The sequence below is a fragment of the Drosophila takahashii genome, chromosome 2R (assembly GCF_030179915.1).
Source record: "Drosophila takahashii strain IR98-3 E-12201 chromosome 2R, DtakHiC1v2, whole genome shotgun sequence".
Classification (NCBI taxonomy): Eukaryota; Metazoa; Arthropoda; class Insecta; order Diptera; family Drosophilidae; genus Drosophila; species Drosophila takahashii.
In genome coordinates, this window is record NC_091679.1 from 10,961,128 (window position 1) to 11,033,216 (window position 72,089).

Consider the following 72,089-nt stretch of genomic DNA (forward strand, 5'->3'; position numbering starts at 1 on the left):
ACTACTAAAGCTACAGGCTTGTGCTGCATCTCGTTTGAAAGGTATTTTTAAATGCTATAAACGCCTTCTATATGCAATTTGTGTAAATGTAATACTTAAAAAAATATGAACAAAAGACAATTTTTTAAAACTTTTTTTTTAGCTTTTTTTTTATTTTTCTCAAAAACGGCCCTAACGATTTTCTTTAAAACCTTAAACTGTATAGCCCTTGAGATTCCTTAAATTTTGGTATATAACACATTACTGTAAAAAGTCACGTTTAAAAGTTATTTTTATTCGACAATGGCCACTTTTGCCAGCTCGACCAATTAACGCTCCCTGAGTATTGAATTTTGTGGGAGGGTATCCGAACTGTATTTTAGGGTCATGGAATCAGTAAATTTGCACTTAAGAATCTTAAGAATATAGGAATCTTTTGTTCTACGACTTTTGGAAAAAGCCGCTACTTTAGCGGGAAAAAGCTAAAAATAGCTAAATTTCGTTAGTTTGTAAGTTCTACACTACTAAAGGTACCGACATGTGCTATACATCGTTTAAAAGGTATTTGGAAATACTTAAACGCCTTTTTAACTTAATTTGTTTAAATACAATGGCTTATAAATTATGATTGACCAATTTAAATTTAAATGTATGTATATATTAGCTCCTATGAGAGCAAATGTAAGCAAACAAAAACTTCTGATATCAAATAAAAACACCTCTTAACGAGGTAAAAAACTAGTGACGATCGCACCTTCAACATACAAAAGTTCTGATATCAACATTTGTGACGAAAAATTATTACACTCGTCATTAAATAGACTTTCTAATATTTTCTCATTCGGCACGCTGCAATAGAAAATGCCTGTGAAGGGAAAAAGACCGGAATAGTTTGCTAGGGCGGGCCGAATGAGAAAATATTAGAAAGTCTATTTAATGACGAGTGTAATAATTTTTCGTCACAAATGTTGATATCAGAACTTTTGTATGTTGAAGGTGCGATCGTCACTAGTTTTTTACCTCGTTAAGAGGTGTTTTTATTTGATTACAATTTCAGTCAGATGTTTGCAACGCAGTGAAGGAGACGTTTCCGACCACATAAAGTATATATATTCTTGATCAGCATCAATAGCCGAGTCCATCTAGCCATGTCCGTCTGTCTGTCTGTCTGTCTGTCGGTCCGTCTGTCCGTCTGTCCGTCTGTCCGTCGGTCCGTCGGTCCGTTTCTATGCGAACTAGTCCCTCAGTTTTAAAGCTATCGAGATGAAACTTTCTCAAAAGTCTTCTTTCTATTGCAGGTAGTACATATGTCGGAACGAGCCGGATCGGAACACTATATCTTATGGCTCCCATAGGAATAATCAAAAAAATGATAGAAAAACTATTGTAACTTTGAAGAAAGTAGGCGTTTTGATTTTTAACAATGTAAAAACAACATTTTAAGTAGGCATACCTGCAAGGGTATATAAACTTCGGCTGGTTGAAGTTAACTTCCTTTCTTGTTTTGGATAAAAATTGTTTTGGAGATCTAAAATCTTCAGCAATCTTAAAGGTAATTGGATGATGATGACTACCACCTAAGTATATAGATTCACACAACCAGCAACCAGCAGCATCTATATTTCTCCTAAAGGTAGGGCTACCATTGTTTAATAGCAAGAAACCAGCATTACGCATTGTTTGCATTAAAAAATCACCCTTGCTACTGTCGATATAGTCACCAAAGGATGTAGACCTGACATTAAAATCTCCTGCAATATCTACTTTGTCGAAAGGATCTAATTATACCCCTTACTCATAGAGTAAAAGGGTTTATTTCTTGGGTTTTCTACGCAGCGCAAGTTTATTTCAGCCGAGCGCCACGCCCCCTCTAACGCCCACAATCGCCCACTAACGATTTTAAAATGTGTCTGGCGGCCACACCTTTAAAGATTTCCGAGAAGTATAAATGCAATTTTGTTGTGTATATTTATACCTATCGAAATGTAGAACCATTCATTAAAAAGTTATGCGCAATCAAAAAAATGTTATATATCCATCTCTTTCGCACTCCCTTTAGCTGAGTGACGGGTATTAGATAGTCGGGACACCAAACCGACTATAGCGTTCTCTCTTTTTTTGAGACTATTCAGTTTGAGTAAGGTAAATGCTGTCTGTATAGGTATCTCAATCGTTTTTGTATTTTTGCAAAATGTTACATACGCTGACTTTTCGATTTTACAAGATTGTAATTAAATTAATTATAAAAAAACAATCTTCTCTTTATTGAGTTGGTTTTAGTTAAACAATTATTGATTACAACTACGCGTCGATCCATCGCTGCCGGCGAAAAAACATTTTCCAAAATTTCCTGATCAGAAAAACCAGTTAGAACTCCTTTGATTACACAGGCCGACAAAATGTGACATGGGTCGGTGACAAGGCCAGCCATCATTTTATTTCGATAAATGAGGCTTTTCTTAGCATAAGTTGCCACTACGCCTATAGTCCATCAGCTCTGGTATTTGCGGTATCTTTAATTTAAGAAAATTTTTGTTGGTAACTTTTCGGAATTAAATAGTTACATGTCTCTTTTATATGGTCGTATTGGAAAATTCAATCTAACTGAACCACAAGAGAAGTTTAAAAATTTTAATTTGTGAACAGCGTTTAAAAATTAAATAAAAATATTTTCTTCTACAATGCATTTTTTACCCAAAGATACCTTATGTCCTTAATTTTCAAGACGCTGATCATAATTTTGTGAATTGTTTTGGAAATTATAAAATTGTTTCTCTTACTTCCTTCACAGTGACGATTCACAAACTGTGCCCAAGCCTGTCATCATTTTACGTACAGTGAGTCCCATTAATATTCGTTTTTTTTTTGCAACTTCAAACGTAAATAAAATGTATAAAACTAATAAAATCAAAAAATTTAATGATGCAGGATTAAAGCTTGATTTATTACTTTTTCATAAATAGGGGAGAGGTCTGTAGGTTGAGACACCTTTTGTTTTTAGTCTCCCATTTGGGCATTCGCTTTTGAAACTTCACGTGTTAGGTACCTATCGAAAGCTTAGTCTTTAAGCTGTAAAAAAATTTTTTTCCCTTGGGAAAACTAAAAAATAATTTTTTTTGAAAAGTGCCAAAAAATGACAATTTGAAAAAGAGGTCTGTAGGTTGAGACACTTTTTAAAGTCAATAATACTCACACAAAAAGTACTCCAAACTATAAGGAACTATTAATTTATGTTAATTTAATCAATTTTGGCTCGTCCTAAATCATTTCCCATCCATTTTTTAAGAACTTAGACCAAATAACAATCAAAATCAAAAGGCTCTTTGAACATTCACTTTTCCCCTAATATCAAAGAAATGTACTAGGCAGAAAGCGACCTCTGTTGGCCTCAGGCCTTTATGTATGAAAAACGGGTGTCTCAACTTACACGCTCAAAGTGACTCAACTTACACAAAATGGGATGTTTCGGGAAAAAATTAATAACTTTTGTTCTGACTGTCACATTAAGCTGATTCTTTTTTTAATTAGTTAACAGTTAATATACTAATGTTTTAAATCTCTTAGGGCCGGTTTCTCGAGTGCCGGCTAATATTTCTCGAACAGATAAAGTCCCTGCTACGGCATTTTGGCTTTCTCGAGCATAAATGTGAGAGCTAACTTTGACAGGGACTCGGAGTCCCTGTTAAGCGTTTTCGGCTCGATAGACTGACAGCTGATTTCCCAAAGCCAACTAAGAAGAAGAAACGAAATCACAGCTGACTTTCCCCTTGAAATATACCCAAACAGCTGATGAAATAATCGAAGCACGCCATTTTTTGCGCTTCACAGCACAATTCTGTGCGTTAACAGCACTCTGTAATTGTTTCTCGTTCAGATAAATTAAAGCAGTCGAGAAAGCGGATTTGCTTTTACGAACAGTTTATCTGGTATTTAAGTTTTTCGAACAGATAGCTATCAGGGACTTTGACAGGGACTCGAGAAACCGGCCCTTACCAAGTTAATTTACGGACGTTATTAATTTTAAATGGAATTTTGAAAAAAGTAGACAAAAACTTTTTTGGTGCAAAATGATACACGACTCTCACAGCTTAAATCTGGCTAGAGCCTGGCTTATAATGTTTTCCCCAAAAGTTTACAAAAAAAAAATAAAAAAAATTTTTTTAGTGGAAAAGTTTTGAGAAAATTGAGTGTCTTAACTTACAGACTGTCTCAACCTACAGACCTCTCCCCTATATATATGTTACTAGCAATACCCGAAGCGACGTTGTCCGCTACTATAAGCAAAGCATTTATTGCTGATTTTTTCATATTTCCAAATTCAAATTAATATCCGAGTAAAATCCCGCCTAACCTTAGCTAAACAGTAAACCCACCTAAAGCGCACTAACATTCTATCCATATCCTTCTAGCCATAACATACCTTATATTACATAATATATCCTCACCTTAACCCCACGTATTTTATTCTCACCCTTTGCATACTTTTTTAGGACCCTAATGCTGTTTTCACTATTTCCTCGTCTTAACCCACCCTAACACCAGTTTTTCCTCTTCTTAGCTGACCTAACTTTAGTCTCACCTGAAAAAAATGTTTCCCTACTATACTTACTAACTTTAACTTCACTTTTTATACCCTTGTAGAGGGTATTATAATTTCAGTCAGATGTTTGCAACGCAGTGAAGGAGACGTTTCCGATCACATAAAGTATATATATTCTTGATCAGCACCAATAGCCGAGTCTATCTAGCCATGTCCGTCTGTCCGTCTGTCCGTTTCTATGCGAACTAGTCGCTCAGTTTTAAAGCTATCGCGATGAAACTTTCCCGAAAGTCTTCTTTCTATTGCAGGTAGTACATATGTCGGAGCGAGCCGGATCGGACCACTATATCTTAAGGCTCCCATAGGAATATTCAAACATATATAAGAAAATTCATTGTAACTTTGTAGGAAGAAGGCGTTTTAATTCTTGACTCTTTAAAAACAAAATTCAAAAACAGTAACGCTGAATCTGGAATCCCTGGAACTGCACCGAGTGAGTATTACTTTATCTGCAAGGGTATATAAGCTTCGGCTGACCGAAGGTAGCTTCCATTCTTGTTCTTATTTAAACTTGTTTGTCACCTTGACCCAAACGAACCTTACCTTTCTTACCTTCACCTTTACATCACCTTTAAACCTTATTTACATTACTTTTACCTTCACCATTCCCTTACATTACTTATACCCTAACCTATGTAATATCTCCTTAATCGCAACTTAACCCGTAACCTCACCTTATTCCCACCGTAACTCCACCGTTCTGGTAGCCTAAATATATCATTTTTGTTAGCTTTGCGAACGCAGAGAAAAACTCTTACTATTTTTTTACCGTTTTTTCGAACAGATCTAAAGCCCAAAAACCTTAAAAAAGAATATATTAAAAATGACACTTAAATACCTACCACTCGCCTTTAACACAATTTAAAACCAATTTTTTTAAAAAGTTTTGTAGGTACGTTTTAGCTGGTACAATTTCCAGATTATGAACGTTGTGCGAATACGACCTTTTCTTAAATAGGAATGTTATTTCTGCACGCATATATTTCATTTTATGTTTTTAAAGTACATATGGGCACTTCCATATTGTCGCTCAAGACGTTTGCACACCTTTAAAGTTGAAAAAAAATTGGAAAAAAATGGATTTAAATTTTAATAATGGGCTTTTCTTTTCACTCTTCCCAAGCTTTATTTTGTGTAAAAATCTTGATTTTGTACCATTTTTAGTTTTTAAGATATCGTTAAAAAACTGCCGTATTCGCTCGGGACAAAAATAGAAGTGGATTTCGGGGAAGTTCATTCAACAACAGAATTTAGCGAATTCTGATGAATATTCTGATTAATAGTTTAACATGTAAATGAAGCATTCAGTACAAAAAAATGTCACATATTAGCATTCCTAATGGATAAATTAACAACAGAAGACAGGTCCAAAAAATAACAAAAAAATAGCCTAAAACTGATTTTTGTGTATATTGGTGGCGTTTGTCATAAATATAATCAAACTATACTCCAAATTTTTAGTTAAGCTCAAGATCAAACTATTTAGAAACTAATATTGGGGCAAAATCATGTGGAAATCTGTTTTACTTAAGTTTTAAGGTTTTTTGCTTGGTGGACCTTTTGGTGGAAGTGCCCATATGTTCGTATGAATGTGTGTATACGCATATCTCCATAGTTTTTCTAATTTCTTTACAGTTTTAGAGTAGAGCCCAGAAACTAAAACTCCTGAATATTTTACGGAATACATACACATTTTGATTTAGAATTGCATCCATTAGGTGTGTTATCCTAATTTAATCATCACATACTTATGTACATGCCAATTTGTCGATGTGTCTGTGTGTAATTGCGTTTCTTACATTCAAATGTGAAAACCAATCACAAATTGTTTAAAATAAAAACAAAAACTCCTTATGCATTTTTCGGGTTAGCTTCACACTATGACTAAGAATTGCATCTATTAAATTATCCGTTCTGATGTCCAAATAGTAAAATTTTGATCAGGTGTTTCCAAACCAGAAAAAAAAAACATTTGCCGCCTCTCTTTTGCTTCTAATGACTCTCTCTCTGCTCTCTCGGTCTGCTTCTGCTCACGTTGTTTTTGTGAGAGCTATGTTCGAAATTCATTCGTGAGCAAGCATACAAAAAACAAAAACAACCCCCGCAATCTTACAAAAAAAATCATATAAAATCAACCATGGGTCCAAAAAAACAAAAAAAAATGCCTTTCTGATTGTATGGCATAGCTCCACACTTTAAACCAAGAACGGATCCGATCGCATAATCGTTGCGGAAAAAAAAATTTAGTACCCCCAACCGGAAGTCGGTTGGGGCTCATCTTCTGGGCTTTCAAAGATTTTCACAAATAAAGCTTAAAATAAAAATTTCAACTTGTTTGGTAGAAAACTGTGGAAATGGTTCATGTTTTAGTCCCGCGATTTAGCATTTTTTGAGAGTCCTGGGAGTCCTTAGGAGCCGAATTTTAAAAAATCCTTTCTTAGTGCACACCTCCTCTAACACACGACTCAGACCCAATTTTTTTCATAATTTTAGGTCTTATGATATATTTTTCACATAACAAAAAACGGCGGTGCACAGGATCCAGACGAATTGAAATCGGGGAAGAGTTAATTTTAAAAAAGCGGCATTATGGAGAAAGGAAGCAACCAAGGACATGAAAGATGACGACCCAGAGCCGAGCTACATCCCGAAGCTACCAACTCTGCGAAAACTTCGTGAAGAGGCAACTAACCGACATCTAGGAATCACCAAGGATCGTGATCCAATTTTAAGTTTATACCTCAAGAAGTATGAGGGTGTTTTGGCTGGATGCATCCTTGACATCGGACTGGATGAATTTTTCTGCATTTACTGCACAGGAGCCCAGCTAAAAACATATACCTCAAGGATACGAAGCGTAAACAAAATTTCGGTCGACGCTACTGGAAGCGTTGTTTTACCGATTGTAAAACCGAACGGAGATTCAAGCTACGTATTTTTATACCAAATTGTTATGGAGGGAGACGACAGCATATTTCCAGTCTTCCAAATGCTGTAGGCGAAGCATGATACTGCCAGCATCCAATTTTGGCTGAGCAGGTTTATTAGTTAGCGTCAAAGTGCAATTCAGCAAAATGCCGGCCAAACCCCTCTTACTTGCCGGAATTGATGCCACCTCTAATAAAATTGTGTCAGTACTTTGTATTATGGACCAATGTAATGAAAGACAAATTCCCTTCGAAATATGATGTCGGCTCTTCAGCATTGGTGGAAGCTTATTTCAAGGATCTCAAAAACACGGACATGAGTAAATTCGTGGTCCCTGCAAGCAAACAGGCGATATTTCTATCGCCTATCGTCCAGAAGTCACTTATTAGTAACTTCTGGAAGATAGAAACACGACAGAACACATTTTACAAAAACAAAAAGGGTCACGATCGTGGAGAAGTAACTTCTAAGACAGTTCTAGGCGATAAAAAGACGATAGAACACATTTTACAAAAACAAAAAGGGTTCAAATCGCGAGGAAGTAACTTCTGAGGCACTTCTGGACGATAGAATGGCGATAGAACACATTTGACTACCTAAAAAGGGAAATGTACTAGGCAGAAAGCGACCTCTGTTGGCCTCAGGCCTTTATGTATGAAAAACGGGTGTCTCAACTTACACGCTCAAAGTGACTCAACTTACACAAAATGGGATGTTTCGGGAAAAAATTAATAACTTTTGTTCTGACTGTCACATTAAGCTGATTCTTTTTTTAATTAGTTAACAGTTAATATACTAATGTTTTAAATCTCTTACCAAGTTAATTTACGGACGTTATTAATTTTAAATGGAATTTTGAAAAAAGTAGACAAAAACTTTTTTGGTGCAAAATGATACACGACTCTCACAGCTTAAATCTGGCTAGAGCCTGGCTTATAATGTTTTCTCCAAAAGTTTACAAAAAAAAAATAAAAAAAATTTTTTTAGTGGAAAAGTTTTGAGAAAATTGAGTGTCTCAACTTACAGACTGTCTCAACCTACAGACCTCTCCCCTATATATATGTTACTAGCAATACCCGAAGCGACGTTGTCCGCTACTATAAGCAAAGCATTTATTGCTGATTTTTTCATATTTCCAAATTCAAATTAATATCCGAGTAAAATCCCGCCTAACCTTAGCTAAACAGTAAACCCACCTAAAGCGCACTAACATTCTATCCATATCCTTCTAGCCATAACATACCTTATATTACATAATATTACCTCACCTTAACCCCACGTATTTTATTCTCACCCTTTGCATACTTTTTTAGGACCCTAATGCTGTTTTCACTATTTCCTCGTCTTAACCCACCCTAACACCAGTTTTTCCTCTTCTTAGCTGACCTAACTTTAGTCTCACCTGAAAAAAATGTTTCCCTACTATACTTACTAACTTTAACTTCACTTTTTATACCCTTGTAGAGGGTATTATAATTTCAGTCAGATGTTTGCAACGCAGTGAAGGAGACGTTTCCGATCACATAAAGTATATATATTCTTGATCAGCACCAATAGCCGAGTCTATCTAGCCATGTCCGTCTGTCCGTCTGTTCGTTTCTATGCGAACTAGTCGCTCAGTTTTAAAGCTATCGCGATGAAACTTTCCCGAAAGTCTTCTTTCTATTGCAGGTAGTACATATGTCGGAGCGAGCCGGATCGGACCACTATATCTTAAGGCTCCCATAGGAATATTCAAACATATATAAGAAAATGCATTGTAACTTTGTAGGAAGTAGGCGTTTTAATTCTTGACTCTTTAAAAACAAAATTCAAAAACAGTAACGCTGAATCTGGAATCCCTGGAACTGCACCGAGTGAGTATTACTTTATCTTCAAGGGTATATAAGCTTCGGCTGACCGAAGGTAGCTTCCATTCTTGTTCTTATTTAAACTTGTTTGTCACCTTGACCCAAACGAACCTTACCTTTCTTACCTTCACCTTTACATCACCTTTAAACCTTATTTACATTACTTTTACCTTCACCATTCCCTTACATTACTTATACCCTAACCTATGTAATATCTCCTTAATCGCAACTTAACCCGTAACCTCACCTTATTCCCACCGTAACTCCACCGTTCTGGTAGCCTAAATATATCATTTTTGTTAGCTTTGCGAACGCAGAGAAAAACTCTTACTATTTTTTTACCGTTTTTTCGAACAGATCTAAAGCCCAAAAACCTTAAAAAAGAATATATTAAAAATGACACTGGTACAATTTCCAGATTATGAACGTTGTGCGAATACGACCTTTTCTTAAATAGGAATGTTATTTCTGCACGCATATATTTCATTTTATGTTTTTAAAGTACATATGGGCACTTCCATATTGTCGCTCAAGACGTTTGCACACCTTTAAAGTTGAAAAAAAATTGGAAAAAAATGGATTTAAATTTTAATAATGGGCTTTTCTTTTCACTCTTCCCAAGCTTTAATTTGTGTAAAAATCTTGATTTTGTACCATTTTTAGTTTTTAAGATATCGTTAAGATATGTAAATGAAGCATTCAGTACAAAAAAATGTCACATATTAGCATTCCTAATGGATAAATTAACAACAGAAGACAGGTCCAAAAAATAACAAAAAAATAGCCTAAAACTGATTTTTGTGTATATTGGTGGCGTTTGTCATAAATATAATCAAACTATACTCCAAATTTTTAGTTAAGCTCAAGATCAAACTATTTAGAAACTAATATTGGGGCAAAATCATGTGGAAATCTGTTTTACTTAAGTTTTAAGGTTTTTTGCTTGGTGGACCTTTTGGTGGAAGTGCCCATATGTTCGTATGAATGTGTGTATACGCATATCTCCATAGTTTTTCTAATTTCTTTACAGTTTTAGAGTAGAGCCCAGAAACTAAAACTCCTGAATATTTTACGGAATACATACACATTTTGATTTAGAATTGCATCCATTAGGTGTGTTATCCTAATTTAATCGTCACATACTTATGTACATGCCAATTTGTCGATGTGTCTGTGTGTAATTGCGTTTCTTACATTCAAATGTGAAAACCAATCACAAATTGTTTAAAATAAAAACAAAAACTCCTTATGCATTTTTCGGGTTAGCTTCACACTATGACTAAGAATTGCATCTATTAAATTATTCGTTCTGATGTCCAAATAGTAAAATTTTGATCAGGTGTTTCCAAACCAGAAAAAAAAAACATTTGCCGCCTCTCTTTTGCTTCTAATGACTCTCTCTCTGCTCTCTCGGTCTGCTTCTGCTCACGTTGTTTTTGTGAGAGCTATGTTCGAAATTCATTCGTGAGCAAGCATACAAAAAACAAAAACAACCCCCGCAATCTTACAAAAAAAATCATATAAAATCAACCATGGGTCCAAAAGAACAAAAAAAAAATGCCTTTCTGATTGTATGGCATAGCTCCACACTTTAAACCAAGAACGGATCCGATCGCATAATCGTTGCCCCCGGTTGGGGCTCATCTTCTGGGCTTTCAAAGATTTTCACAAATAAAGCTTAAAATAAAAATTTCAACTTGTTTGGTAGAAAACTGTGGAAATGGTTCATGTTTTAGTCCCGCGATTTAGCATTTTTTGAGAGTCCTGGGAGTCCTTAGGAGCCGAATTTTAGAAAATCCTTTCTTAGTGCACACCTCCTCTAACACACGACTCAGACCCAATTTTTTTCATAATTTTAGGTCTTATGATATATTTTTCACATAACAAAAAACGGCGGTGCACAGGATCCAGACGAATTGAAATCGGGGAAGAGTTAATTTTAAAAAAGCAACCAAGGACATGAAAGATGACGACCCAGAGCCGAGCTACATCCCGAAGCTACCAACTCTGCGAAAACTTCGTGAAGAGGCAACTAACCGACATCTAGGAATCACCAAGGATCGTGATCCAATTTTAAGTTTATACCTCAAGAAGTATGAGGGTGTTTTGGCTGGATGCATCCTTGACATCGGACTGGATGAATTTTTCTGCATTTACTGCACAGGAGCCCAGCTAAAAACATATACCTCAAGGATACGAAGCGTAAACAAAATTTCGGTCGACGCTACTGGAAGCGTTGTTTTACCGATTGTAAAACCGAACGGAGATTCAAGCTACGTATTTTTATACCAAATTGTTATGGAGGGAGACGACAGCATATTTCCAGTCTTCCAAATGCTGTAGGCGAAGCATGATACTGCCAGCATCCAATTTTGGCTGAGCAGGTTTATTAGTTAGCGTCAAAGTGCAATTCAGCAAAATGCCGGCCAAACCCCTCTTACTTGCCGGAATTGATGCCACCTCTAATAAAATTGTGTCAGTACTTTGTATTATGGACCAATGTAATGAAAGACAAATTCCCTTCGAAATATGATGTCGGCTCTTCAGCATTGGTGGAAGCTTATTTCAAGGATCTCAAAAACACGGACATGAGTATATTCCACCGACCAGTGCGTGCAGATAAATTCGTGGTCCCTGCAAGCAAACAGGCGATATTTCTATCGCCTATCGTCCAGAAGTCACTTATTAGTAACTTCTGGAAGATAGAAACACGACAGAACACATTTTACAAAAACAAAAAGGGTCACGATCGTGGAGAAGTAACTTCTAAGACAGTTCTAGGCGATAAAAAGACGATAGAACACATTTTACAAAAACAAAAAGGGTTCAAATCGCGAGGAAGTAACTTCTGAGGCACTTCTGGACGATAGAATGGCGATAGAACACATTTGACTACCTAAAAAGGGAAATGTACTAGGCAGAAAGCGACCTCTGTTGGCCTCAGGCCTTTATGTATGAAAAACGGGTGTCTCAACTTACACGCTCAAAGTGACTCAACTTACACAAAATGGGATGTTTCGGGAAAAAATTAATAACTTTTGTTCTGACTGTCACATTAAGCTGATTCTTTTTTTAATTAGTTAACAGTTAATATACTAATGTTTTAAATCTCTTACCAAGTTAATTTACGGACGTTATTAATTTTAAATGGATTTTTGAAAAAAGTAGACAAAAACTTTTTTGGTGCAAAATGATACACGACTCTCACAGCTTAAATCTGGCTAGAGCCTGGCTTATAATGTTTTCCCCAAAAGTTTACAAAAAAAAAATAAAAAAAATTTTTTTAGTGGAAAAGTTTTGAGAAAATTGAGTGTCTCAACTTACAGACTGTCTCAACCTACAGACCTCTCCCCTATATATATGTTACTAGCAATACCCGAAGCGACGTTGTCCGCTACTATAATCGATTTAGCGTCGCTTGTGAACGGTTGTGTTTACCATTGTGCTCTGAGTTTTTGTTTTATATTGTGTTATTTCCGCAAGTATTTTGTGTTTATTTACTAACAAAGTTTAGCCTAACAATCGTGTTAGTGATTTTCATAGATCTCCCAGATTACGGGTACGTGGTTATAGTTATTTTAACATTTCCATTTGATTTATTTAATTTCTTGGCTTTGTTAGTGTAATTTGCACACTATAAATTGGCTCTTATATTCTCTCTCTTACTCTTACTCTCTCTCTCTCTGCCGCTCTATTATAACTGTAATTTCACTCTCTCTGAACCTGCCGAATTTCTTGTAGACCTATTCTCATAGTCTCTCTCTCTCTTGCTTGCTTGACATTTAACTGTTCGTGCGTTGAGTTGTTTTTGGTGCCCCACAAGCCACGCTCAGTCGATAGAAGACTTTTCTCTCGCGCTCTCTTTCGATTTAATTCGCGATCTCGCGCTCTTATACTGTTTGTGTTTTTGTGATTTTGTGGTTTTGGAATTTGATCCCAGTGCCAAATTTACTTGAGGTATTTTTTTATACTTTTATATACTTTTTATTTTATTCTCTTTATTCTCTAACATATTTTTCTTATAATGACTCCTATCTGTACTAAGAAAAATTGTAGGACTTCATCTAATGACCCTTTTGTTTACTGTTGGCTCTGCGAAGCAATGATGCATTCTAAATGTGCAGGATTTACTGGCAGAGTTAAAGACTTTATTGAAATGCGGATTGGTCTCATGTGGGTATGTGAGCACTGCAGGGATTTGGCAGTTGAGATGAGCAGCTTTATGAGGCAGACTCGAGACGGACTATGTAATCTTTCACGAGTTTTTAAACAGCTCAATGATGGATTTAATTCCGTATGTGAACAATTTAATAATAAAAAATTATTAACCGAGTCGCCCAAACGCAAAAAAGCTAGCTCAACGACAGTAAAGGCGAGTGTTGAATCCACTTTAAATCCAAACTTGGTAGCTGCTGCAGTTTCTGGTGACACAGGGGTAAGTGAACCACCTGTGCCAATGGATACTGCTAGTTCAGGTGTAGTCCCTGTCCCTGTAGCCCCTGTATCTGAATGTCAGGCTCCAGATCCGGCGGAATCAACCAATCTGGTGCCGACCATACCCATAGGTACAGTGGGCGCCGTTTCTGTCGCTCAGCCGAATGAGGTTCAGGCTGCTGCTGGGGGGCGTAAAAATCTCTCAGTTGTACCCAGACGTACAGCAGGTGCCGCTTCTGGCTCTCAGCTGAGTGAGGTTCAGACTGCTGCTGGGGGGCGTAAGAAACTCTCAGTTGTTCCACATAGGAAGCAACTATTTGTTTCAAGATTTACGCCTGATACCACATCTGAGGATGTTTTGGAATTCATTCGTGAAAAATTCCCATCTGAGGATATTGCGGTTGAACAATTTCGATTTTCATACGCCCGTAGGATATCGTCTTTCAAAATTTTTGCTCCGCCTGATGTGTTTAAAGAACTGCTTTCTGAAAGCTTCTGGCTTAATGATGATCTGGTTATAAAAGAATTTGTTCCTAATAAACCAAGAACAAATAATAGGCCTTCCACGGTGCCAAAAAACTGAAAAGTTTATTATTGGCTTACCAAAATGTTAGAGGACTTAACATGAAGCTACCCAAGCTTTATGCTGACTCCTCGGCATTTACGGACGATATCTTAGCTTTTACAGAAACTTGGCTGAAACCAGAAATAACAGACTCTGAAGTTCTTGCAAATAATTTTAATACCTACAGAACTGATCGCCTTTCCCGTAGGGGGGGCGGCGTTCTAATTGCTGTTACTTCTATCCTAAATTCTGAGAGAATTCACTCTCATGTCCCTAGTGACATTGAATTTGTTGGTGTGAAAGTTACCCTCCAATCCTTGTCTATCTTTATTACATGTTCCTATATTCCACCTGGCTCTGACCTTATAATTTATGAGCAACATCTAGCAGCTATTAAATCTATTCTATCCTTTCTTTCCAATAGAGACCTTTTGATTGTTTTGGGTGATTTTAATCTCCCGGATATTTCTTGGTCCCCTCCTTCTGACTCACTTGTCGCTCTACCCTTATCCGCCCATGACTTTGTGGATGGCCTTTTAGAATTATCGTTACAGCAAGTTAGCTTTATACGTAATTCATTAAATAGACAATTAGATCTTGTGTTTGTTTCAGATCCGTCTGAAGTCACAGTATCTAGAATTGACGCTCTTGTGGTACCAGAATGACCGATACCATCCATTATTATTATTATTATAGCGTTCTAAACACTTTTTTTAATGAATGCGTTCCTGATAGGCTTCCTCCAAAGCCAAACAGGCCCCCTTGGTTTACAAATGCGCTTCAACGACTTAAAAATCTTAAATCAAACACTTATAAAAAGTATAAAAAATCGGGTAGGCCATCCGATTTTTCGAAATATGTGGTGGCTCGATCTGATTTTAACGTTCTTAACAGTCATTGCTATTCTATGTATTTAGATCGCTGTAAATTTGAATTTTCAAATGACCCGAAGCAGTTTTATAACTTTGTCAACGCAAAGCGAAAGTCATCAGCTTTGCCTTCATCGGTTCGATTTAACTCAATGGAGGCATCGACTGACTCTGAAATTGCTGATTTATTCTCTGACTTTTTCCAAACTACTTATAGCTCTTCTTCATGGACAGAATCAAATTACCGTAATCCCTTAAATAGGGCAAATTGTATTTTTTCCCCTATAATTACCGAAAGTTCTCTCTTAAGAAATTTAACATCAACAACGCCAACTTATTCTCCCGGTCCTGATGGACTTCCTGGGTGTGTGCTTAAGTTTTGTGCATCAACCATCTGCAAACCTATTCTCAAACTTTTTCAATTGTCTATTTCATCATCAGTTTTTCCAACTATCTGGAAGGATTCTTTTATTATTCCACTTCACAAAAAGGGTGCGAAGGCGGATGCCCAGAATTATAGAGGTATTTCTAAATTGTCGGCTATTCCAAAAGCCTTTGAACGTATTATCACTTCTCATTTGCAACATTTATGTTCCTCGCTAATATCACCGTGTCAGCATGGTTTTGTTAAGCGAAGATCGACTACCACCAACCTACTTGAATTGTCATCAATTGTAATAAATGGATTTAACAATAAAATGCAGACTGACGTTGTATATACAGATTTCAGTAAAGCCTTTGACTCTGTTAACCACTCTCTTCTTTTATTCAAATTAGATTTGCTTGGCTTTCCATGTAATCTATTAACTTGGATTTCAAGCTATTTGAATGGGAGGACTCAGAGGGTTATATTTAAGAACGCTGTTTCAAAAACGATCCATGTGACATCTGGAGTACCTCAGGGTAGTCATTTGGGCCCTTTGCTGTTTACTTTGTTTATTAACGATCTTCCCTCTATTGTAACACATTCTCGTGTACTAATGTATGCTGATGATGTTAAGCTTTGTTTGACTTATAATAATATAGAGTCTGGTTTTGGCTTACAATCAGACATTGATCATTTTCAAGTATGGTGTGAGTATAACCTCTTAAATTTGAACTGCCTAAAATGCAACGTAATGACCTTTTATAGGGTTACCCCAACCTTTATAAGTTATTCGCTTCAGAATTTGCCACTTGACCGTATATATTCAGTAAATGACTTAGGCGTTCTTCTGGACCCGAAGCTTAAATTTGACTGCCACATAATGTCGACAGTCAATAAAGCTATGAGTGTTCTTGGGTTTATAAAGCGTTGGTCAAAAGAATTTGATGACCCTTATATAACCAGTTATTATTTACCTCCCTTGTCCGTCCTATATTGGAATATTGTTCTTCGGTTTGGAGCCCACAATACCAAGTCCACATTGACCGTATAGAGTCGGTACAAAAAAAATTTCTCCTTTTTGCCCTTCGTAGTTTGAACTGGGATCAAAACGTAAGGCTACCTTCCTACCAGAGTAGATTATTATTGCTTAATCTGCCCACACTTGCAAATCGTAGAAAAATGCTGGGTACCATTTTTATGCATAATCTTATAAGAGGTGATATTGATTCTGTAGAACTTGTTAGCCGCCTAACTTTTAATGTTCCCGTTAGACTAACACGTAATTATCAACCTCTTAATTTACCTCGATGTACATCAAATTTTGGTCTGCACGAGCCCTTTCGCGTTCTATGTAATAACTATAACGTTCTTTATCATTTAATTTGCACATCAACTTCTATCCCGGTATTAAAAACTAACATTTTAACTCATTTGCTTCACTCCTAACTGCATGTTTTTTTTTTTTTATTATTTGTCCCGTCTTTATTGGTTTTATGTATTCTTCCTCGCGAACTCGCATTTTTGCCCAAATTTACAAAAGGGCCCCGCGCGTAACAAGCACGTGCTTGGTGTCGTTGGGCCACTTGTTTGTACTTCTCGTAGTGCATCAACGTCCATCATATAAGCAAAGCATTTATTGCTGATTTTTTCATATTTCCAAATTCAAATTAATATCCGAGTAAAATCCCGCCTAACCTTAGCTAAACAGTAAACCCACCTAAAGCGCACTAACATTCTATCCATATCCTTCTAGCCATAACATACCTTATATTACATAATATTACCTCACCTTAACCCCACGTATTTTATTCTCACCCTTTGCATACTTTTTTAGGACCCTAATGCTGTTTTCACTATTTCCTCGTCTTAACCCACCCTAACACCAGTTTTTCCTCTTCTTAGCTGACCTAACTTTAGTCTCACCTGAAAAAAATGTTTCCCTACTATACTTACTAACTTTAACTTCACTTTTTATACCCTTGTAGAGGGTATTATAATTTCAGTCAGATGTTTGCAACGCAGTGAAGGAGACGTTTCCGATCACATAAAGTATATATATTCTTGATCAGCACCAATAGCCGAGTCTATCTAGCCATGTCCGTCTGTCCGTCTGTCCGTTTCTATGCGAACTAGTCGCTCAGTTTTAAAGCTATCGCGATGAAACTTTCCCGAAAGTCTTCTTTCTATTGCAGGTAGTACATATGTCGGAGCGAGCCGGATCGGACCACTATATCTTAAGGCTCCCATAGGAATATTCAAACATATATAAGAAAATTCATTGTAACTTTGTAGGAAGTAGGCGTTTTAATTCCTGACTCTTTAAAAACAAAATTCAAAAACAGTAACGCTGAATCTGGAATCCCTGGAACTGCACCGAGTGAGTATTACTTTATCTGCAAGGGTATATAAGCTTCGGCTGACCGAAGGTAGCTTCCATTCTGGTTCTTATTTAAACTTGTTTGTCACCTTGACCCAAACGAACCTTACCTTTCTTACCTTCACCTTTACATCACCTTTAAACCTTATTTACATTACTTTTACCTTCACCATTCCCTTACATTACTTATACCCTAACCTATGTAATATCTCCTTAATCGCAACTTAACCCGTAACCTCACCTTATTCCCACCGTAACTCCACCGTTCTGGTAGCCTAAATATATCATTTTTGTTAGCTTTGCGAACGCAGAGAAAAACTCTTACTATTTTTTTACCGTTTTTTCGAACAGATCTAAAGCCCAAAAACCTTTAAAAAGAATATATTAAAAATGACACTTAAATACCTACCCCTCGCCTTTAACACAATTTAAAACCAATTTTTTTAAAAAGTTTTGTAGGTACGTTTTAGCTGGTACAATTTCCAGATTATGAACGTTGTGCGAATACGACCTTTTCTTAAATAGGAATGTTATTTCTGCACGCATATATTTCATTTTATGTTTTTAAAGTACATATGGGCACTTCCATATTGTCGCTCAAGACGTTTGCACACCTTTAAAGTTGAAAAAAAATTGGAAAAAAATGGATTTAAATTTTAATAATGGGCTTTTCTTTTCACTCTTCCCAAGCTTTATTTTGTGTAAAAATCTTGATTTTGTACCATTTTTAGTTTTTAAGATATCGTTAAAAAACTGCCGTATTCGCTCGGGACAAAAATAGAAGTGGATTTCGGGGAAGTTCATTCAACAACAGAATTTAGCGAATTCTGATGAATATTCTGATTAATAGTTTAACATGTAAATGAAGCATTCAGTACAAAAAAATGTCACATATTAGCATTCCTAATGGATAAATTAACAACAGAAGACAGGTCCAAAAAATAACAAAAAAATAGCCTAAAACTGATTTTTGTGTATATTGGTGGCGTTTGTCATAAATATAATCAAACTATACTCCACATTTTTAGTTAAGCTCAAGATCAAACTATTTAGAAACTAATATTGGGGCAAAATCATGTGGAAATCTGTTTTACTTAAGTTTTAAGGTTTTTTGCTTGGTGGACTTTTTGGTGGAAGTGCCCATATGTTCGTATGAATGTGTGTATACGCATATCTCCATAGTTTTTCTAATTTCTTTACAGTTTTAGAGTAGAGCCCAGAAACTAAAACTCCTGAATATTTTACGGAATACATACACATTTTGATTTAGAATTGCATCCATTAGGTGTGTTATCCTAATTTAATCATCACATACTTATGTACATGCCAATTTGTCGATGTGTCTGTGTGTAATTGCGTTTCTTACATTCAAATGTGAAAACCAATCACAAATTGTTTAAAATAAAAACAAAAACTCCTTATGCATTTTTCGGGTTAGCTTCACACTATGACTAAGAATTGCATCTATTAAATTATTCGTTCTGATGTCCAAATAGTAAAATTTTGATCAGGTGTTTCCAAACCAGATTTGCCGCCTCTCTTTTGCTTCTAATGACTCTCTCTCTGCTCTCTCGGTCTGCTTCTGCTCACGTTGTTTTTGTGAGAGCTATGTTCGAAATTCATTCGTGAGCAAGCATACAAAAAACAAAAACAACCCCCGCAATCTTACAAAAAAAATCATATAAAATCAACCATGGGTCCAAAAAAACAAAAAAAAAATGCCTTTCTGATTGTATGGCATAGCTCCACACTTTAAACCAAGAACGGATCCGATCGCATAATCGTTGCCCCCGGTTGGGGCTCATCTTCTGGGCTTTCAAAGATTTTCACAAATAAAGCTTAAAATAAAAATTTCAACTTGTTTGGTAGAAAACTGTGGAAATGGTTCATGTTTTAGTCCCGCGATTTAGCATTTTTTGAGAGTCCTGGGAGTCCTTAGGAGCCGAATTTTAAAAAATCCTTTCTTAGTGCACACCTCCTCTAACACACGACTCAGACCCAATTTTTTTCATAATTTTAGGTCTTATGATATATTTTTCACATAACAAAAAACGGCGGTGCACAGGATCCAGACGAATTGAAATCGGGGAAGAGTTAATTTTAAAAAAGCGGCATTATGGAGAAATGAAGCAACCAAGGACATGAAAGATGACGACCCAGAGCCGAGCTACATCCCGAAGCTACCAACTCTGCGAAAACTTCGTGAAGAGGCAACTAACCGACATCTAGGAATCACCAAGGATCGTGATCCAATTTTAAGTTTATACCTCAAGAAGTATGAGGGTGTTTTGGCTGGATGCATCCTTGACATCGGACTGGATGAATTTTTCTGCATTTACTGCACAGGAGCCCAGCTAAAAACATATACCTCAAGGATACGAAGCGTAAACAAAATTTCGGTCGACGCTACTGGAAGCGTTGTTTTACCGATTGTAAAACCGAACGGAGATTCAAGCTACGTATTTTTATACCAAATTGTTATGGAGGGAGACGACAGCATATTTCCAGTCTTCCAAATGCTGTAGGCGAAGCATGATACTGCCAGCATCCAATTTTGGCTGAGCAGGTTTATTAGTTAGCGTCAAAGTGCAATTCAGCAAAATGCCGGCCAAACCCCTCTTACTTGCCGGAATTGATGCCACCTCTAATAAAATTGTGTCAGTACTTTGTATTATGGACCAATGTAATGAAAGACAAATTCCCTTCGAAATATGATGTCGGCTCTTCAGCATTGGTGGAAGCTTATTTCAAGGATCTCAAAAACACGGACATGAGTATATTCCACCAACCAGTGCGTGCAGATAAATTCGTGGTCCCTGCAAGCAAACAGGCGTCCAGAAGTCACTTATTAGTAACTTCTGGAAGATAGAAACACGACAGAACACATTTTACAAAAACAAAAAGGGTCACGATCGTGGAGAAGTAACTTCTAAGACAGTTCTAGGCGATAAAAAGACGATAGAACACATTTTACAAAAACAAAAAGGGTTCAAATCGCGAGGAAGTAACTTCTGAGGCACTTCTGGACGATAGAATGGCGATAGAACACATTTGACTACCTAAAAAGGGAAATGTACTAGGCAGAAAGCGACCTCTGTTGGCCTCAGGCCTTTATGTATGAAAAACGGGTGTCTCAACTTACACGCTCAAAGTGACTCAACTTACACAAAATGGGATGTTTCGGGAAAAAATTAATAACTTTTGTTCTGACTGTCACATTAAGCTGATTCTTTTTTTAATTAGTTAACAGTTAATATACTAATGTTTTAAATCTCTTACCAAGTTAATTTACGGACGTTATCACTATGGACGGCAGTCCATGTAGTGACGAAGCGCACCAGGAGAGTGTGCGAAGGCGACTACTATATATACACGAAGAAATGAAAATCTACTGTGATGGTCCGATCATAATGAATGATACACCTATCGAAAGGTATTGCGAAAACTAACAGGATTGCATACCAAGACTTTAAGAAAATCAATTGGCTTGGGAGAGAGAGCGGTGAAAGTGAAAAAGTGAAAATTTCGAAATTTGGAGCTGTTGGGGCCGGTGGGGATAAATGCCCCGTCGCAATGTTTTAGTAGTTTTTCTATTGAAAATTCCCGTCGAATGAGGGGTCATATGATAAAATCCGATGCTCCGTTCAAGAGTTATAGCCAAAATAAGATTTTCTTCTTCTTCCCAAAATGAAATAATTTGTCCCTTTGTTTGTGGGTATGCATCAAATCGTGGTTTTAGGATCCTGAACTAAATTTTACTGTGCTTAGCAGCAGGATATGAACAACGTTTGTTCTACAACTTTTGGAAAAACCCGCTAGTTTGGCGGGAAATCATTGAAAAAAGCTAGATTTTGACGGCTTATAGTTTCTAAACGACCAAAGCTACAGACTCGTGCTATACCTCGTTAAAAAGGTAATTTAAAATGCTAATCGCGTTGCCTTGGGTAAAATTGGCTTAATGCAATAGTTTAAAATTTATGGCTAAAAGTTGTTTTTTTAAATCACTTTTTAGCTATTTTCTCAAAAACGGCTCTAACGATTTTCTTTACAACTTTAAACTGTATAGCCCTTGAGATTCCTTAAATTTTGGTATATAACACATTATTGTAAAAAGTCACGTTTAAAAGTTATTTTTATACGAAAATAGCCACTTTTGCCAGCTCGAACAACTAACGCTCCCTGAGTATTGAATTTTGTGTGAGGGTATACGAACTGTATTTTGGGGTCATGGAATCAGTAAATTTGCACTTAAGAGTTCCATATAGGAATCTTTTGTTCTACGACTTTTGGAAAAAGCCGCTACTTTAGCGGGAAAAAAGCTAAAAATAGCTAAATTTCGTTAGTTTTTAAGTTCTACACTACTAAAGGTACAGAAATGTGCTATACCTCGTTTTAAAGGTATTTTGAAATACTTAAACGCCTTTTTAACTTAATTTGTTTAAATACAATGGCTTACAAATTATGATTGACCAATTTAAATTTAAATGTATATACTAGCATGAGAGCAAATGTAAACAAACAAAAACTTCTGATATCAAATAAAAACACCTCTTAACGAGGTAAAAAACTAGTGACGACCGCACCTTCAACATACAAAAGTTCTGATATCAACATTTGTGACGAAAAATTATTACACTCGACATTAAATAGACTTTCTAATCTTTTCTCATTCGTCACGCTGCAATAGAAAATGCCTGTAAAGGGAAAAAGGCTGGAATAGTTTGCTAGGCCCAAAAGTGTCTCAGAAGTTACTTCTTCGCGATCGCAAGCCTTTTTAGGTAGTCAAATGTGATCTATCGCCATTCTATCGTCCAGAAGTGCCTCAGAAGTTACTTCTTCGCGATTTGAACCCTTTTTAGGTAGTCAAATGTGTTTTATCGCCATTCTATCGCCCAGAAGTGCCTCAGAAGTTACTTCCACGCGATTTGAACCCTTTTTGTTTTTGTAAAATGTGTTCTATCGTCTTTCTATCGCCTAGAAGTGTCTTAGAAGTTACTTCTCCACGATCGTAACCCTTTTTGTTTTTGTAAAATGTGTTCTACCGTCTTTCTATCGCCTAGAAGTGTCTTAGAAGTTACTTCTCCACGATCGTGACCCTTTTTGTTTTTGTAAAATGTGTTCTATCGTATTTTAATCGTCCAGAAGTGACCAAGAAGTGACTTCTTCGCGATAGATGTATATTTTGTTTTTGTAAAATGTGTTCTGTCGTGTTTCTATCTTCCAAGAAGTTACTAAGAAGTGACTTCTGGACGATAGGCGATAGAAATATCGCCCGTTTGCTTGCAGGGATATTTCTGAAAAAAGCGACGTGGAATACCTTTTAAAAGAGGAAAACTGGAAGGTGAAGAACAACACAAAAAATCCATCAGATTGTAATGTCAAAGAAGAAGAAGAAAATGAAAGCAATAATAAACCAAGAGGATTTAATTTACAATCGGCCTCATCGAAGGCAAAGGGATGAGATCCTACATAATGGCGGATCAATGGGCCCTATATGGATTGGAAATAAATTGATACAATTCAAAAACACTTGTCCAATTGATTCGCTAGTGGAAATATTATCGACCGCATACATGGATAATTATTATTATAAAAACAAATTGGATTCGAATACGGATAACCTGACAGTAGCTTTGATAAAAAAAATATGCCGTCGAGGGAATTTCTGCCAGCCTGTACTGCGAAAGAGGTCTGATTTTAATGTCTTTTTTTAAGGAAAAAAACAAGAGAGAACGCTATAGTCGGGTTCGTGTCCCGACTATCTAATACCCGTGACTCGGCTAAATGGAGTGCGAGGGAAATGGATATATATTTTTGGATTGCGTATAACTTTTTAATGAATGGTCCAATTTGAAAAATGTCTTCTACATTTCGATAGGTATAAATATACACAACAAAATATACACAACAATTTGAAAAATGTCTTCTACATTTCGATAGGTATAAATATACACAACAAAATTGCATTTATACTTCTCGGAAATCTTTAAAGGTGTGGCCGCCAGACACATTTTAAAATCGTTAGTGGGCGACTGCGGGCGTAAAAGGGGGCGTGGCGCTCGTCTGAAATAAACTTGCGCTGCGTAGGAAGCCCAAGAATATGTGTCGAAAATCTCAACCTTCTAGCTTTTGTAGTTTCTGAGATCTCAGCGTTCATAAGGACAGACAGACAGACAGACAGACAGACAGACAGACAGACAGACAGACAGACAGACAGACAGACAGACAGACAGACAGACAGACAGACAGACAGAAAGACAGACAGACAGACAGACAGACAGACAGACAGACAGACAGACAGACAGACAGACAGACAGACAGACAGACAGACAGACAGACAGACAGACAGACAGACAGACAGACAGACAGACAGACAGACAGACAGACAGACAGACAGACAGACAGACAGACAGACAGACAGACAGACAGACAGACAGACAGACAGACAGACAGACAGACAGACAGACAGACAGACAGACAGACAGACAGACAGACAGACAGACAGACAGACAGACAGACAGACAGACAGACAGACAGACAGACAGACAGACAGACAGACAGACAGACAGACAGACAGACAGACAGACAGACAGACAGACAGACAGACAGACAGACAGACAGACAGACAGACAGACAGACAGACAGACAGACAGACAGACAGACAGACAGACAGACAGACAGACAGACAGACAGACAGACAGACAGACAGACAGACAGACAGACAGACAGACAGACAGACAGACAGACAGACAGACACACAGACAGACAGACAGACAGACAGACAGACAGACAGACAGACAGACAGACAGACAGACAGACAGACAGACAGACAGACAGACAGACAGACAGACAGCTCCAGCTAGTGACCCTGATCAAGAATAAGTATACTTTATGGGGTCGGAAACGCATACATACTTTTGCACGATTACAATATACCCTTTTACTCTACGAGTAACGGGTATAACAACACCGTACTGTGCCACACAAATATTGCAGCATTTATTGACCAAGCCCTGAATGGAATACCGAGCGCAACAAGCCGTCGTTTACATAAAAAAGGTGCCACAAACGAGTGCGAGAACCACACATCAATACATCAACGGAGCTAATGGATTCAGAAAAGGTCAAGGATCTCGGTGTTGCCAAGGCGTTGCTCACCTTTGTTGACGAATTTTTTGAAGAATCCGAATAAATATGCAGAAGATGCTACGGAGAAGAGATCGTTGAAAGAGATCCAGGTCCTCATGTTATAATAGACATAGAATTTGGGACGCATACTGCCTTTCATCAAAAATCCACAGCCGGCTCAACAGGATCTGCAAATTGCTCCTAATACCACAGGAAATAGTAATACAGAATAGAAAATACATTCTGAGTGGTGCCATTGAGTACCTTCCAGCGGCAGGAAATGGAATTGGGCACTACATTTCTTATTGCCGCAGACTAACAGGATATTGGGAAGTTCACGATGATATGTGCCAACAATGGAAAAGATTCACGGCTTCTACCACGAAAATGATTTTCCATATACTTGTATATACGCAGACCGAGTAATATGTATTGTATATTAATTTAAAATTCGAATTTTGTACAATTATTGTAAAGATGATTCATTGTTATTTTGATAAAAAAAATGTTATTTTGTTTAAGTGATAGTGATCCGATTTTTAAAATATTTAGTTCGAAATTCAGAAATATATAAAAAATAATATTCCCAAGAGTAGAAGGTAATACTTGAAGAAACACCGAAGCAAGAATTTTTTAACGTTTTTTTTTTCCGATCGTACCTATGGGAGCTATAAGATATAGTTGTCCGATCCGGTCGGTTCCGACATATATACTACCTGCAAAAGAAAAAAGACTTTTGGGAAAGTTTCATCCCGATAGCTCAAAAACTGAGAGACTAATTTGCGTAGAAACAGACAGACGGACGGACAGACGGACAGAAGGACAGACGGACATGGCTAGATCGACTCGTCTTGTGATGCTGATCAAGAATATATATACTTTTTGGGGTCGGAAACGTCACCTTCACTGCGTTGCAAACTTCTGACTGAAATCATAATACCCTCTGCAAGGGTATAAATATAAATTGTTATAAAGTTTACAAAATTTGTTTTTTTTTTGTGGGAAGCTAAACTAAAGTGTTTGGCTTTAAGGGATGGAAATTAAAAAAGAAGAGATTGACAGTAGTTTCTTATTTTTAAATATTTACTTTTAAGGTTTGGAATCAAACTATTTGTAAGGGGTTTGCAAGTTTATTGTTAAAAATATGTAATCTTAAAGAGATTTTTATTATTTGTAAGTGGTGGCCGAAAATTGTTTACAACACAAGTGGACTCATCGAGGACTTATCTGTCCACCAAAAAATTGTTGAAATGTTTAATTTTTTTCGAAATTCAGTGAAAACTTAAAAGTGGTATTCTTCCAAAGTTTTGACTTTTTCAAAAATCTAAAGACAGACAGACAGACAGACAGACAGACAGACAGACAGACAGACAGACAGACAGACAGACAGACAGACAGACAGACAGACAGACAGACAGACAGACAGAAAGACAGACAGACAGACAGACAGACAGACAGACAGAAAGACAGACAGACAGACAGACAGACAGACAGACAGACAGACAGACAGACAGACAGACAGACAGACAGACAGACAGACAGACAGACAGACAGACAGACAGACAGACAGACAGACAGACAGACAGACAGACAGACAGACAGACAGACAGACAGACAGACAGACAGACAGACAGACAGACAGACAGACAGACAGACAGACAGACAGACAGACAGACAGACAGACAGACAGACACACAGACAGACAGACAGACAGACAGACAGACAGACAGACAGACAGACAGACAGACAGACAGACAGACAGACAGACAGACAGACAGACAGACAGACAGACAGCTCCAGCTAGTGACCCTGATCAAGAATATGTATACTTTATGGGGTCGGAAACGCATACATACTTTTGCACGATTACAATATACCCTTTTACTCTACGAGTAACGGGTATAACAACACCGTACTGTGCCACACAAATATTGCAGCATTTATTGACCAAGCCCTGAATGGAATACCGAGCGCAACAAGCCGTCGTTTACATAAAAAAGGTGCCACAAACGAGTGCGAGAACCACACATCAATACATCAACGGAGCTAATGGATTCAGAAAAGGTCAAGGATCTCGGTGTTGCCAAGGCGTTGCTCACCTTTGTTGACGAATTTTTTGAAGAATCCGAATAAATATGCAGAAGATGCTACGGAGAAGAGATCGTTGAAAGAGATCCAGGTCCTCATGTTATAATAGACATAGAATTTGGGACGCATACTGCCTTTCATCAAAAATCCACAGCCGGCTCAACAGGATCTGCAAATTGCTCCTAATACCACAGGAAATAGTAATACAGAATAGAAAATACATTCTGAGTGGTGCCATTGAGTACCTTCCAGCGGCAGGAAATGGAATTGGGCACTACATTTCTTATTGCCGCAGACTAACAGGATATTGGGAAGTTCACGATGATATGTGCCAACAATGGAAAAGATTCACGGCTTCTACCACGAAAATGATTTTCCATATACTTGTATATACGCAGACCGAGTAATATGTATTGTATATTAATTTAAAATTCGAATTTTGTACAATTATTGTAAAGATGATTCATTGTTATTTTGATAAAAAAAATGTTATTTTGTTTAAGTGATAGTGATCCGATTTTTAAAATATTTAGTTCGAAATTCAGAAATATATAAAAAATAATATTCCCAAGAGTAGAAGGTAATACTTGAAGAAACACCGAAGCAAGAATTTTTTAACGTTTTTTTTTTCCGATCGTACCTATGGGAGCTATAAGATATAGTTGTCCGATCCGGTCGGTTCCGACATATATACTACCTGCAAAAGAAAAAAGACTTTTGGGAAAGTTTCATCCCGATAGCTCAAAAACTGAGAGACTAATTTGCGTAGAAACAGACAGACGGACGGACAGACGGACAGAAGGACAGACGGACATGGCTAGATCGACTCGTCTTGTGATGCTGATCAAGAATATATATACTTTTTGGGGTCGGAAACGTCACCTTCACTGCGTTGCAAACTTCTGACTGAAATCATAATACCCTCTGCAAGGGTATAAATATAAATTGTTATAAAGTTTACAAAATTTGTTTTTTTTTTGTGGGAAGCTAAACTAAAGTGTTTGGCTTTAAGGGATGGAAATTAAAAAAGAAGAGATTGACAGTAGTTTCTTATTTTTAAATATTTACTTTTAAGGTTTGGAATCAAACTATTTGTAAGGGGTTTGCAAGTTTATTGTTAAAAATATGTAATCTTAAAGAGATTTTTATTATTTGTAAGTGGTGGCCGAAAATTGTTTACAACACAAGTGGACTCATCGAGGACTTATCTGTCCACCAAAAAATTGTTGAAATGTTTAATTTTTTTCGAAATTCAGTGAAAACTTAAAAGTGGTATTCTTCCAAAGTTTTGACTTTTTCAAAAATCTAAAGGGTGGTCAATCGTGGACAAACGGTGGACAAACGATTCCATGCAAAAAATTTGGAAAAATTCAACTTTTAATTTTTTTGAAATTCGGTGAAAACTTAAAAGTCGTATATCTTCCAAAGTGTTGACTTTTTCAAAATTCTAAAGGGTGGTCAATCGTGCACAAACGGTGGACAAACGATTCCATGCAAAAAAAATTGAAAATTTCAACCTTTTGATTTTCGAAAATTTTTGAAATCACATATTTTTGAAACTGGACGTGGACAAAAAAACTAAAATGTGGTCAAACGTGAACAAACGGTGGACAAACGATTGCCATATTCAAAATTCGAAATTTTAATTTTACCCGACCCAGCTTATCTGAGCTCGCAAATCGACATCTACTCTTTTATAGTAATACTCGATTACTTTTTTTTAAAATTTAACTGAAAAACATGCACAAACAAAAAAAAAAGCCGAAAATTAGGGCAACATTAACATTCGGTTTTTTCCATTTTGTACTAAAAATCGCAAAATTGATTAAGGAAATAAACTTAATTTGACATTTTAAATGCTAGCCATTATTGTCTATCGTGTCCTTGAAATATTTTGGCATACTTTGAAATTTTTTTTTGCATATTCTGACTTAGTTTTACCTACTTACAAAAAAGGATTCCTGCACATCCTTTTTAAAGTCAAAAAAGTTAGCAAGGGTACACAAAATTCTCGATTTTTTTGTAGAATGGACGGCTAAACCCTTAGCCTACCACTAGAAATCCGTTTCAGCACAATCAACCTATCATCCTGCCAAAACAATTGATGGGTAGAAAAACAAATATATATTTATGGAAAAGTAATAAAACAAGCTTTAATCCTGCATAATTAAATTTTTTGATTTCATTAGTTTCATACCTTTTATTCACTTTGAAGTTGCAAAAAAAAAACCGAATATTAATGGCACTCACTGTACCTCAGAACTATTTTTGAGCACAAGTGACCCTTGCTTTAAACATATTTATACATGGGCGTAAGTCAAAAGCTGGAGGGTGATTACACTTCAAGCATTTCAGCCCCCAAAGATTAGTAGGCTACGCTAATGTGCTTATATTCAAAGCAAAACAAGAGAGAACGCTATACTCGGGTGCCCCGAACATCAGATACCCGTTACTCAGCAAAAGGGAGTGCGAAAGAGATGGAAATAAAAACTTTGATCCGCCGTAACTTTTTAACGAATGGCCCGAGAGCTATTTGATATACAGTGGCTCACAGCTTATTTCGTGCAGAGGTAAACTTAAAACTCAAACTCGTATAGCTAACAAACTATACGATAATTTACCAAAATTTAAATGCAGTTATGTTAGGTAGTATTCTGGCCCTTATTAACCCACTTCTTTATTTTTAGATTCCATAGAATAACACTTAAAATTAAGAAAAACTAAAATCATTGATTTTTTTAATGTCACAGCTTATTTCGTGCAAAACTTTAAAATTATTATTATTTGTAAATTATGGCTCAAAATGTGTTTTTTTAATTTCTTCATTGAAGCGCCTATTAACAATTTTTTTTGGAATTTTAATTATGTCAAATACACTAAAAAAAAAGTTACATTAAAAAAAATAAAATAATCAATTAAAATGTTTAAATGTATATTTTCGTATTAAAAATGTCGAAAAATGTATCTTAAATTTGCAGAATTTATTGAGCAAGGACCCAGTTCTCAACTATCCATGATCAAACGCTTCTTACAAAGGAATTAAGTGGTACCAATAGGCCCAAAATGCATCCTGTACAATAGTATCTGCACCGGAACAGACTTAAAACAAGAGAGAACGCTATAGTCGGGTGCCCTGACTATCAGATACCCGTTACTCAGCTTAAGGGAGTGCGGAGATAAAAACTTTGATCCGCCGTAACTTTTAAACGAATGGTCCGATTTAAAAAATTTCTTCTACATTTCGATAGGTATTCATAAACATAATAAAACTTCATTTTTACTTTTCCGAAATATTGAAATTTTTAAAATCGTATACAAGCGATTGTGGGCGTTAGAGGGGCGCGGCACCCTTTTGAAACAAACTTGCGCTGCGTAGGAACTCCTAGAATCTGCATGCAAAATGTCAATCTTCTAGCTTTTATAGTTTCCGAGATCTCAGCGTTCATACAGACAGACAGACGGACAGACTCGGCTAGTGATCCTGATCAAGAATATATATAGTTTATAGGGTCGGAAACGCTTCCTTCTACCTGTTACATACTTTTGCACGAATCTAATATACCCTTTTACTCTACGAGTAACGGGTATAATTATTAAAAATGTATAGTAAATTTAACAGTACGGGCTTCAAAGTTGGCTGTAATTGTTCGCAACGAAATGGTCTAATAATGTTTAGAACAAAATTTCCGCCTCGAAGTAAAGTATTTATTACCTACAAGTATATGCTCAGCAGATGAAAAATAGCCAGGAAGCTCGATATTCGTCAAATTTTCATCTGGAATGATTTTATATTTGCTTTTAAGCCCTCACTCACTAAATATTGGTTTACTTGTATGCACCATGTATGATCCTGACGGAGTTCCGAGGACCTCACAAACGCTCAAAATCTATGTGATAGGGTTTGGGCATGTCAGATGTTTTTAGGGACTTCAAATTAAGTTTTTATACCCTTGTAGAGGGTATTATAATTTCAGTGAGATGTTTGCAACGCAGTGAAGGAGACGTTTCCGACCAAATAAAGTATATATATTCTTGATCAGCACCAATAGCCGAGTCTATCTAGCCATGTCCGTCTGTCCGTCTGTCCGTTTCTATGCGAACTAGTCTCTCAGTTTTAAAGCTATCGCGATGAAACTTTCCCGAAAGTCTTCTTTCTATTGCAGGTAGTACATATGTCGGAGCGAGCCGGATCGGACCACTATATCTTAAGGCTCCCATAGGAATATTCAAACATATATAAGAAAATTCATTGTTACTTGTAGGAAGTAGGCGTTTTAATTCTTGACTACTTAAAAACAAAATTCAAAAATAGAAACGCTGAATCTGGAATCCCTGGAACTGCACCGAGTGAGTATTACTTTATCTGCAAGGGTATATAAGCTTCGGCTGGCCGAAGGTGTAGCTTCCTTTCTTGTTTTTTTAAGAAATAGCTTCTAGAAACATGTACCTTTGACATTGGCCAACTTTGAAGACCGTAATGTTAAATATACTATATATTTTGAATAATTTTAAGTCTGTTCCGGTGCAGATACTATTGTACAGGATGCATTTTGGGCCTATTGGTACCACTTAATTCCTTTGTAAGAAGCGTTTGATCATGGATAGTTGAGAACTGGGTCCTTGCTCAATAAATTCTGCAAATTTAAGATACATTTTTCGACATTTTTAATACGAAAATATACATTTAAACATTTTAACTGATTATTTTATTTTTTTTGCATGTAACTTTTTTTTAGTGTATTTGACATAATTAAAATTCCAAAAAAAAAAATTGTTAATAATAGGCGCTTCAATGAAGAAATTAAAAAAACACATTTTGAGCCATAATTTACAAATAATAATAATTTTAAAGTTTTGCACGAAATAAGCTGTGACATTAAAAAAATCAATGATTTTAGTTTTTCTTAATTTTAAGTGTTATTCTATGGAATCTAAAAATAAAGAAGTGGGTTAATAAGGGCCAGAATACTACCTAACATAACTGCATTTAAATTTTGGTAAATTATCGTATAGTTTGTTAGCTATACGAGTTTGAATTTTAAGTTTACCTCTGCACGAAATAAGCTGTGAGCCACTGTAGTTGTCCGATTCGGCTCGTTCCGACTTATATACTACCTGCAAAAGAAGATTTTTGGGAAAGTTTTAGCCCGATAGCTTTACAACTGAGAGACGGAAGGACAGACGGACATGGCTAGATCGACTCTTCTAGTGATGCTGATCAAGAATATATATACTTTATAGGGTCGGAAACGTCTCCTTCACTGCGTTGCAAACTTCTCACTGAAATCATAATACCCTCTGCAAGGGTATAAAAGGAGATAATGAAATGATTATCGTGAGAGAAATACTAGAAGTTTCATTTCTGTCGTGCGTAGGCTGGACACACCCCTTTTTTTATTTTAAAATTTTATGTTTCGTATGTACGCAGACGACCAATATGTTACTGTTTGTTCATGTACATACACAGTTTTGTAGCTAAGTTCTTTAAAGTAAAGCATTAAATTCATTTACATACCGGATCAATCGCGACCTTAAAATTCAAACATTGAAGTATTCGGGAATTTAATATTGTTTGATTTTGGTATAGCCAACAATGAATTACATTGAAGTTATAGGATATTCACACCACACTCATTCTTAATACACATGTAATAATAATCGATGCAGCGTCTATACATTCGACCATAGCACTACGGGGAAAAATCCCTGCCCTGCAAGCAAACGGGCGATATTTCTATCGCCTATCGTCCAGAAGTCACTTCTTAGTAACTTCTGGAAGATAGAAACACGACAGAACACATTTTACAAAAACAAAATATACATCTATCGCAAAGAAGTCACCTCTTGGTCACTTCTGGACGATTAAAATACGATAGAACACATTTTACAAAAACAAAAAGGGTCACGATCGTGGAGAAGTAACTTCTAAGATACTTTTAGGCGATAGAAAGACGATAGAACACATTTTACAAAAACAAAAAGGGTTCAAATCGCGAGGAAGTAACTTCTGAGGCACTTCTGGACGATAGAATGGCGATAGAACACATTTGACTACCTAAAAAGGGTTCAAATCGCGAAGAAGTAACTTCTGAGGCACTTCTGGACGATAGAATGGCGATAGATCACATTTGACTACCTAAAAAGGCTTGCAATCGCAAAGAAGTAACTTCTGGGACACTTTTGGGCGATGAAAAGGCGATAGAACACATTTTACAAAAACAAAACCAATGGGAAAAAACATCTTCCAATTCACTTCTGGAAGTTAAATTGAAGATAAAAAGGAATTTGGTTTTATTTTTTTGAAGATTTTGGGGTACAGTCCGCTCTTGTCTCTCTCTTTATACCTGAAAACTACCCTTTTTTCTCTTTACCTACGCACTATGTATTTTGAATTCGAGCGTCAGTTCGTTTCGAGATTTCTTTGTGATCAGTGCGATTTATTCTAAATTTCTGTGTTTGTGATGAAAAGCGTAGTGAACCCGTTATTTTTTAAATATTACATACCGGTGGAATATAAATAAAATACAATATTTATTTACATCAAAAATTAAAGTGATTGGAGAAATCGAGATTTAAGCGTGTACAAGGCTGTCGTGCGAAAGCAAAAGGAATTACTTGGCGTGAAACTCTGGCAAACCGAAAACTTAACTATACTCCACTTATTTAATTATAAAAGGTATTATAAGCATTTTCATAGACGGAACTGGAATTAAATAAAATAATACAACACAATTTCCTACAAACTTATGGACCGTGCTTACATGCCGCAATGCTTTTGTAACTAACTAAACTAAATAAATGAGTTGAAAGAATAAACATGAAGAATGAGCACAAAAAACATATTTTCCAATTGGGGAAGGGTATCTAGGTATCTAGGTATCTTCTACAAGTGTCTTCTGAGTAACTTCCAGAAGTGACTTCGGCGACACTTCTACAAGTGACTTGCACGATATCGCATTCGGATCGCCGAAGTCACCCCCGTCGGGAAGAAATGTTCCACTACGGCGGCACTTCTAGAAACGTCGCCGAAGTCACTTCTGGAAGTGACTTCCGCGACACTTCTAGGAGTCACTCAGAAGTGACTTCGGGAAGTGTCGCCATAGTGGAACAGTTCTTCCCGACGGGGGTGACTTCGGCGATCCGAATGCGATATCGCGGACGATCGTTTTCATCTTCTAGACGTCACTAAATAGTGACTTCCGCGATAGAAAATGCTTGCAGGGGTGCAACATATACGCTGCATCGAAGCTGTGTGCAAATTGGAACGCGCCGCCATGAAGCAAAAAACTTATAACCCTGCAAGCATTTTCTATCGCGGAAGTCACTATTTAGTGACGTCTAGAAGATGAAAACGATCGTCCGCGATATCGCATTCGGATCGCCGAAGTCACCCCCGTCGGGAAGAACTGTTCCACTACGGCGACACTTCCCGAAGTCACTTCTGAGTGACTCCTAGAAGTGTCGCGGAAGTCACTTCCAGAAGTGACTTCGGCGACGTTTCTAGAAGTGCCGCCGTAGTGGAACATTTCTTCCCGACGGGGGTGACTTCGGCGATCCGAATGCGATATCGTGCAAGTCACTTGTAGAAGTGTCGCCGAAGTCACTTCTGGAAGTTACTCAGAAGACACTTGTAGAAGATACCTAGATACCTACCCTGCAAGCATTTTCTATCGCGGAAGTCACTATTTAGTGACGTCTAGAAGATGAAAACGATCGTCCGCGATATCGCATTCGGATCGCCGAAGTCACCCCCGTCGGGAAGAACTGTTCCACTACGGCGACACTTCCCGAAGTCACTTCTGAGTGACTCCTAGAAGTGTCGCGGAAGTCACTTCCAGAAGTGACTTCGGCGACGCTTCTAGAAGTGTCGCCGTAGTGGAACATTTCTTCCCGACGGGGGTGACTTCGGCGATACGAATGCGATATCGCGGAAGTTACTTCGAGAAGTGACTTAGGCGACACTTCTAGAAGTGCCGCCTTAGTGGAACAGTTCTTCCCGACGGGGGTGACTTCGGCGATCCGAATGCGATATCGTGCAAGTCACTTGTAGAAGTGTCGCCGAAGTCACTTCTGGAAGTGACTCAGAAGACACTTGTAGACGATACCTAGAAGACCCTTTCCCAATTGGAAAATATGTTTTTTGTGCTTATTCTTCATGTTTATTCTTTCAACACATTTATTGAAATATATAGTTACAAAAGCATTGCGGCATGTAAGCACGGTCCATAAGCTTGTAGGAAATGGTGTTGTATTATTTTATTTAATTCCAGTTCCGTGTTCCGTCTATGAATATGCTTAAAACAACAAAACAATAATTAATATTGTGCCATATAAAAATCGGAGGAGGTATTTACCTTTTATAATTAAATAAGTGGAGTATTGTTAAGCTTTCGGTTTGCCCAGAGTTTCACGCCAAGTAATTTCTTTTGCTTTCGCATGACAGCCTTGTACAAGCTTAAATCTCGATTTCCTCAATCACTTTAATTTTTGATGTAAATGAATATTGTATTTTATTTATATTCCTCCGGTATGTAATATTTAAAAAATATCGGGTTCACCGCATTTCATCACAAACACAGAAATTTAGAATAAATCGCACTGATCACAAAGAAATCTCGAAACGAACTGACGCTCGAATTCAAAATACAAAGTGCGTAGGTCAAAGAGAAAAAAGGGTAGTTTTCAGGTATAAAGAGAGAGCCAAGAGCGGACTGTACCCCAAAGACTTCAAAAAAATAAAACCAAATTCCTTTCTATCTTCAATTTAACTTCCAGAAGTGAATTGGAAGATGTTTTTTTCCCATTGGTTTTGTTTTTGTAAAATGTGTTCTATCGCCTTTTCATCGCCCAAAAGTGTCTCAGAAGTTACTTCTTCGCGATCGCAAGCCTTTTTAGGTAGTCAAATGTGATCTATCGCCATTCTATCGTCCAGAAGTGCCTCAGAAGTTACTTCTTCGCGATTTGAACCCTTTTTAGGTAGTCAAATGTGTTTTATCGCCATTCTATCGCCCAGAAGTGCCTCAGAAGTTACTTCCTCGCGATTTGAACCCTTTTTGTTTTTGTAAAATGTGTTCTATCGTATTTTAATCGTCCAGAAGTGACCAAGAGGTGACTTCTTTGCGATAGATGTATATTTTGTTTTTGTAAAATGTGTTCTGTCGTGTTTCTATCTTCCAGAAGTTACTAAGAAGTGACTTCTGGACGATAGGCGATAGAAATATCGCCCGCTTGCTTGCAGTGAAGTCCGTTTTTTTATGTGCGCCAAGTTAGCGTCGGTGACTTAAGCTGCGATAGCGGAACGGTGGAAACTGGGCCATGGGGCCAATTTTTATTTTTTGATTTCTGGGGCTTCTGAGGGCCAAATCGAACAATTTTAACTGCAAACTTGTTTAGAATGAAATTCTCTTTTGATCTAGGTAATTCGCGAGTCTGGCCGATGTTCGGAAGTGTGAAAAAAATGCATTCACGTTTTGGGGAATATCTCCACTCACAGAGCGTGCTCCACAATTCTTAGCTTAAAGGTCGTCCTTAGAAGGACATATGAGGAAAATTGCATCAAAAAATTATCGTCAGCTTTTGAGAAAATCAGTTAACAGTGGACCAACCTCTGACGAAGCGCACCAGGAGAGTGTGCGAAGGCGACTACTATTATATAGCCGCAAAATTAAAAATCTGCTGTGATAGTCCGTTCGTAATGAGTAATACACCAATCGAAAGGTATTGCAAAAACTTAAAGGATTTCATACCAAGACTTTAAGAAAATCAATTGGGTTGGGAGAGAGAGCGGTGAAAGTTAAAAAGTGCAAATTTCGAAATTTGGAGCTGTTGGGGCCGGTGTTCCTATTGAAAATACCCGTCGAATGATAAAATCATATGATAAAATCCGACGCTCCGTTCAAAAGTTATAGCCAAAATAAGATTTTCTACGTCTTCCCAAAATTAAAATTTAATTCTGTTTGTCAGTTTGTCCAAAACATGTTTTTTTAATTTTGAAAATTTGATATGACGGTCATCACATCGATATAAAAAACTTTTTTTCAACCACTTTTGGAAAAACGCGCTAGTTTAGCGGGAAAACAGCTATAAATAGCTAAGATTCGGAATACCGTAACTTCTATACTACTAAAGGTACAGACTTGTGCTGCATCTCGTTTGAAAGGTATTTTTAAATGCTATAAAAGCCCTCTATATGCAATTTGTAAATGTAATAGTTAAAAAGATATGAACAAAAGACAATTTTTTAAAATTTTTTTTTTAGCTTTTTTTTATTTTTCTCAAAAACGGCTCTAACGATTTTCTTGAAAGATTCCTTAAATTTGGCATATAACACGAGTAAATTTTAGGTATTGTACTTATTTAGTTGCATCTAAAATCATTTTTCGTTACAAAAGTTGATATCAGAACTTTTGTACGTTGAAGGTGCGATCGTCACTAGTTTTTTAACTCGTTAAGAGGTGTTTTTATTTGATACAAAAAAAGTCCTTAAAAATTAATTTATCCATAACATTTTTCACAGAGCGTCAACATATTTGTTTTGCAAAAAAATGTTTTGCGACTTGAATCTAAAGTAAAGAAGTAAGTGCATTCATTTGATTTTACTAATTCCATATAGTCCAAAACCATTATTGCAAGGAAACGACAATATAGTCATGGGATAATTTTCTAATAACTCTTAGATTCTACGCAAGTGGCAGTTTTCTTATAACTGTTGCAAAAATTTCCGCTCAGGACCCTATTTCTGGGTTCCATATCCCGCCTTGGATGGCAGACGTTCCCGAGGTATTACATCCTACCAATGCCGAGTCTGCCAAAAGATCCGCTACGAAAATGCCACCGCTTTCTGCGGCTTAGTGCCAAAAAACGGCTCCAGGAAATACGTATCCACAAGTACTGCTTCAATTGCTTGGCCCACGATCATTCCGAAGACTCCTGCCCCAGTGATGACCACTGCCACAAGTGTGGAAAGGGCCACCACACTCTACTACATAAGGATGACCGATCTTCGCTTCAATCATGTTCCTGAGTCTACTCTACTGAGGATCTTGCTACGGATGTCCTCGCAAGGGGGGGGGGGGAGAATGTTCATGCCAAAAGGGCGTTTAATTTCGGGAGGCAGTGTCGAGCAGCAGTTTTCTCCAGATGTCCACATCTCGCTCGCTCGCTCTGCCCTTCGATCTTCCTCTCCAACTCTCCCGCAACTCTCCGCTCCGCTCTGGAGCTTCTATGATTATCTAGGCTACAAGTGTAACAATAAACAGCCGCACGTCGCGCAAAACCCCGAAAGTTTTCCACCGTGTGTTCGACATTATTTCTGGCAGGTTTGATTTTTATCAAATAGCCAAGTTTTTGAAAGTCATAGGAACAATTTTTTTTATTAGTTTGAAATATTGTTTATATCATCGGCTGTTAGTATGACTGTTTAATGGTATTTTTCGATACTTTTTCGATTAATTTTTGACAATTAGTTAACTCTTCCGTTGTGGGGCTGCCACCTAGTCTCAAATTTGTGCGCCTGTTAATTGGAATTTTAAATGACGGACAAGAAAGCGAAAACCGATTTGCCACCGGGATAAATTTATCCTTCCATTAGCTAAATTTTACATTGCAGGACGGACGAGAAAACGGCCCTTAATGACATAAATTACAAATACACAAAACTGCACTAATAAACACTTGAAGAAATTTTCGGAATAAATTTAAAATAATATAAATATATTTATATGTATGTAAAAGTTTCAATAAATTAATAAAGGCCAATATATAAAATAAAAAAATACACAAATAAATAACATTATGCAGCATCAAAAATGTACCTCGATGGATGCTATATTTTTGGATTCGGTGCAAATTCCCAAGTTAAACTGCGTTTTCCAAAAAAATCCCCGACGCAAGGATTCTTAACAAAAGAACCTCAAAGTTCGAAAAATGCTGAAATTGGCCAACTTTCCAGAGCTCTCAGAGGCAAATGGATGCATGGTTTGATTCGATGTTAAAGTTTTTTGAAAGATACACTCTTTATCTTTCACACCCCATACTTAGAATAATTGTAGGATTTTTTTAAGGCAGAATTAAATTCCAGAAAACATAGTCAAAAGCATACAGCTGCGGTCAAAATAGTAGTAGTATTGCCGCCCTGTGTTTTTAAAAGGTTTGTTGTTGTCACTTTTCTCATCCAATTAGTCTAATAGTACAATTATAATCAATACAATATTACCAGGAGAAGAAAAATTACAACAACAAACTATAAAAAACACAGGGCGGCAATACTACTACTATTTTGACCGAAGCTGTATGCTGCCCTTTAGAATATTTGTGAGCGGACGAGCGATGGTAGCAAACCCTTTCATAAAACATCTGTAATAACTAGCTAGCCCTAAAAAGGATCTCAGATCAAATAATGTTTTTGGGGGCAAAAAGTTTTTATGCTGACGCTGCGCCCCGTGACCGTGACCACTCAGCGCTTGCATGGGCCTAATCGGATTTCGCCGGCTGGATTCCCGCTTACGCGTGCATCCGGTGATTGGCCCAAGATCGATGACCGTAGTCGGGTTTACTTGCACACTCGTTATAGGATATGTTATAAATGCTAGATATGTTTTTTAACTATTATCTTAAACTATTTATTGTATTATTCTATAAAAGGATCAGGGTAACGCAATATTACGACAGTTTTCCCGAGTTTAAATCCCCCTTCGTTACACGGATGGACTCCATGGGAAGAGGCTATTAAAAACATCAATATATACGAAAGCACCGACGCGTCGCGACGTTGGAAAAATATCAAAAGTATCGATAATATTGATACTGACTATAGATAGTTATAAGTTTCATAAAATTGTGACAGGTAAAAAATTGGTTTTTTTTATTATAATAACTCACCTTAATTATTCCTTTTTAAGCCAAGGCAGATAGAATAATATAAATATATGTATACCTACTCTTTAGTATGTTTGATTCAAGCATGCATTTTCAGCCCATGAGTTTTATTGAGTTTTATTGGCTCACTCAGTGTTTTTATATTCTATGTGGAATCCACTATGTCCACTATTGCTGTTGCTTAGCACATGTTAGATGCGGTGATTGATCGAAGATAGCTTAGAACTTGCCCTTGAAGCAGGCCATCCACAGTCGAATTTGCTCGACGAACATTTTCGGGAATACAACAAAACGTCGAACAAATTTATATGAAATTTGTACTCGAACATTACCACCAACGATGAACACACGAACATGTTCGCCGAATAAATTCGACTGTGGATGGCCTGCTTGACTTGGCTCTCAGAAGTTTTTTGGCAGATGTTCGGGCAGAGTAAATGGGTTCACTATATACATATGTAGATTCTTTATGGGCCATGGCAAGAGAAGGATAGTCGATTGTGAAGGTGAATTATCTATGCACTATGGAGAAAAAGTCCGTTTTTTTGGCATAAACTCTAGTTTTAAAGATAGAGCCTTGAAAATTATAATATATATTCCTTATGCACAAATAGAATTTTGGTTTTTTTCCATTTTTTGAAAAAACCGTACGGTTGTAAAAACTCCACCCACAGCAGCTCAGAGAAGCTGGGTTGGGTAAAATGAAATTTTTGAAATTTGAATACGGGAATCGTTTGTCCATCATGTGTCCACTTGTGTCCACCCTTTAGTTTTTTTTGTCCACGTCCAGTTTCAAAAATATGGAATTTCGAAAATTTTCGAAAATCAAAAATTTGAATTTTTCAAAATTTTTTAGAATTTTGAAAAAGTTAAAACTTTGGAATTTACACCACTTTTTAGTTTTCACTAAATTTCGAAAAAATTAAACTCGAATTTTTCAAAATTTTTTTTGGTGGACAGATATGTCCTCGATGAGTCCACTTGTGTCCATCTTTCAGAATTTTGAAAAAGTTAAAACTTTAGAAAATATAAGACTTTTAAGTTTTTACTAAGTTTCGAAAAAATTAAACTCGAATTTTTCAAAATTTTTTTTGGTGGACAGATATGTCCTCGATGAGTCCACTTGTGTCCATCTTTCAGAATTTTGAAAAAGTTAAAACTTTAGAAAATATAAGACTTTTAAGTTTTTACTAAGTTTCGAAAAAATTAAACTCGAATTTTTCAAAATTTTTTTTGGTGGACAGATATGTCCTCGATGAGTCCACTTGTGTCCATCTTTCAGAATTTTGAAAAAGTTAAAACTTTAGAAAATATAAGACTTTTAAGTTTTTACTAAGTTTCGAAAAAATTAAACTCGAATTTTTCAAAATTTTTTTTGGTGGACAGATATGTCCTCGATGAGTCCACTTGTGTCCATCTTTCAGAATTTCGATAAAGTCAAAACTTCAGAAAATATAAGACTTTTAAGTTTTTACTAAGTTTCGAAAAAATTAAACTCGAATTTTTCAAAATTTTTTTTGGTGGACAGATATGTCCTGGATGAGTCCACTTGTGTCCATCTTTCAGAATTTTGAAAAAGTTAAAACTTTAGAAAATATAAGACTTTTAAGTTTTTACTAAGTTTCGAAAAAATTAAACTCGAATTTTTCAAAATTTTTTTTGGTGGACAGATATGTCCTCGATGAGTCCACTTGTGTCCATCTTTCAGAATTTTGAAAAAGTTAAAACTTTAGAAAATATAAGACTTTTAAGTTTTTACTAAGTTTCGAAAAAATTAAACTCGAATTTTTCAAAATTTTTTTGGTGGACAGATATGTCCTCGATGAGTCCACTTGTGTCCATCTTTCAGAATTTTGAAAAAGTTAAAACTTTAGAAAATATAAGACTTTTAAGTTTTTACTAAGTTTCGAAAAAATTAAACTCGAATTTTTCAAAATTTTTTTTGGTGGACAGATATGTCCTCGATGAGTCCACTTGTGTCCATCTTTCAGAATTTTGAAAAAGTTAAAACTTTAGAAAATATAAGACTTTTAAGTTTTTACTAAGTTTCGAAAAAATTAAACTCGAATTTTTCAAATTTTTTTTTGGTGGACAGATATGTCCTCGATGAGTCCACTTGTGTCCATCTTTCAGAATTTTGAAAAAGTTAAAACTTTAGAAAATATAAGACTTTTAAGTTTTTACTAAGTTTCGAAAAAATTAAACTCGAATTTTTCAAAATTTTTTTTGGTGGACAGATAAGTCCTCGATTAGTCCACTTGTGTCCACCTTTCAGAATTTCGATAAAGTCAAAACTTTAGAAGATATACCACTTTTAATTTTTTAATTTTTTACTAAGAAAAAATTAAAAGTTGAATTTTTCAAATTTTTTTTCGTGGAATCGTTTGTCTACCGTTTGTCCACGATTGACCACCCTTTAGAATTTTAAAAAAGTCAAAACTTTAGAAAATACACCACTTTTTCGTTTTCACTAAATTTCAAAAAACTTAAAAGTTGAAATTTTCAAAATTTTTTTGGTGGACATATAAGTCTTCGATGAGTCCACTTGTGTTGTAAACAATTTTCGGCCACCACTAACAAATAATAAAAATCTCTTTAAGATTACATATTTTTAACAATAAACTTGCAAACCCCTTACAAATAGTTTGATTCCAAACCTTAAAAGTAAATATTTAAAAATAAGAAACTACTGTCAATCTCTTCTTTTTTAATTTCCATCCCTTAAAGCCAAACAATTTAGTTTAGCTTCCCACAAAAAAAAACAAATTTCGTAAACTTAATAACAATTTATTTTTTTTAATCAAAATAACAATTTTCTTAAACAAAATAACATTTTTTTTAACAAAATAACAATGAATCATCTTAACAATAATTGTACAAAATTCGAATTTTAAATTAATATACAATACATATTACTCGGTCTGCGTGTATACAAGTATATGGAAAATCATTTTCGTGGTAGAAGCCGTGAATCTTTTCCATTGTCGGCACATATCGTCGTGAACTTCCCAATATCCTGTTAGTCTTCGGCAATAAGAAATGTAGTGCCCAATTCCATTTCCTGCCGCTGGAAGGTACTCAATGGCACCACTCAGAATGTATTTTCTATTCTGTATTACTATTTCCTGTGGTATCTGGAGCAATGTTGCAGATCCTGTTGAGCCGGCTGTGGATTTTTGATGAAAGGCACTATGCGTCGCAAATTCTATGTCTATTATGACATGAGGACCTGGATCTCTTTCAACAATCTCTTCTCCGTAGCATCTTCTGCATATTTCTTCGGACTCTTCAAAAAATTCGTCCACAAAGGTGAGCAACGCCTTGGCAACACCGAGATCCTTGACCTTTTCTGAATCCATTAGCTCCAGCCGTTGGTATATTGATGTGTGGTTCTCGCACTCGTTTGTGGCACCTTCTTTATGTAAACGACGGCTGGTTGCGCTCGGTATTCCATTCAGAGCTTGGTCAATAAATGCTCCAATATTTGTGTGGCACAGTACGGTGTTGTTTTTTTCCTTAAAAAATGACTGTTCGCAGCAGAACGCCTAAATTTCATTGTTTACTATCAGTTTGTAAATATAACGTAAAGTTTGCTAGCAGCTGTGCAGCATCTGCGTTGCGCTATGTTAATGTTAATTTTAACAGTGCGAATGTAAAACCTCTAAATCGAACACTGTACAACACTTATTATTATCTTCTCTCGTCTGCGCTAAAAACTTCGAAGTACACAACAAAAACGAAAGCTAGGTCTTTTTATTTTAATTTAATAGAAACGGCCGAAGTGGGGTGCAAAACAGCATCTCCTCGAAACATTGGTGACCCCGACGTGATACTATCCGGGTTTTTTAGTGCAAATCGCAACTTCGGTTCTAACCTTTAGCTGTCTGGCCAAACGCCGTCAGGCACACACACACACATACAATCGTCTCCAGAAAACGGTAATCGCGTTTTTCTGTGCCCAAATTTGACTTTCGAAATCGTCAAGGGTAAATTTCTTGTATCCGTTAGTCGTGCTACAGTGAGCCACATCTAAGATGCCCAAAGATCCTGACAACTTGCCACCGGCAAACAATCAAGATGATGGATCGGCTGATATTGACTTCTACAAGGCCAAGTGCTCATCAATTCAGCGCCAACTGAAGGCAATGGGCGACCATTTTAGCAACGCCGACTTGAGCACCTACGATGAAGCCGACTTAATAGTTCGCATAGACACAATTAATAAAATGAAAGAAGACTTCGAATTGTGGCAAGACAAACTGGAAAGGGTGGACCTGCTCGAGCTTTCTTCAAATACGCGCTCCGAGTTCGCAACTTCCTATTGGAAAGCAAAGTCTTCGCTGACTCGCCACATGGACACCTTTATGAAGTCACACATCGCAGATGCTAACTCAACAACACTTCCTGCCTACCAGGGCAGCCTAAATTTATCCTCTCAACTAAACAAGCGCAAGTCTCGGCTACCAGAATTGCACTTGCCCAGGTTCAGCGGTAGCTACGAGGATTGGCCAGATTTCATTGCCATGTACAACAGTGTCGTCGGTAACAACGAGGATTTAAGCAATATAGAGAAATTTCAACACCTGCGCGCATGCTTGGATGGCGCAGCTCTAAGCACAATCAAATCTTTGGAACCTGCCGATGCCAATTACGATAAGGCATTGGAGTTACTTACAAAGCGTTTTGATAACAAGTTGCTACATTTTCAGGGCCATGTTCGAGCTATTTTTGGACTGGCAAACGTTGAAAAGGGATCTTCAGAAGCTCTGCGCGGTCTAAGTGACAAAATCAACTCACACCTTCGGGCACTTAGCACCCTGTCAACCATTCCTCAACTGGCCGATGGACTACTCATTCACATCATCTCACGCAAGCTCGACCAAAACACTCAGGAAAGATGGGAGGAGGCACTGCCATCCGACAAGCTGCCCAGCTGGACTGATATGTCAACCTTTCTGGAACGGAGATGTCGCATGATGGAAAATCTTAACAGCGCTACGGTACCCACACCTAGCCTTCAGGTGAGCCGAAGCTCCCATAGATCAAATCGAAGCTCTTTCATTGCCACAAACACCAGAAACCAACAACTTTGTACCTTTTGCGATTCTAAGGATCACTACATCGTGAAATGCCCACTATTCATAAATCTGTCCCCAAGCTTACGTCACAAGGAAGCCAAACGTTTAAATCTGTGCCTAAATTGTCTCCGGAAAGGTCATGGCTTGCAGCAATGTCGCTCAGGTCATTGCAGGCACTGTCAACAAAAGCATCATTCTTTACTGCATTTGGCCCCCCCAGCGGCTCAATCACCTGTCTCATGTGCACCTGGCTCGCAGTTTGCAATAGCATCCCAGCCAAGTATACCAGATTTAGCATCGCCCTTAGCTTCTACTCTCGTAGCCACTTACCCTGAAGACAACTCTAGGAACGTGGTCAACAAGTCCTCCGAGTACGTATTGCTTCCTACTGCAATCGTTTATGCAAAAAGCTATTCAGGCGTATATATACCATGCCGTGCTCTGTTGGATTCTGGATCCCAACTCAACTTTATCACCACGCGTCTGGCTAACCAGCTCCAGATCAGGGTTCATCATGCAGCCGTATCGATATCAGGAATTGGCGAGTCAACGATCGCATCTAACTTGTCAGCTGACATTGTAGCTCAGTCCTGTGACAAGAGGTTCACCACATCCTTCCCAGCAGTTATAACTCGTTCGATAACAGATTATCAACCGAACTTTGGCCTCGACATCTCAGGCTGGAGCATTCCTAAAAACATATCCCTCGCAGATCCCACGTTTTTCAAATCTCAGAGAATAGATTTATTGCTTGGGGCCGGTCTATTTTTCGACCTAATTTGTGTAGGCCAAATTCGAATGGCAGATAATTTACCAATTCTCCAAAAGACCAAACTAGGGTGGGTGGCTTCAGGTGGACATTATCTCGTACGCAACAGCTATTCATCTCTCGCCGCCTTTCGTAAAGTCCCTAATTTTGAGGATGATTCCTTATCAGAAATTGTCAAAAGATTCTGGGAAATCGACAGTTCCTGCGGCGAATCTCCCACAACATCCGCTGATGACGAAATATGCGAGCAGCAGTTTCTACAGGGCTACTCTAGACTTGAGTCGGGTCAGTACTCTGTAAGGTTGCCGACTAAATTCAGCACTGACACGTTAGGAGATTCCTTTCAACGCGCACTTAGACGCTTCAAGGCGCTCGAAGTCAAACTGGCAAAAAACCTTCAAACCAAGCTGAAGTACTCTGCCTTCATGCGCGAATACATCGAGCTGGGCCATATGTCACTGGCTTCCAAGCAGCATGTTTTCCCACAATTCTATTTGCCGCATCATTGCGTTGAGAAACCTGATAGCTCTACGACAAAATTGCGTGTGGTTTTTGACGGATCAGCCAAATCTACGTCAGGAGTATCTCTAAATGATTTGCTACATACGGGCCCGTCCATACAGCCCAAACTCTTCAACATTCTCATCAAATTTCGTCTTCTCAGAGTTGCTATGTGCGGCGATATTTGCAAGATGTATCGCTGCGTGCGAGTAGCTCACCCAGATCAATTTCTTCAGTGCATCCTATGGCGCGATCATCCCGATGAAGAAATAAGGACATACACGTTGGATACCGTAACGTACGGAACGAAGCCCGCTGCCTTTCTAGCAATTCGAGCTATGCAGCAGCTGGCTCTCGACGAAGAAAGAAACTTCCCACTAGCTGCGAAAATCGTGCGACAGGATTTTTATGTAGACGACTTAATTTCAGGAGGAGACTCCGTGGAGGAAGCCGTCCACATCCGTCTACAAGTAAAACAGCTTTTGGCAAAGGGCAATTTTCCGATCCGAAAGTGGTGCTCAAACGAGCCTGCCGCATTAGAAGGAGAAAGCGATTCAGATTGTGAAAAGCTTATGGAATTTAAAGATGGCACCAACATCGCAAAGGCTCTTGGCTTAGCCTGGGATCCCAGCACCGATTGCCTGCTCTTTAACTTCGCACATAATTTACCCGATAAACCAATCACAAAACGAAGTGTCTTGTCCGTGATAGCCAAGGTTTACGACCCACTCGGATTAATCTCGCCCGTCGTTACCAAACTCAAAATATTTCTTCAAGCTCTATGGAAGGAAAGGTTGGACTGGGACGAATGCTTGCCGCAAGCCATGCACTACGAATGGAATCTGTTAATTTCTCAGCTTTCAAGTGTTTGTCTAACATTTCCGCGATTCATTCTAAAGCCACTGGCCACAATTGAGCTACATGGGTTTTGCGACGCAAGCATGGCTGCTTATGGCGCTTGCGTATACGTCCAATCTGAGTTGCAGGGTGTATATTCGTCACATTTGTTATGCTCGAAATCCAGGGTCTCTCCTTTAAAAACGCTGACAATCCCAAAGCTCGAACTCTCAGCAGCGCTTCTTTTATCCGATCTTATGTCAAACATCGCCAAGGAATTCAAATTCGTCCGCAAATACCACTGCTGGAGCGACTCTACTGTAGCGCTTGCTTGGATACGAGAAGCCCCTTCTAATTTCAACATTTTTGTTTCCAACAGGGTAGCTCAAATCCAGCAGCGTACAAAGGGTATGATCTGGCATCATGTGCCGTCACAGCTAAACCCGGCGGATATATTGTCAAGAGGATGCAAGCCACTTGAACTGTTAGAATCACCACTTTGGAAAAACGGACCTTCATTTTTACAAGCCGGCAGTGCAGGTTGGCCACAAACCGTGTATCACCCATCTGATCTACCCGAGAGGCGCTCAAACACACTTATTTCAACGCAACGACTGGATTTGGCAGCGTCCTGCAAATTCAGCAATTCCTTCACAAAGCTGCAACGGATTTTTGCATACGTAAACAAGTTCATCAAGCGCACAGCATCATATTCAACGAGTCCGAAGACACTACTCACTCCAGATGATCTCAAAGGCGGAACGCATCTTTTGCTGAAAAGCATTCACATTGTGCATTTCGGCGAGGAGTACAAAGCGCTAAGTTTAAAGAACCCGCTGCCCCCTAGCAGCAAGCTGCGGTCTTTATGCCCGTTTTTGGACGACGAAGGACTTCTGCGCGTCGGAGGTCGTATTCAGAATTCAAACCTCGAGTACGAAGCCAGGCATCCGATCTTGCTGCCTAAGCATCATCCAGTTACCGATGCAATAATCGCGCACTACCATGCAACATTCCTTCACGCTGGTCCTCAATTCCTCCTTGCAACAGTTCGTCAACGATACTGGCCCATTGGAGGGCTCAAAGCTGTATCGAGTATCATCAATAAATGCATACGCTGCTTTCGAATGCGTCCCAAACTTCTCGATCAAGTAATGGCCCCTCTGCCAGCCGAGCGCGTCCAGCCAAGCCCAACATTTTATGTAACTGGCATTGACTTTTGCGGTCCATTTTACACAAAATCGGAAGTAAGGAACCGCGCGCCAGAAAAATGCTACGTCTCAATTTTCATATGTTTTGCAACGAAGGCAGTTCATTTAGAACTGGTGGAGGACTTATCGACATCATCATTTCTCGCAGCATTGAAGCGCTTCATAAGCCTTCGAGGGAAACCGCATTCAATATGGACTGATAACGCCACGAACTTTCTAGGTGCTCGGAACGAGCTGAAGGAACTTCGCGAATTATTTTTAAGTGATCCGCAGAGAAGCGAGATTTTCAACAACTGTACAGCGTTGGGAGTAAATTGGCATTTCATTCCTCCACGTTCACCACATTTCGGTGGATTATGGGAGGCCGCGGTGAAATCAGCAAAGTACCATTTTTACCGCGTCGTTGGAAATTCAACTCTTTCATTCAACGAGCTTCGAACCCTCATCTGTCAAATCTCAGCAATGCTCAACTCAAGACCTCTTTATTCTATTTCAGAAGATCCTAACGATTTGGAGATTCTCACACCCGGCCATTTTATCTGGGGCAAGGCGAACGCAACGATCGACGAACCTGACTTGAGCCACCTAAACGCAGGACACCTCAGTCGCTGGCAAAAGGTGTGCCAGATGCAGCAAGCATTCTGGAGGAAGTGGAGCACATCCTACTTGTCCCTTCTTCAAGAGCGTGGGAAGTGGAAGACGACTCGGCAAAATCTCCAACCCGGAACCATGGTCCTGATAAAGGAGGACAACGCGCCGCCACTCAAGTGGCCCCTTGGCAGAGTGGACAGCGTCATCACAGGAGGGGACGGCGTTTCAAGAGTTGTCGTCATCCGCACCGCAAAGGCACTGGTCAGAAGAGCCATAGCAAGGATCGCCGTTCTGCCAATCGAAACCAAACCGGTTGAAAGCCGTCATCTTCCAACGGGGGGAGCATGTTCGCAGCAGAACGCCTAAATTTCATTGTTTACTATCAGTTTGTAAATATAACGTAAAGTTTGCTAGCAGCTGTGCAGCATCTGCGTTGCGCTATGTTAATGTTAATTTTAACAGTGCGAATGTAAAACCTCTAAATCGAACACTGTACAACACTTATTATTATCTTCTCTCGTCTGCGCTAAAAACTTCGAAGTACACAACAAAAACGAAAGCTAGGTCTTTTTATTTTAATTTAATAGAAACGGCCGAAGTGGGGTGCAAAACAGCATCTCCTCGAAACAATGACATTAAAATCAGACCTCTTTCGCAGTAGAGGCTGGCAGAAATTCCCTCGACGGCATATTTTTTTATCAAAGCCACTGTCAGGTTATCCGTATTCGAATCCAATTTGTTTTTATAATAATAATTATCCATGTATGCGGTCGATAATATTTCCACTAGCGAATCAATTGGACAAGTGTTTTTGAATTGTATCAATTTGTTTCCAATCCATATAGGGGCCATTGCTCCGCCATTATGTAGGATCTCATCCCTTTGCCTTCGATGAGGCCGATTGTAAATTAAATCGACGTTAGGGCACTTCCTGAGATATTTTCCTCTTGGTTTATTATTGCTTTCCTTTTCTTCGTCTTCTTTGACATTACAATCTGATGGATTTTTTGTGTGGTTTTTTTACCTTCCAGTTTTCCTCTTTTAAAAGGTATTCCACGTCGCTTTCATCAGACATATCCTCCAGGACTCCTTTTTCTTTCCGGATTTTTTTTTTAATTGGTTGTTCTTTTATGAATTCAAGAACTTTTAAGTTTTTTCGCTTCATGGCGGCGGGTTCCAATTTGCACACAGCTTCGATGCAGCGTATATGTTGCACCACGAATTTATCTGCACGCACTGGTCGGTGGAATATACTCATGTCCGTGTTTTTGAGATCCTTGAAATAAGCTTCCACCAATGCTGAAGAGCCGACATCATATTTCGAAGATAATTTGTCTTTCATTACATTGGTCCATAATACAAAGTACTGACAAACTTTTATTAGAGGTGGCATCAATTCCGGCAAGTAGTAGGGGTTTGGCCGGCATTTTGCTGAATTGCACTTTGACGCTTCATCTTCGGCATTGTTTTTAATATTGGAGATAAAATCCGACACATCTCCGTCAATTTCCTCCAATTCTTCCGGTAAATATATGTTATCCTCATTTTCCTCATGGTCCAGAGCCGTAAATGTGGCTATTCGGGTTAGGAGATACTTTTCATTCCTGTGGCTGGAAAGATAATCTCCTGATTCGTCTTCTCCAGAGGATTCGCTCAATGCAACTATCAGTACTGCCTTTATAATTTCTGCAAAGGTCTTTTTCGTTTCGCATGTCGTCGCCACTCCAATGCATCTAATAAAAAAATCTTTTACGTTCGGCAATTTTCCTTTAAAAACGTTTTTCCGGCACATCATTTTAATAAGGTGGGCGATATCAAGCCGAATGAAGCAACGCGGCAGATCCGACGGGTCCTCCAATGTAATATTTTGGAAACATGTCAAAATATACGTCTTCAGGCGGCATTCATTGAAGCTCAAGCTTATTCCATTGAGTAGCGCCAAGGAAAAATCCGACACGACCTCCAGTGGAAAGTGTCCCGATTTACTAATAAACCTGCTCAGCCAAAATTGGATGCTGGCAGTATCATGCTTCGCTGACAGCATTTGGAAGACTGGAAATATGCTGTCGTCTCCCTCCATAACAATTTGGTATAAAAATACGTAGCTTGAATCTCCGTTCGGTTTTACAATCGGTAAAACAACGCTTCCAGTTGCGTCGACCGAAATTTTTTTGATGGTCCGTATCCTTGAGTTATATGTTTGGATTTGCGCTCCTGTGCAGTAAATGCAGAAAAATTCATCCAGTCCGATGTCAAGGATGCATCCAGCCAATTCACCCTCATACTTCTTGAGGTATAAACTTGAAATTGGATCACGATCCTTGGGGATTCCTAGATGTCGGTTAGTTGCCTCTTCACGAAGTTTTCGCAGAGTTGGTAGCTTCGGGATGTAGCTCGGCTCTGGGTCGTCATCTTTCATGTCCTTGGTTGCTTCCTTTCTCCATAATGCCGCTTTTTTTAAAATTAACTCTTCCCCGATTTCAATTCGTCTGGATCCTGTGCTCCGCCGTTTTTTGTTATGTGGAATTCCTCGTGTGTCTGGTACCGAAACGGAAATCGAGATACCGCACTGCTCTTCGGGTTCCACAAGGCAATGTCCTTTTAATATTGAACTGCACTCACTGCAATATCCTTCTATCTTTAGCCATATATTGTCCACTTTGTCCGAAATTTTGGCCTTCTTAAAATTAAACGCACAAGGAAGTGGCACTTTTTCATACACGCACTTGGCTATAATATCCGTCCAGTTAGGTTGTAGGTAGTTCCTTGATCGCAAATCCTTTTTCTGTTGCGCCTTAGGGGCAATTGATCTCCATGCCTCTTCATCCAACTGCAGGTTCAAGTAAAGAATGGGCAGAGGTCCATTTTTTGATGGTTCGCTTATCTCGTACCCAGGATCATCTTCAGGTGCCGTGGAATTTAAGGTGCTGTTATTCGCAGTGTTATTCGCCTCTGATATGCCACATCTTTGTTTCACAGTAGTCAGTATATTATATCGATTAACTCGGGCATATAAATTTAGGGCCCTGGCACTGATTGTTCCCTGCAAATTATAGCTGGCTTCCATCCAAACATCGTCACTTCTCGGCTTCAGAGTTCCGTTTTCGGTAAAAATATTAACATTACAAAGTGCATTCACTATTGTGGTGACATCAACTGGTGCCACCTAACATCGTGTTAGATAATTTAATTATTCACTTCACTCTTTGCTATGTTTAAACTGTTTTTAAATACTGTTTGTATGTTTTCACTGTACACCAAATAAATTTTAAAGGTTAAGTAATATTAGTATACCTTCACTAAATTGTAATATCCTTCGCGACGAAATGGATATATAAATAAGTTAACGCAGTTAACTCTAAATTGCTTAAATACAAAATTGTAATATCCTTCGCGACGAAATGGATATATAAATAAGTTAACGCAGTTAACTCTTAATTGCTTAAATACAAAAATATGAAAAGAATAAATTATATTCTTACAATACTTTGTTTTAAATCAAAAATATATTTATTAATAGATCTATTATTACTTGTATATTTTTTAGTCGTTTTTGCTTATGAATTTAAAGAGAAAAAAATAAATTAAAAGACAACTTAATTAAAATAATAAAAATTAAACCTATTTTATTTTATTATTGTCGTGGAACGGATTAACATATCGCTCAAGGTTTAGTAAATTTAAATGTAGCGCCAAGTATTTCAGTGTTTGTTATCGATTGTTGTAAATCGTTAGAGATTATATTGTAAAGCTAAATGCGGTCACACGAAATGGTGAATTGTAAGCCAGAATCTCCCGCTCAGATTTATTCCGATTGGAGAGATCAAAGAGACTGGGAGGCGAGACTGCGGTATGTAAAACTGATTGTGAAAATAGGTTAAATCTGATATATGTATTTCATACAGAATAAAACATCGTCGTTTGTTTATGCTATTGACTGGCTTTCTTGTTTCGGTGTTGGCTAAGTAACGTTAAAGGCAACTCCCAGGGGATCTCTTTCGGTCGGCGTCAATTATTAAGAATAAGTCTTTAAAAAACTTATATATGTGTTAAAAGTAATATATATATAAAGAAATGTATGTGGTATACTTGCAGTTTTCCAGTTGTAGTCCAGTAAGTTTCTTTTTATCGCACTACACTGTAAAATCAGCAAATTTGACGAGGCGCGTAATTCTGATATCGGGTCATTATTAAAAGTTAAAAAAAAACGGGATCAGTTAATTTATATTTAATCTAAACTCACAAAGTTGCAAATATTCTGAAGAAAAAATGATTTTAAATTTAAAAAATTCTCAAGTTTTAAAACGAATGTAAACAAATATCACAAGCAAGCGCAATGTAAAGAATAAAATCAAATAAATGTGCAAAATTTAAAGAACAAATTTGAAAATCGCAAGTCTTTAAAAAGACTGTAAACTAAATTCAAAGAATTCGGAAAACAAAAAACACAATGACAGGGAATATCTCAGAATTTTGCGCAACGCCACTTCACTCGTATTTCTTGTGGAACAAAAAAAAAGGAATAATCACACTTATGCACCAACACTTATGACACAGCACGAAATTCTGGTATCAAAACAATTTTAAATTTATAAAATCACTAATCAAACTTGAAAATTTTGCAAGTCTTAAAAAAGACTCTTAACAAAATTAACAAGGATGCACAAACACAAAACGCAGAATTTCGTACAATGCCACTTCGCTTTATTTCACGATTCACAATAGTTCTGGTACACTGCAAGCGTTTTCAAATATCGCGCACAACTTTTCACTTCCATTTTCACACAAAAATAGACTAATGGTGCTTTCTGGGTGCCCTTTTTTATACCTATTATGAGATTCGAGGAGGAAAGCGATTTCCAAATCGAGACAAGTGTTTCAGGTTTAAAATTGAAGCAGGTTGCGGTATATACCTGTTACGTAAAACCCCTAAAAAGTATCCTAAAAAATCTTTACCCTTTCTCACAGGTAACGACATTGCAAACCCCAAAAACAGACTAGCCATTCAGGTTTAAAAATATTTCCAATAGTTAACTAACTACCTGCTAAAATTCTCCATTCAGAAATTTGGATGTTGAATTTACCTGTTTGCATAACCCATGTCGAATCAAACTACGTTAATCTTAAGGTGAGAAAAGGTGTCCAATAATTGACTGCTGGTGGATTAATTACTTTAAGAAGTGTGCAATATAATTGACTATTTTTAAGAGATGTTCAAAAATGTCTAACCAATTTTTTTCTTAATAAAAACTAAAAAGTGGTATATCTTCCAAAGTTTTGACTTTTTCAAAATTCTAAAGGGTGGTCAATCGTGGACAAACTGTGGACAAACGATTCCACGAAAAAAAATTTGAAAATTTCAACTTTTAATTTTTTTTGAAAGATGGACACAAGTGGACTCATCGAGGACATATCTGTCCACCAAAAAAATTTTTGAAAAATTCGAGTTTAATTTTTTCGAAACTTAGTAAAAACTTAAAAGTCTTATATTTTCTAAAGTTTTAACTTTTTTAAAATTCTGAAAGATGGACACAAGTGGACTCATCGAGGACATATCTGTCCACCAAAAAAAATTTTGAAAAATTCGAGTTTAATTTTTTCGAAACTTAGTAAAAACTTAAAAGTCTTATATTTTCTAAAGTTTTAACTTTTTCAAAATTCTGAAAGATGGACACGAGGACATATCTGTCCACCAAAAAAAATTTTGAAAAATTCGAGTTTAATTTTTTCGAAACTTAGTAAAAACTTAAAAGTCTTATATTTTCTAAAGTTTTAACTTTTTCAAAATTCTGAAAGATGGACACAAGTGGACTCATCGAGGACATATCTGTCCACCAAAAAAAATTTTGAAAAATTCGAGTTTAATTTTTTCGAAACTTAGTAAAAACTTAAAAGTCTTATATTTTCTAAAGTTTTAACTTTTTCAAAATTCTGAAAGATGGACACAAGTGGACTCATCGAGGACATATCTGTCTACCAAAAAAAATTTTGAAAAATTCGAGTTTAATTTTTGCGAAACTTAGTAAAAACTTAAAAGTCTTATATTTTCTAAAGTTTTAACCCTTTCAAAATTCTGAAAGATGGACACAAGTGGACTCATCGAGGACATATCTGTCCACCAAAAAAAATTTTGAAAAATTCGAGTTTAATTTTTTCGAAACTTAGTAAAAACTTAAAAGTCTTATATTTTCTAAAGTTTTAACTTTTTCAAAATTCTGAAAGATGGACACAAGTGGACTCATCGAGGACATATCTGTCCACCAAAAAAAATTTTGAAAAATTCGAGTTTAATTTTTTCGAAACTTAGTGAAAACTTAAGTCTTATATTTTCTAAAGTTTTAACTTTTTCAAAATTCTGAAAGATGGACACAAGTGGACTCATTGAGGACATATCTGTCCACCAAAAAAAATTTTGAAAAATTCGAGTTTAATTTTTTCGAAACTTAGTAAAAACTTAAAAGTCTTATATTTTCTAAAGTTTTAACTTTTTCAAAATTCTGAAAGATGGACACAAGTGGACTCATCGAGGACATATCTGTCCACCAAAAAAATTTTTGAAAAATTCGAGTTTAATTTTTTCGAAACTTAGTAAAAACTTAAAAGTCTTATATTTTCTAAAGTTTTAACTTTTTTAAAATTCTGAAAGATGGACACAAGTGGACTCATCGAGGACATATCTGTCCACCAAAAAAAATTTTGAAAAATTCGAGTTTAATTTTTTCGAAACTTAGTAAAAACTTAAAAGTCTTATATTTTCTAAAGTTTTAACTTTTTCAAAATTCTGAAAGATGGACACGAGGACATATCTGTCCACCAAAAAAAATTTTGAAAAATTCGAGTTTAATTTTTTCGAAACTTAGTAAAAACTTAAAAGTCTTATATTTTCTAAAGTTTTAACTTTTTCAAAATTCTGAAAGATGGACACAAGTGGACTCATCGAGGACATATCTGTCCACCAAAAAAAATTTTGAAAAATTCGAGTTTAATTTTTTCGAAACTTAGTAAAAACTTAAAAGTCTTATATTTTCTAAAGTTTTAACTTTTTCAAAATTCTGAAAGATGGACACAAGTGGACTCATCGAGGACATATCTGTCCACCAAAAAAAATTTTGAAAAATTCGAGTTTAATTTTTGCGAAACTTAGTAAAAACTTAAAAGTCTTATATTTTCTAAAGTTTTAACCCTTTCAAAATTCTGAAAGATGGACACAAGTGGACTCATCGAGGACATATCTGTCCACCAAAAAAAATTTTGAAAAATTCGAGTTTAATTTTTTCGAAACTTAGTAAAAACTTAAAAGTCTTATATTTTCTAAAGTTTTAACTTTTTCAAAATTCTGAAAGATGGACACAAGTGGACTCATCGAGGACATATCTGTCCACCAAAAAAAATTTTGAAAAATTCGAGTTTAATTTTTTCGAAACTTAGTAAAAACTTAAGTCTTATATTTTCTAAAGTTTTAACTTTTTCAAAATTCTGAAAGATGGACACAAGTGGACTCATTGAGGACATATCTGTCCACCAAAAAAAATTTTGAAAAATTCGAGTTTAATTTTTTCGAAACTTAGTAAAAACTTAAAAGTCTTATATTTTCTAAAGTTTTAACTTTTTCAAAATTCTGAAAGATGGACACAAGTGGACTCATCGAGGACATATCTGTCCACCAAAAAAATTTTTGAAAAATTCGAGTTTAATTTTTTCGAAACTTAGTAAAAACTTAAAAGTCTTATATTTTCTAAAGTTTTAACTTTTTCAAAATTCTGAAAGATGGACACAAGTGGACTCATCGAGGACATATCTGTCCACCAAAAAAAATTTTGAAAAATTCGAGTTTAATTTTTTCGAAACTTAGTAAAAAATTAAAAGTGGTATATCTTCTAAAGTTTTGACTTTATCGAAATTCTGAAAGGTGGACACAAGTGGACTAATCAAGGACTTATCTGTCCACCAAAAAATTTTTTGAAAAATTCGAGTTTAATGTTTTCGAAACTTAGTAAAAACTTAAAAGTCTTATATTTTCTAAAGTTTTAACTTTTTCAAAATTCTGAAAGATGGACACAAGTGGACTCATCGAGGACATATCTGTCCACCAAAAAAAATTTTGAAAAATTCGAGTTTAATTTTTTCAAAACTTAGTAAAAACTTAAAAGTCTTATATTTTCTAAAGTTTTAACTTTGTCAAAATTCTGAAAGATGGACATAAGTGGACTCATCGAGGACATATCTGTCCACCAAAAAAAATTTTGAAAAATTCGAGTTTAATTTTTTCGAAATTTAGTGAAAACTAAAAAGTGGTGTAAATTCCAAAGTTTTAACTTTTTCAAAATTCTAAAAGGTGGACACAAGTGGACTCATCGAGGACTTATCTGTCCACCAAAAAAATTTTGAAAAATTCAAATTTTAATTTTTTTTTAAATTTTGAAAAATTCAAATTTTTGATTTTCGAAAATTTTCGAAATTCCATATTTTTGAAACTGGACGTGGACAAAAAAACTAAAGGGTGGACACAAGTGGACACATGATGGACAAACGATTCCCGTATTCAAATTTCAAAAATTTCATTTTACCCAACCCAGCTTCTCTGAGCTATATGTTGAAAATACCAAAAGTCAACTTGTACACATATACATTGTGTGTGTCCGAGAGAGGTAAAGCTCTCTCCTCTCTTTGTTCTCTCCCTCTATGCCTAAGAAAGTTTTTTGTTTCCTTTTGTATGCATATGCGTACCCTAGCTACTTGATTTCAGACAACAAGAGAGTGCGGTTGTAGAAAATAAAATTTAACTAAAAACGACAACTATTTACTATTTGGCAAATCAGGCTGGTGTATTTCTGGAGTTTATATAAACATTAGTGATAAAAATTCCATAAAATAGCACCACTTTTTCGCAAGCGAACCCTTTTAAGAAATTATTCATCAGTGTAATGTTGGAAGTAATTTCTTTGGTCTTGATATCTAAGCCGATAGGTTCGCACCTCAGACAAATCGCTCGGGAATTCATTTTAAAATAAATTTGATGACTTAACCAATTTTAATTTATATTTAACTGTAAATATAATCAACTGTTTTCGAATGAAGAGTGGAACCAGATTGACAACGCTCAAATGTCTGGCAACTCTTGCGCACAATCCAACCGCACAAATTTTTCACGGTGGATGAAGTACCGAGACAAAATTGGTCGCTACCTGCGCTAACATAAGGACGAGTAAACCATTTTTTGTTTATCGCTCCGTTGTCCCGGCAGGCAAATTAAAGTACGGACGAGAAAACGGCCCTAACAATATTAAAATTCGGATTTATGGTTTTTTTTTTAATTATTGTCAGCACTTGGACCACTGTGCGCTGCAGAATACTCTGAGAGTACGTAGCTGTGTGTATGTATGTATGTGGGTAGCTAACAGCTGGATATTGGAAGTCACCGATTGCGAAAGTTCTGGAGATTTATTGCGAATAGCGAAATAGCGTTGAAATGCAAAATATGTTTGCGGGATTTTATTGAAACAATTAGCTCAAAAATGTATGTAGATGAAGTGGACTGTATTTTGGAATTTTGATGAAAAAATATATTCACCCAGCAGGAAACACAGTAAATTCATAAAAGCTGTCAATTTCGGCGGATCACTTTGATTTGGAAATATTAACTGCGGCTGGATAATATATTTTTTAGACCACGAATATATATTTAAAAAAGAAAGGAAGCTAGCTTCGGCCAGCCGAAGCTTATATACCCTTGCAGATCATTCCTATTAATTAACAAATCGCAAAAATGTTAATTTTCTAATATTTCTCATTAATTTTCCGATCGTTCCTATGGCAGCTATTTGATATAGTCGTCCGATTTTGATCAAATTAAAATTGAAATTCGGAAATATTTAAAAAGAGTCATATCCAAGAGTAGAAGATAATACAATAAAAATCAAAGAAGCTAGAATTTATTTCCTATTACTTTTCCATTAATTTTCCGATCGTTCCTATGGCAGCTATATGATATAGTAGTCCGATTTTTTAAATAATTAATTCGAAATTCAGAAATATTTAAAAAATAACATCCCCAAAAGTAGAAGGTAATATTTCAAAAAACACCGAAGCTAGAATTTTTTAAAGTTTTTTTTTTTCCAATCCTTCCTATGGGAGCTATAAGATATAGTTGTCCGATCCGGTTGGTTCCGACATATATACTACCTGCAATAGAAAGAAGACTTTTGGGAAATTTTCGTCCCGATAGCTCAAAAACTGAGAGACTAGTTTGCGTAGAAACAGACAGACGGACAGACGGACAGACGGACGGACAGACGGACAGACGGACATGGCTAGATCGACTCGTCTTGTCATGCTGATCAAGAATATATATACTTTATGGGGTCGGAAACGTCTCCTTCACTGCGTTGCAAACTTCTGACTGAAATCATAATACCCTCTGCAAGGGTATAAAAAAAGATATTTGTGGTATTAGGGTCTTCGATGTAATTTATAAATGCATAGTAGTATAAGTGGACTATATTAAAATATGTATGTGAAGTTATACGTGTTGAAATTATAAGTTTACATATCAGTTGGCAACACACGTTAACAGAACTCTGTAAGCACTCATGTTAAGCTGGCATACTTTTATATGTCGATCTCTTCCAATCTCTTCCGACCATCGAATAAACCACACGTATTACATTTTGAGCTTTCCGTGTTTTATTGCTTTGTCGATCTTTAGGTCATTGCAACTCCAAAACCAACAGGTTTTGGGCCCAGAACCCTAACTTCTAATAAAACTTTATTCGCGGAAATAAAAGTGTGAGACTAGCTTATTTGCAATAAATCGCAAACAAAAAAGTTGCGTGGGCAAATAAAAAATGAGTGGTTCTCTGCAAATCGAAAATTATCCGATGATAATTACGATGTTTGGTGTATGTCTATGCGCAGCGTATTGATAACGGCTAATTTGTGGAACGTGGTTTGCGGCAAGTTGGAAAGGCCAGCCACTGAACCAGCCCAAGCAGTTTGGGATGTTGTTGACCAAAAGGCATTGGCATGCCTTATATTAAACGTAAAGTTTACCCAGTTGTTACACATAAAATCGTGTTCTTCAGCTAAGCAGGCCTGGGAAAAGTTAAAGAACATTCACTCTTCGGCGGGACCTGTTCAAAAGGTACAGCTCTACCAGCGGCTTCTACGTTTAAACATGCAAAATGGTGACAGTGTAGTTTAGCATGTGAATTTATTTGCTGAAATCACAGAAAAACTGGCTGAAATGGAAATAAATCTTAATGATGAGCTAAAGGTGATAATGTTATTATCAAGCCTTCCCAACGAGTGGGAAAATTTTGTCGTCGCGATAGAAACACGTGACGCGTTGCCTTCTTTCGATCTGGTGAAAATAAAACTGTTAAAAGAAGGTGCGCGGAAAGCAGAAAAGGAGGAACGAGAACGTGCAGTGCAAGCTGTATATGCACACACACACACAACGTCCGATCAGGAGAGAACTGATAGAGAAATCAGCAAGCAAAAGGAAATCAAGAGAAGCGTGAAGAAAACAGAAAAACGCGCATTCAACGGCAAATTTTTCAAATGTGAACGAAACGGGCATCGAGCGGCTGAGTGTAGAAATAGCAACAACCCTTAGAAAGAATACAAGAGAGACGAGCAATCAAACTGTTTAATGCACTGCCGAGTAAAAGAGCAGCGAAAAACTGTGTATGGTTGTGTATGGCAAAAAACACGAATAAAAACGCAGTAAAGTGGCATAATCAATTCGGGCACGTAAATTTTTATAACTTAAAGAATTTGTTCGAGAAAGAGCATGTGATCGGAATAAAGGTGGATAAAATGCCAGTAGATATAAACTGCAATACTTGCAATATGGAAAAAATCAGTGCGTTACCATTTCCCCAAAAATCTGATCGTGTCACAACAAAGGTATTAGAACTCATACACAGATGTGTGTGGGCCGATGAATACAAAATCACTCGCAGGCAACCGCTACTTTGTGACTTTTATTGACGATTAATCCCGTAAAATTCATGTATATTTTATGCAATGAAAAAATCAAGTTTTTGAAAAGTTTCAATTACACAGGAACACAAAATTAAACTTTGTGAAATTTCCACGAACCATTTCAAGTTTTCCATGATATGTGGGTGCTTCTGAGTAAAAGACCCATACAAAATTATTTTCCATCACCTACAGGTTCCGCGGTACAGCTAAGAATACAAAAAACCGATGTTTACCGACATTTTGAATTACGTGGCTTATATAATTGGACTAACCTTTATTATTTTCGGTAGGACATACTCTTAATACATCACGGCATTCCTAAAAAATAGTCCCCATTTTAAACCATTGCCCATGTCTTTGGAATTCGACGCCAAAGGTGAAAATCCCAAAATTGTAGAAATTTTTCTGATGGAAAAACAATTCTGAGAATTAAATCTTGAATGGAACTAATTTTAACTATTCATTGTATCTATTGTTCATTGTATGCTTTAATTTCGGTTTAAAGCGTTTTCATGAGGACATTTTATTGGATTTCTTATACTAATAAAACCGTTTTTTCTATTTCTTTATCTACTCCTAAATGTTGTCAAATTTTAAAAAAGTCAAGGCATCCTACAAAATGAAAGTAAACATATACATTTCTCTATGTATGTTCAGTGAACGTATTTAGTTTCTTAGTTCTAGAGGTTGCCATGACTTATTCAAAATTTGACAACATTTAGGAATAGATAATGTCAATAAAATGTCCTTATGAAAACGCTTTAAACCGAAATTAAAGCATACAATGAACAATAGATACAATGAATAGTTAAAATTAGTTCCATTCAAGATTTAACTCTCAGAATTGTTTTTCCATCAGAAAAATCTCTACAATTTTGGGATTTTCACCTTTGGCGTCGAATTCCAAAGACATGGGCAATGGTTCACAATGGGGACTATTTTTTAGGAATGCCGTGATGTATTGAGAGTAGATTTCAGCGAAAATAATTAAGGTAAGTCCAATTATATCGGCCACATAAATCGAAATGTCGGCAAACATCGGATTTTTGTATTCTTAGCTATACCGCGGAACCTGTAGGTGATGGGACATAAGTTTGTATGGGACTTTTACTCAGGAGCACCTAATAATCATGGAAAACTAGAAATGGTTCGTGGACATTTTTTGCTGTGTACCTGTGTTATTTAAAAGCCACGTGGAGTGTCAAACGCACAGGAAAATAAAAGCCTTGCGAAAATAACAGAACTGAATACGTTAACAAAGAGTTTAAAAATTTTCTGAACTACTGCGGCATCGAAAGAGAATTAACTGTGCCTTATACGCCTCAGCAAAACGGAATAGCTGAGCGTAATAATAGAACAATAGTTGAGATGGCGAAAAGTTTGCTGATACACGCGCATTTGGAGGAGTATTTGTGGGCAGAGGCAGTACAAACAGCAGCCTACCTCCGGAACCTTCAGTAAAACACCTGAGAGTGTTTGGCTCGCGTACGTTTGGGCTGGATAAAACCAAGAAAGGAAAGTTCCAGGCAAAAGAAAAAGAGTATACATTTGTCGATTACTCTTTTACAGCAAAGGCTTATCGACTATACGACAGAGAGAGGCGTACTATAATAGAGCGGCGGGATGTCAGGATTATCGTGGGTGAGTTTTCAAACAAATCAAATGAAAATCACATCGCCTCAGACATAAATGATAATTTTGATTCAAATATTATTCATTTGGAGCCAATCACAACACAAGAAGGTACTACTGCAGCAGAAGAGAGCATGGGCGACATTAAGGAGGAACCTATTACCATCAGCGATCCAGAAGATGACGAAAACGACGGTATGGAAGTTCGTAGGCGCCAAGGTAGACCGGGGATTATTCGCACGGGCCAGCCAGGCAGGCCAAAAAAGCAGTATACGCTTTACAATCTCAACGGCGTCGAGGATCTTGAAACTCCGTCGACAGCAGCAGAAGCATTGCGTGGGCAACATGGCAAAAAATGGCAGGAATCTATGCAGGCGGAGTACAACGCTCTTATAAGGAACAACACATGGACCTTAGTTGTAAGGATGTTTCTACGCTGGGGTAGGACTCAGTCTCCCAGGATCACTCACAAAAATATTTGTATTTGGAGTACTAGGACAAAAGGGGGGCAGGAGAGATAAAGCTCCCGACCAACACACCGACGGTGATAACAACGACAGGTTCCACTGCTCGGGATGTACCCTGTTTACGCCCGCCGCTGTTACCTATTCCCGTGGTTGGTGGAAATAAGCACGGGTAGGGATGGGATTCGTGGTAACACTGTTTTCCCCGCCGCGCCCCAACATGAAGCACAGAAAAATTAGATCACATTATAAAGTACACGTTTTATTGACTCCAAACTATGTATATATATATACGGGCTGCCTGCCTAGCTACGCTGACCCCACTGTCTAGAAATCTCGACCGACACCGAAGGCGATAATAGCTACAGGCTCCACTGCTCGGGATATACCCTGTTTACACCCGCAGCTATCTCTTATGTCGGTGGCCAGCGAAGAAAATCTAGCAGCGGGGGGGGGGGAAAGGGGTTCCCTATGCCGGACCCTCGCTATATCACACACGTTTTTCCCCCGGGTCCCGTTTTCCGGGTTAGCGTTGGCGTCGGCAGCATTCGGCGCTGGCAGAGCTTTACTCTCCGGTGGCTGCGATCGGTTGGAAGCGAGCCGCGCTTGGGTGTTTGATGACGCTCTCGCTCTCGGCCGTTTGATGCTGCAGTCGACGGCGGCGTCGGCAGCATTTGGCGCTGTCGATCTTCCAAGCTTCCAGGTGGTTTGGTTCGAGCCGCTCTTGGGTGTTTGATGACGCTCTCGCTCTCTGCCGTTTGATACTGCAGTCGACGGCGGCGTCGGCAGCATTTGCCGCTGTCGAGCTTAGCTTCCAGGCTTGGTTCGAGCCGCTCTCGGGCGTTTGAAGACGTTTGATAGCGGCATTTGTTGCGCTCATTGGTTCGATGATTTACCGAGGGTGGGTTTAAAACTAATTACTAATGCTTTGGCCTTCGCGGCTGGGATTTTATAGGGTTAATATTTACACTATCTTACATGGCTACAAATAGGGTATCTTACATGGCTACAAAATAGGGTGTCTTACATGGCTACTGTTGGGGCGGGTCCTTTCCAAAAATGTGGTCTCCAAAAAAAACTGAATTTAGAAAACGGGGTGCGGTTTATTCACTTCTGTTCGGTTTCACTTTTTATTCGGTACTAAATTACAAAGGCGCAAGCTTAGCCTACATGGTTTTTAACCGGTTCGGCTACCAGTGATGCCGAACCAGCGATGCGAACCTCGTTCGACATGAACATTCTCCCCCCCTCGCAATGGGGAGAGTGGCGAATCAAGCCAGGGAGCAAGTGCCCGAAAGGAGCCAGCCCAAGGCTGAACTTTGCGCCATGGGCAGTCCATTTTGACTCGGGCGGATACCTGGCAGAATTAACTCCGCGTATACGTCGGCTCCCAAAACAGCAGACACTAGGGAAGGGAGGAACCATCTGTCGTCAGCCAAAGTGATGTCTTGAAAGCCATCCCGGACCTTCGGATCCAGGGGCTTGGCCGGAGTTCGGGTCTGCATCTGGTCATCAACCAGCATTAGCAGCTGTCGGGTCATTTTTGACGACTTTGAGCGGATTTCGGTGGTGCACACCCGCTTATCGCCTACGCAGGTGACGGAAAGGTTGAGAGCCTTTGCCAAGGATGCGTGAATGCGACTCACGGGGCAGCAAGGATCCACCAAAGCTCGGACGTCAAACCGTTTCTCCTCAGACCCCACCAAAATGGATGCAATTGGCAAGATGCTCACACTCGTGCGCTGCAGGATAGCGGCGCACGATGGGCCCGTAGCAGGGCTTCGAGTCGGGGAGACCACCTTCGGCGATGATGAGCGCACCGACGTCGTCGACGCCGCTCTCTGCTGCTGCTGTCCTTGGGGTCGTGACGAGCGTGGCGTTGTGGACTCTTGGAAGTGCAAGAGGGTGTGGTGATTCCCACTGCATACGTGGCACTTGGCCTTACTGCGGCAGGATTGTCCGGAATGCTCGTGAGCCAGGCAGTTCGCACAGTACTGGTTGATCAGGACCGCGCGGAGCCGCTTCACCGCCGGGAGCCGGAGGAACCGTTGGCACTTCTTCAGTGCGTGCACCCCTCGGCAAACGCGGCACTTGTACCCGATGTTATGCGTGGCCGAGCGTGCTGGATCGTGGTTGGCGCCATCGTGAACAGTCTGGGGAAACGAGTAAACAAAAGTTAGCGGTGATGTATGATGCGAATGATCGTGACATGTATGAGGACTGACGATACAGAATGATATGAACATAGGAAACTTAAGACTAGTAGGATTGGCTGTCAGTCGCTAACCCAAAAAATGGAAGGAAAACGGCAGAATCACTCGGAGCTGGAGGCCTCCATCGGAAGGCGGATCATCTTTGCGATTGGTCGTCGGATAGTGCCACGTGCGGTTAGAACCTCTGCCACTCGGGTCTTGCCATCCGCGCCTGGGCACACCAGTTGGATACGCCCAAGCCGCCATTCATTTGGCGGTAAATTCTCCTCTTTTAGCACCACCATGTCCCCTGTCTGAGTATTTCGCGTTGGAAATTGCCATTTAGTCCTTTCATGGAGCTCCTTTAGGTACTCTTCTTTCCAACGTAAGCAAAATTGCTGATGCAGGGCCTTTAGCCGCCGCCATCGGTTTAAAATGGAAATGGGGTTTTCCTTAATCTCGGGTTCCGCCACGGAAAGGAGTGGCCCACCGATTAGGAAATGTCCGGGGCTGAGAGCTACGAGGTCCGTGGGGTCTTCGGACATTGGAGAAATAGGCCTCGAATTTAAACAGGTCTCAATTTTCGATAGGAGGGTGGCTAACTCTTCAAATGTGTACTTCCCGCCCGCCGTATGCTTGTAGAAGTGTGCCTTAAAGCTTTTGACACCGGCCTCCCATAGCCCTCCCATATGAGGGGCGGCAGGAGGGTTAAAGTGCCAGGTCACATTTTGAAGGCTGTAATTGGATAGGATCAAAGACCTCGTGGCTTCAATGAAGTCCTTGGATAGGGACGTGGAGGCTCCCACAAACGTTTTCCCGTTGTCAGAATGTATGTGTTGCGGACAGCCACGTCGTGCGGAGAAACGCGAGAAGGCCGCCAGAAACTTTTCAGTCGTCAAGTCTGATGTAGCTTCTAGGTGGATGGCTCGGGTACTGAAACACACAAAAACGCAAACATACCCTTTTGTTATCTTGCACCCTCGACCGACATAGTTTTTAATATCAAATGGTCCCGCAAAGTCAACGCCCGTGTGGGTAAAAGCTCTGGAAAATGTAGATCTTGCGCAGGGCAAGTCCCCCATCAGCTGAGTTTGCAGCTTCTGTTTGTGAATGGTGCACACCCGACAGGCATGAATGGTGACTTTTACCAGATTTCTCAGCTGGGGTATCCAATACTTGGAGCGAATAAGTCGGATCATCAATTGATTACCCCTATGCAAGGATATGCGATGGGTAAAGAGGACCAAAAGTTTTGCAAAAGTGCACCTTGCCGGAATGATGATTGGATGTTTCTCATCATAGCTTAGCATCTCAAATGCTCGTAGACGACCGCTTGCTCTTAAGACACCATGGCTGTCGACAAAGGGGTTTAAATTGGAGATCGTGCTGGAGACTGGAATATGCTGCTTTTTGCCTAATGCCTTGCATTCTGTTGGATACTCATTGAGTTGGGTGAGCACAATCAGCCTCTCTTGGACGTTAGACAGCTCTGCAGCTGTGAGTTCCGACTTTACGTTGACATCTTGTTTGCGACACAGTCTTGCAAACCGGAATACGTACGCGAGAATGCGTAAAGCCCTCTCGAATGCTAAAAACCGCTCCAAAAGGTCAGTTTTCGGAGGCGCTTTGGCGACGTTACATCTTATCGGGCGTTGTTCGAGCTCTGTTTCAAGCGGAACCGACGAATTGAGTGGCCACTGCTCCCGGTTGTGACGCAGCCACTCAGGACCGTGCCACCAGAGGTTGCTGTCCCTGAGCTCATGGACTGAGACGCCCCTGCTCGCCAGGTCAGCTGGGTTATCTTCCGATATCACATGAAACCACTGTTCTCTGTTGGTGAGCTGGTGAACTTTCGCGACTCTGTTGGCAACGAACGTAGTCCAAGTGCATGCTGGCTTGCTTAGCCATGCAAGCACTATCGTGGAGTCTGTCCAATAATATGTCTCATACTGAGTAGGAGGCATTTCGGAGAGAACTGCTGCAGCGAGTTCGGAGAGAAGCACCGCACCGCACAGCTCTAATCGCGGTATGGAAAGGGACTTTACTGGAGCTACTCGGGTTTTGGATACAAGCAATTGGGTAAAAAACCCATCACTCGTTTCGACGCGAACGAAGATGGCAGCACCATAGGCGCTCTGCGATGCATCGCAAAACCCGTGGTACTGCAGCTTTGCGGCTGGATGAAATCTTACCCATCTTGGAATGCGAACTTCTTTTAATGTTGGATATCCCTTAAGAAAGTCACGCCACTTTGTGACAAGATCAACCGGAAGAGGCTGGTCCCAGCTTAACTCCCGAAGCCAAATTTCTTGCATGAAAATTTTTGCCCGAACAATAACTGGCGATAACCAACCTGCTGGGTCAAACAGTTTGGCTATCTGGGATAAAACCTCTCGTTTGGTGTAGGTTGTTTGGAGAGAAATATCCATCGGCAAAAAAAAGAAACTATCCGATGTCGCGTGCCAACGGATTCCCAGAGTTTTTGCCATACTGGCGTCTTCCAGCTCCAGAAAGTCGGCCCTGATCAAGTGCTCCTTTGGAATACCCTGTAAAAGTTTCTTCTCGTTCGAGGTCCACTTGCGCAGTGGAAAACCCGCACTCTCGAGGGCACCGCAGAGCTCTTTGATGGCTGAAACAGCGGACTGCTGCGTGTGGGCGCCAGCTAAAACATCATCGACGTACATAAAGTTCGAAATTATGTCACTTGCCAAAGGATATTGGTCACGTACATCCTGGGACAGTTGTTGGAGCACGCGTATGGCCAGAAAGGGGGCACAGTTAACGCCAAAAGTGACCGTGTTGAGCTCATAATCACACAGTTTTCCCTCTTTATCGCGGCACAGGATTCTTTGGAACCGTGTATGATCAGGATGGACGAGAATCTGCCGATACATCTTGGTGATGTCAGCATTGAAGACGTATCTAAAGAAACGCCATTTGAGGATCTGGGTTGTCAAATCAGATTGCAGTACCGGACCTGTATGAAGGATATCATTTAGGCTGTACCCGTTTGACGATTTATTGGAGGCATTAAACACCACGCGAACCTTTGTGGTGGTGCTGTCTGGCTTGAAAACCGCGTGGTGCGGCAAGTAAAAATTGCTGGAGTCGTCTTTTGGAGAGACTAGGTGCATATGACCTAAATCTAAATATTCCTGAATAACTGAGTCATACTGCTCTCTCAAAGGAACGTTTTTACTCAACCGTGCTTCGTTCCTAAGGAATTGCGCCAGTGCGATGGACCGTGAATGCCCCAGGTTTATTTTGTTAGGCTCTTTAAAGGGCAAAGAAACAACATACCTCCCATCTTTATCCCTTGTGGTGGTTTGCTGGAAGTTATTTTCACACACCGAGCTGGATTCCTTGCCCGGCTTCACTGGAACATCCTCCACCTCCCAGAACTTGGTAAGGATGCCGTCTAGTTGAGATTCGGTGACAGACAACCGTGCTGAGAAGGAAGATATTCGGTTAGTGGGATTCTTCGCGATTGGGCCGCAAAGAATCCACCCGAATATGGTCTCTTGGCCAAGGAGTGTTCCGCAAACATTTGACTGGAGGCCGCCCAAAATAATCGACGGAAGGATATCGGCGCCTATAAGCACGTCAATTTGCGAACTCTGGTAGAAATTCGGGTCTGCTAACTGTACGGGAGGGAGGTCCCTTAACGACCCTTCGGGTATCGTATAGGATGGAAGATTTCCGGCTAAATGTGGTAGCACATATGCAGACGCTTCGATTTGGATTTGTGGCTTAATGGGGGAGCCTATATGGAATTGGCAGCGCTTACGAGGTTGAGCAGCAACAGTTTGATTTACTCCCGAAACTTGAGCTTGTATGGATTCATAGGGGAGCTTAATTAGGTTGAATAACCGTTCTGAAATAAACGTCGCCTCGGATCCGGAGTCAATTAAGGCACGAGCTGAGTACCTGATGCCCAAGTGGCAGATCTCTATGACCGCCGTACTCAGGAGGACTCCTTGCGTATTCACGGCGAGGTACGTTTGAACGTTCGACGGAGTGGACTGTATTTCTGGCTGGAGGTCAGGTACTGACGCGGACTGGAGCTGTGAAGGGCCGCTACGATGGAGGAGAGTATTGTGGCGACCTTTGCACGTATAGCAATTGTGCGAACTTGTGCAGTCTAAGAAGTTCTTGAATTCTTCCCACCCTGGAATCTCGGATGGGTTGAGGAGGGACTGTTCCCACAGAGCCAATGTCAGCTTCGGCAGCTTTGAGGAGCACAGGTAGACGAGAAGGCAGTCCCAATTTGTTGTGTCTACTTTAGCTATTTTTAAGGCTGTCAAGCAACCTTGGACAGTGCTCTCCAGGTGCTTTAGGGAATTGCCACACTCTTGGGAAACAGTGGGAAGATTAAACAGGATCTTTAGCTGGCTGTTGACGAGCAGTCGCTTGTTTTCAAAACGAGTCTGCAGATTTCCCCATGCGGACTCAAACCCTTCGTTAGTCAATGGTGATAACGCCACAATAGACTTTGCTTCTCCGCTCGTTTTCGAGTTGAGGTGGAACAACTTTTCAACGCCGGAAAGCCTCGGATTTTGGACATAGATGGCGGAAAAAAGGTCTCGGAACGTCGGCCAATGAACATAGTCGCCACTGAAAATCTCACAGTCTATTGGAGGTACGCGGCATCCACTAGGCTGAGACACCGGCGTGGACGGTTCATGAATCGGTTGAACGCAAGCCCTTTCAATCGTTTCGTTTAGTGTTGCAGCGCATCGCTCAAAGACAGAGTAGCAGTAGTCATACTTGGCTTGCATGACTTCCATCGTGTCGGGACAATTTAATACGGAAATAACCTCAGAGCACGTCTCGTATTCTTTCTCTACTTTGTCCCAAAGAGCCTGTATCTGCTGAAGCCTGACCTTATTAGTGTGAACAGACGGAGGTGGGTCTGTTGGGGTATTGACCCTAGCTTCGAACTGACTGACCCTATCGGTCACAGCCACAAACTTGGTCAAGGCAGCCTTAGCTTCAGCTTCCGCCATTTTCGCAGTTGATCTAGTAACTTGCGAGGACAAAACTAGCTGAGACGCAGCTGTTTTCACTGGTTTTGAAGGGGTTAAGGACTTTTCACTTGTTGTCCTGGACGGACGGTTGATCTTTATGGATGGAGTTAAGCTTTTACTAGGGGCTGTCTTTTTGGTGGGTAGTGACGACTCGCTTTTGGCTCTGGCCCGGCTGGGCGTTCTGGCTAATGGGACGGTTAACTGAACTTTATGTTCCTCACCTTCACCAATCGGCATAGTAGGCTCGAGTAGAAGCCTGCACTTACACTGACGGAAAAGGAACAGGGACGTGGATGCTGTCGCTGTTTAATGCGTCTCGGCTTAACGATTTGGATGCTGGTCAAAAAAACCTTACCACGAATCAATATATCCCAAAAATGTAAGTGGGTACGATATATAAATTGGATGGAATGTGAACTGGATGTATGTCTTGGCGCATATATGACTGCACCAGAAGGAATTGAGGCGGAACGCGTGGAAACGGAACGCTGCTTGAGGCTTTATTTTATTTTTGGACAAAACGCTTCAACATAATTATGTATTTTTCTTCCTAAGTTTGGAAAGTGAATCGAGTTAAGTGGAGACGTGGAAGCGGTCGCTGTTTAATGTGTTTCTGCTTAACGATTTGGATGCTGGTCAGAAAACCTTACCACGAATCAATATATCCCAAAAATGTAAGTGGGTACGATATGTAACTTGGATGGAATGTGAAATAAGTATATTTGTAAAAATATATGAACTGAACTGAATCGAATCGCTGTTGAAGGATTTATTTTATTCTTTATTTTGTTTTTTATTTTATTTATATTTATTTTTATTTCTAAGTTTGAAAAGTTTATCGAATTTCTTGTTGCGTCCCAGATGCACTGTAGTGTGAACGGCCTGTTATAAACTCTGTACGATGTGTTGCGGTACGGAATGCCCGGGACACCCGGTGTGCCACACACACACCAATGTGCAAAACAAAAAAACAACCAAACGATAATTAAAACAAGAGAGAACGCTATAGTCGGGTTGGTGTCCCGACTATCTAATACCCGTCACTCCGCTAAAAGGAGTGCGAACGCTGTGACGGGTTGGTGTCCCGACTAATAATCGTAACTCAGCTAAAGGGAGTGCGAGGGAGAAAGATATATGTTGACAATTTATAAATCGTATAACTTTTTAATGAATGGTCCGATTTGAAAAATGTCTTCTACATTTCGATAGGTATAAATATACACAACAAAATTGCATTTATACTTCTCGGAAATCTTTAAAGATGTGGGCGCAGGACCCATTTTAAAATCGTTATTGGGCGATTGTGGGCGTTAGAGGGGGCGTGGCGCTCGGCTAAAATAAACTTGCGCTGCGTAGGAAGCCAAAGAATATGTGTGGGAAATCTCAACCTTCTAGCTTTTGTAGTTTCTGAGATCTCAGCGTTCATACAGACGGACAGACGGACAGACGGACAGACGGACATGGCTAGATCGACTCGGCTAGTGACCCTGATCAAGAATATATATACTTTATGGGGTCGGAAACGCTTCCTTCTAGCTGTTACATACTTTTGCACGAATCTAGTATACCCTTTTACTCTACGAGTAACGGGTATAATTAATAAAATATCAGCTAAATGATTATTGGGTTGTTTTCCACTCGGGATGCCGCGGAGAAAGACTCAAAAAACGGTTGCCGCCACCCTTAGACTCGCCGGTCCGACAAGTATGCCAAGCAGGTGGTTCTGCAGCAATGTTCGTATGCC

General features: G+C 38.5%; 2 protein-coding genes and 2 long non-coding RNA genes across 4 annotated transcripts in view; 3 read left to right on the forward strand and 1 right to left on the reverse strand.

Moving 5' to 3' along the window:
- Nucleotides 1-2,137: 2,137 nt before the first annotated feature.
- On the reverse strand, nt 2,138-25,710 carry LOC138912738 (uncharacterized). The gene is made up of 2 exons (XR_011418295.1): nt 25,128-25,710; nt 2,138-2,492 (listed from the first exon to the last, which is right to left on the reverse strand). It is a non-coding gene; the product is annotated as an uncharacterized lncRNA (long non-coding RNA).
- An 11,989-nt stretch (nt 25,711-37,699) lies between these two features.
- LOC138912802 (uncharacterized) lies at nt 37,700-37,998 on the forward strand. Its single transcript, XR_011418358.1, has 2 exons — nt 37,700-37,760; nt 37,862-37,998. It is a non-coding gene; the product is annotated as an uncharacterized lncRNA (long non-coding RNA).
- Nucleotides 37,999-39,995: 1,997 nt separating this feature from the next.
- On the forward strand, nt 39,996-50,078 carry LOC138912463 (uncharacterized). Its single transcript, XM_070213364.1, has 2 exons — nt 39,996-40,029; nt 48,951-50,078. Exon 2 carries the CDS (start codon nt 49,082-49,084, stop codon nt 49,409-49,411), a length of 330 nt encoding a protein of 109 aa, XP_070069465.1. The 5' UTR covers nt 39,996-40,029; nt 48,951-49,081; the 3' UTR covers nt 49,412-50,078.
- A 21,806-nt stretch (nt 50,079-71,884) lies between these two features.
- Nucleotides 71,885-72,089, forward strand: part of LOC138912656 (uncharacterized) — a 2,984-nt gene continuing 2,779 nt past the window's right edge. The window contains exon 1 of the mRNA XM_070213876.1: nt 71,885-72,089. This exon is cut by the window's right edge and continues 1,762 nt beyond it. The gene's annotated coding sequence lies outside the window, so the exon portion shown is untranslated.

Excerpts from the sequence above, each read along its gene's own strand:
- LOC138912463 (XM_070213364.1), top strand. The coding sequence starts at position 49,082 with ATGCAGCAAGCATTCTGGAGGAAGTGGAGCACATCCTACTTGTCCCTT.